Here is a 72089-nt window from a genome sequence, read left to right as displayed (position 1 = left end):
TTGAACCGACTCTAATCTTGCAACTGGAGCGAAGGTCTCTTCATAATATATACCTTCCTCTTGGCAGTATCCTTTTACAACCAACCGAGCCTTGTTACGAATCACATTCCCTTCCTTATCCATCTTATTTCTGAATACCCATTTGAGACCGACAACCGAAGCATCCTTTGGAGTTGGAATTAGACGCCATACTTTGTTTCTTTCGAACTCGTTCAACTCGTCTTGCATGGCTTGAACCCAATCAGAATGGTCAAGAGCCGAATTCACAATCTTTGGTTCAACTTTGGAGACAATAGAGTTTAACATGCAAAATTCTACTTGAGAGAATACTTCAGCTTGTTTTGCTTTGACCTGTGATCTAGTTAATACCTTTTCTGAAGATTCCCCAATGATTTGACTTTGAGGATGGTCTTTGGTCCATTTAATGAGAGGAGGGTAATTAGCATCACAAGAGGGATCCAGTTCTGCATTGACCTCTTCTTCCAATGCTAATTGTGTATCATCATCATTGACATTTGTATTCTCCCCCTCGAATGATGACACTATTTCTATTTCTGGATCAGAACGTTCCCCTTCGTTTGGACTATCGGTTGAGCTAGATGATTGTGACGATGAATTCTCCCCCTGAATTGATGAATCCTAATCATTTGGTAGAGACGAACCCTCCCCCTGGACAAAAGAACAGCCGCCAGAAGGTTCGCTTGAGTCAGGCTTTTTGCATGCCTTTGGTTGTTCAGCTGCCATCTTCTGTGCAACATCGTCAATAATTTGCTTCAAACTGTCGACTTTGTTATCTTCATCCTTGGATTCAGAAACGATAGCCTTTTCAGTTTCATCAAAGAGAAGCATATATTGCTCAAAAAGATTTGAGATAGGCACAGTGACTTGACTAGACTTTAGAAAGATTTCCGGCATTCCACCTTCAGGTGTCTTCAGCTTCTTGATATAATTGTCATCAAAAGTGACATAGTATGTCTCTTCAATCTTCTTTGAGTATTTATTCAGAAATCTATACTCCTTAGAGTGCAATGAGTAGCCCAAAAAGATCCCTTCATTGGCCTTAGCATCAAACTTGTTTTGATTCTCCTTTGAGTTGAAGATGAAGCATCTAGAACCGAACACGTGAAAGAACTTCACATTAGGCTTGCAGTTGTTCAAGATCTCATAAGGAGTGATAGAGAATCGCTTGTTTAGATATTATCTATTCTGAGTGTAACATGCAGCAGCAATAGCATCAGCCCAGAAATATAAAGGCAGGGAAGCGAAGCTCAGTATAGTTCGATCCAATTCTCACAGAGATCGGTTTCTCCTTTCGACGATTCCATTCTGTTGTGGAGTATATGGAGCAGAGAAATTGTGAGTCGTTCCCTTCTCAGCTAGAAAATCTTCGAAATCCTTGTTTTTGAATTCCAAGCCATCGTCGCATCTTACGTTATGAACTACTTTTCGCAGTTGAACCTCTACTTGCTTTATGAAGAGCTTGAGCTTAGGAGTTGCTTCTGATTTTTTCTTCAAGAAAAATACCCATGTGCAGAGAGAGAAGTCGTCAACTATGACAAGAATGAACTTGTTCCCACCAATGCTTTCAATAGAAGAGGGACCACATAGATCAATATGTAACAGCTCCAATGGTTCTATCACCTTTTTGTTGATAATTGAAGGATGACTTTGTCGACTTTGCTTTCCCATTTCACAAGCTGCATATAGATGTTCTTTGTCGAATTTGAGAACTGGAAGTCCTCTAACATGATCTCCTAGCACCAGCTTGTTGATATCTTTGAAATTGAGATGAGAGAGCCTTTGATGCCATAACCAGCTTTCGTCTGAGTGTGCCTTTGTTAGCAAGCAAACTGCTGGTTTCCCTCGAATTGGATTGAGATTCAAAGGGTACGTTTCTCCCTTTCGCTTCGACTTCAGCAGTATGTTATTTGACTTCTTTTCGACTATCTCTGAGCCTTCATCATCAAAGGAGACCTTCAATCCGGTCCCAACTACTAGCTGTGATACACTTATGAGGTTGTGCTGCAATCCTTCAACGTCTCTGACCTTTCTTATTGAGAAATCACCATTCGTAATCATTCCATAGCCTTTGATACTACCAAACGAATTGTTGCCATACTTCACTATTCCACCATCCTTGAGAGATCGAAACTCCCTCAGTTCTTCCTTTCATCCTGTCATGTGACGCGAGCAGCCACTATCAATGTACCTGTTACTGAACCCATCCTTTCAGCTGTTGTTATGTTGAGGACCAAAACCTTTCTTTCGGTTTCTTACCAACTGAGTACTGAAACCCTCCTTTCGGTTGCTTTCTTGCCGAGGACTGAAGCCTTCCTTTCGGTTGCTTTCATGCCGAAGACCGAAACCTTCCTTTCGGTTGCTTCTTGGTTCTCCTCATGACTTACGTGTTTTTTCATACCTTTCGTAATGAGGATTCTGAGATCGCCAAAACTGTTTTCTTTCTGAGAGATTCTTCTTGTATCTCAGATTACGTTGGTGTTTTCGTTCTGCCACCGGTTTTGGATTCTTATGAATATTGGCCTTTTCTTTGGCACTTGAGCATGGCTTTCGCTCTTTGATGAACATGTCTCACTGGACGTTATTACTGGTTTGCCCGAAGATGTTTTGGTACCACTTGTGCTTGGTACATCATATATTGTAGGTTCATTAAGTGGTTCCGGCACATATCTACCCTTCACTCTCCAAGAGGTTTTCTGAGATAAACCTTTTGTTTCATCAGCGTTATCTATGGGTGCTGACCAGAAAAATTCATCACAACCATTAGCATTATCTTCTTCCACCAATGTTGTCAGTTCGGCTGTCTGTTATGGTGTGACTCCTTAAACTGTGTACACTTGATTTGGAGTGGTTTGAACCTTTTGATATACAACAGCTTTTGCCTTGAGAACTTTGGTCTTGTCTGTCGATGAGCGAGCAAACTCAACGGAGTTTTCAGAAATCAGATTTTTACTAGGTTTGGGTTCGCTTTTGACAAATTCAGAACAGTCCACCACGTCCTCTACAGAGATTTCACTCTTGTCATCATCCTCATTAAGTTCAGATGCATTGTCAACATCAATTTTATTTTCTGAACTTAATTTGGCATTCAACGAGTCAATTTTTTGTACAGTTTCAGTTCTTAGTTTCAATTTATCATTTCCATCTAATAGATTTTTGAGCATGTACTTATGGTCTTTTGACTTTATGTAGGACTCTATTTTGTCAAGACCAATTTTGTAGGCAGAAGAGATTTCTTTAAAAGATACAACATTTTCACAGTTGTAAGCTTCAACATCGACTTCATCCTCCTTTAACTCAAGGAAGGGTAATATCATGCGATGTATCTTCTTTCCTATTTCACAATCGAGATGCAATTGAGTGATATTAAAATAAAGTCTTTTCGCAATCAAACAGAAAACATTTCACTTTTTTAAAAGCTTAAGATCGTCTCGTTGTAAATAGATTGACTCATCCTTAGACCTAATTAACTCTTTCTCCTTCTGCTCAATCCACATCCTCCTTTCCTCACTCTTCGACGATATCCTGCTAATTTGATTAGTCAGGTTAGAGTTTGTCACAAGAGTTTGGGTAAGACTACTACATATACTAGAAAATTTAGATTTTAAGCTATTCAGTTCCTTTTCATAGTTAGTAATAGGAATTTTCAGAGAAGCAAGAATATTTTGTACCTTCTTGATCAACTCATCACATTCGTTGATCTGTGCACTGACTGGTTTTGCAGCGAAACACCTGTCCTCTCGCTCCTTCTCATCTTCCAATCTACCATCTGTTGTGGATCCTCGCATTTGTGATACACCTTCTGTCACCATCAAACCTCTTCCTGCAGCATATTCTTCTTTCACCAGCATAGCCTTGCCATGAGTCGGCTTTCTCACTTCTTCGTCCTCTGAATCTGTGGACCACACCTGCACTCCACCAAATTCATCATTGTCACCTGTATCCTATACAATCAAAGCATTCATGGTGTTATTGTTAGCTGCTGACTTCCTTTTCTTGATCTCCTCCAATCGACTCAGGAGATTCGCTTCCTCATCATCTTCATCGACCTTTTCAGACATTTTCTTTAACATGCTGTCTTTGGCAAAATGATTCTTGCCTCCACAGTAATGACAATCAAAACCTGAGTCACCACCAATTCGGTTCCTCCTCCTTTTCAGAACTATAACTTCCCTGCTAGTTTCGGTTCTTGTTGGCTGGGAATTTTCTTTTGCTAAACTTTCTTGGATTGGAAACCATCAGGGCATACTCTTCACCAGTTAGATCATAGTCAGCAAGATCCAATTCTTCTTCTTCTTCAACATCACCTTTTCCTTTTGAACCAAGAGTTAATGACCCCAAACTAGAAACCACGTTCGTTTCCTTTGACACCGCACTTTCATGGGACTTCAGAATTCCCACCAATTTCTCCAGAGAGTATGATTTGAACTGTTCATGTGCCTTCACAGTGGACACAACTGCCATCCATTCGGGTCTGAGACCGTTCATGAAGGTGACCTTCTCAATAACCTTCCTTTCGATCCCGTGCTTTATCATCTTACTAAGAAGATGATTAAATCGATCAAAGGCTTGAATAAGTTTTTCTTCGGTCTTCTGTTTGAAATCACCAAACTCAGAAAGCAGCAACGTTTGAATCGAATGTTCTAGATCTCCATTAGTAGAATACAATTCCTTTAACCTATCCCATATCTCTTTTGCTGTAGCACATTAACTCACCAATTGAAACGTGTCCGATTGTAAAGCAAACCTAATCATTCTTAAGGCTTTGATGTTGCACCGAAACTTCTCTTTCTCGTCTTGGGGAATGTCTTTCACATCATTCAAGAGCTGATTGTACTCCTTTTGACTTTTGACAATCTTTGAAGAGCTTGAATGAGCAAACGGACCAACTGTGATTGCTTCCCAGATCAAGTACCCATTATCCTCTGAGCCAATAACATAATCTTTGAAGTGATGCGTCCATACTTCATAGTCCTGAGTGTATAAGATTGGAATTCTTGTTGTTGATCCAATACTGTTGGAGATGTTGATTAGATTGGATTGGGAATCGTCCATAGACATTGTGACATTTGATCAATAACCTGTTTAAGATCAGACTTGTAATTTATTGTTAGGGCAAGATCGACAATTAATGAGATACGCCAATTTGTAATGACGGCTCAATTAATATGAATCAATGCTTGAAAAACCCTAATAATTTCTTCAATCACAATGCAATTAAGAACACAATATGGAATCTCTAGATCGTTTAGATCTTTCACAGGTATATTGATAAAGAACAAACAATTCAATCACAATACAATTAAGAACACAATATGGAATCAATATGAAGTTTATGATTCAAATATAGTCACGCCTCAGCAGAGCTCGATAAAGAACTTCCGCTATAGAGGCGAGCTAGGGTTTACAATACTTATGAAAAGAAAATTATGAAAGTGTTACTTACTAAGGATGCATGCATGCACCTTAAATACTAAAACCCTAGAATAAAAACAATCACAGTTGGACAAGCCCAAACCGGATACCAAAACTGGGTTAATGACCGAGCCCATGCCGCAACACTATAAGCCCAACACTAATGTTAAAAAGACACTTGGAAATCGGGTGGTCGCCGGCCGAAGAAGATCTTTCTTTGAAAACTTTTTTCCTATGCTAAAAACCCACTGATGGTTATGAATAAAATAACTCACGTTTTTGGCCATAGGTAAAGCGTTTTTTGTAATTTTGGCAACCCCCAATCTTCTCAAGCATCAAATCGGTGCAATATGCAGCACACGAAGTCCAATATAAATGTTTTTGGTTTTCCATAAATAAGGTACCGGCGGCTATGTATGCACTTACATTATCTGTGATCACTTGAATAACAATATCTTCAATGACTTCCTCAACAACATCATGAAGTAACTCGAACAACTTCTGGGCATATTTTATGCAATCAGACGCGTTAACAATTTTCAAAAATACTTTACCATATTTATTGTTCACAAGAAAGCTGATGAGGCTTATGTTTAATATCAGACTAGCCATCTAATACCAATGAAATCCCTGTTTGCTTCCAAGTAGCTTCTATGTCATCGACAAATCTAGTGGTTGTGTTGACTCCTTCGTTTAAAATCCAAGTCCTCAACTCGTGTGTTGAAGGAGGTTTTAAGTGATGCCTATAACTACCGATTGAATGCACCATATTTATAATTGTCAGACTCGACGCAATATTAAATGACATCCCAGGCTCATAAAAGTACTGCCCAATATCCAAGAAAACTCTATTGCAGTGTTCTTCTCCGGTGTCGTCTTCTCAACTGGTAATGTGCCTAGATCATCATCATTAGGAATCTCCATATATCAGTCTATCGGGCCTCTAACATCTCTGGTGCAAACACTAGGACACAAAGTTGCACCTGTAGTAGCACCATTAGTACTGCTATTTCTCATATAGTATCATCCACACCCCATATTTTCCTCAAAATTTCACTGATTAGCGAATTTTATATCTTGAAATGCTTTTAGATAATATTGTATTTCTTATTTTACTTTAATGAGCATGTTTACAGAAGGTGCAACATCTTTGTGTGATCAAGTAAGATTTTCCATCATTCGTTTTAACCCCCCCCCCCCCCAACCCACCCACCCACCCACACACACATACATCCTTGATGAACTTGGTATAAATTTTACACTTGAAATATTTGTAAGTGATTTTGCCACCATGGGTACTTCTATCTCTTCACTATGTCTCCATGATGGATCTTTCCGTGCTCCTTTAGACGCCATTCTAGGTCCAGGAACTTAACAAATAATCTGTAGTGAAATGAGACAACAAAAAATTACATGTAGAAAAAAAAAACATACTGCAAAGTCAAGTGTAAAGCAAATCTGCAATGTTGCACAAGATAAGTGTATATCTAGTTACTAGTCAATAAATCATAAGTTAAAATGTCGCACAAGATCGTTTCTTAGTTCTTACCTTTGATTTGAAGGAAATCAACAACTGAACAAGTAAGCAACGGGAGGAGAGTGATCAACAACTAGATTTTAAATTCACAAGTGGAGAAAAACTTCAATTAGAAACCCCGAATTAAAGAAAAGGTTCAATTTTGTTAACAGGGGAGAAAGAAAAATAAAAAAGAAGGAGGAGTAAAAAGCGGCTGGAAGAAATTAGGGAAGATAAAGATTTCCCGTTATTTTCTAATGTTATATATGGTCAAAAAGTCAAACAAAAAATGTAAAAAAAAAAACCTTTGGACACCTTATACGATTCGATTCACTTTGACTCGTTTTGCCCGATTTTTGCTGCCTCACTTACTAAGGTATATGTCCCATTCTCCCCCTATGAGGCGACCCATTATAAGTGTTTTTTGACCACTTCAATTTGAGGCACGCCTTGAGTTGTATGCCTCAACCGATTTTTAAAACCTTGTATATATTATCACCTTAAAAATCGTGTAGCTTAAATATAATCTTTTTTTAGAAAAGGCGAATAATCATTAAAAGTACCCAAACAATAGCAAGATGCTAAAGAGGGAAATATAATAGTCATTACAGTAAAGGAAGCAGTAAAAGAAAGTAGAAATTAACATAGAAGCATTAGAAAGGGGAGCAATACCATTCCTCCCAGCTTTTTTCGAATTTGCCCCTGTACCTACATCAATCATACGATTGTGTTATGATTTGGTCCGCCGTTTTACTTTGTGATACTTTGATGTTCTTGAAGATTTTTTCATTACGTGTCAACCATATGTTCCAAAATGTGGAGTATAAAATCACATTGATGATTTGTCTTTGATTAAAGCAATTTCCCAAGCTCTTAGCAAACTCAATGACCTCCCATACTTTTGTAAAATGGGTGTTTTGAAAACCGCACCACCGAGAAATCCACTTGAATAATGTTTTTGAAAAATTACACTCCACCAAAAGATGATTTGTGGATTCAAAATCCGTTTCACACAAGTGACAATTTGGGTGTGAGACGATAATACCCATGTGTGCTAATGTGTCTCCCACTGGGATTCTTTCTAGAACTGCTCTCCAGATGAAACATTGGTTTTTTGTGTGGTATAAGTTTTGACCAATTGATAACGGGTCCAATGGATTGAATATGTTTTGAGTCTATCAGTCGCCTCAATATATTAACCTATACAACCTGTCTGCGTGAAGATTTAGTAGGAATCCAAATTTTGAATATAGAATGGACTTGATTGATCCAACTATGGAGTAAAATTCATTTAATTCCAATTTGTAGTTTTCAATGGTTGAGTTGTCATTCCAATTCCATGCAAAACCAGTACTGCAAATTTGATCCATAACTATGCATTTTTTTTCACATTTTCTAACTTGTATAGATTGGGAAATCGGGATTGAAGTGTAGTGTCATTACACCAAATGTCTTTCCAGAAAAGGATTTTAGTGTTGGATCCTGGGATAAGCGAAAAAAGGAAATTGAGATCAATGTTGTGATCATTCGGACACTTCACTTACTTGAATATGTTGCTCCACATGCCAGTAGCTCCTTTCCATGACAGATAGTTGGCAGCCTGTTTTCGAAGATTATGGATACTTTCAATAACATCTACCCATAACCGACCGTGTTCCTTTTTTAATCTCCACCACCACTTGACTAGGAGTGTAGTATTCTGAGCTTGCAAAGTACCCACTCCAAGCCCTCCAAATTTTTTATCTGATACAACATTTGACCAATCGACCCAATGTATTTTCCGTTTATCTTCGTCAGGGCCGGCCCTAGAGGGTGGGCAAGCTGGCCAACCGCCCTGGGCCTCGCCAAATCTCGGGGCCCCAAATAGGGATTAATATTATATATATAGTTTTAAAATGATAAATACTACACGCATCCCAAAAATAACGAAAGATGCTTGTAGTTCATTTGGTTTGAAGCGCAAGAATGGTTGTGGTTGTTGATCCGTGTTCGAACCTCACTGCTCCCAAAATATATATATATATACTCTAAAAAACGTGGAAGAAATCACCCACATCAAACATTGCTATTGTTGAAATTCTATGTGTGTAAACATATCTTTTTTTTATTTTTTTTTCTCAAAAGTGCCCTCTTAAAACTTTCAATTCAACAACAAAATTTCCTATTATGTTATACAAATTCAAATGGAAAGATCATAAAAAATAATGAAGGGAATATTATTAGTTCATGTCGACAGCTTCCGAAAGGAAATTAAATTCTGATTCAATAACAAAACATTATTTTTTTTGTGAACCTTTGCGCGTGGTTGATTTAATCAATTAGATTATGCTAGGTTTAGGTTTTATTCTATAAGGTGATTTTTACGATATTTTTTATTTTATTTTGTTTTATCGTATTAACTTTATCTTTTATACGATTAGTATTTAATACAACACGCGATGCAAAGGAGAACTCATTTGCAAAGTGGACTACAATTTATAAAAATAAAGTTTCGGTTCAAACAATTATGTATGAGGGAGTAAATAATAATTTAGAAATTATATTAATAAAAATGAAAACTATAAAAACGAAGTTTGTAAGGGATCAAAGACAATTTAAAAATAGTGTATTAAGTTTTTAAATTTAACAAAATTTTCCGAGGTGCGGCAGTGAAGGGCTTAAAATTTTATTTTGCCCCGGGCCTCAAATCGTCTTGGACCGGCACTGATCTTCGTTGCCTCCCCAAAGAAATCTTCGTCTTATTTTTTTCCAAGGTGTCTAAAATTCCTTGAGGTGCCTTGAATAAGGATAGGTAATAAGTAGGTAGGCTTCCCAAAACTGATTTGATCAGTGTAAATCTACCACCAAATGACAATGTGTTTTCCTTCCAGTTAAAGAGCTTGGATTGGAATTTTTTAATTATCGGGTCCTAGTGTTTTTTCGGTAACATGATGGTGCCGACGGGTACCCCAAGATATGTGAATAGGAATGAGCTCTTCAGACAACCAAGGGTTCTGGCCATACATTGCAATTCAGAATTGGTGGTACAAATTCCAAAGAGTCTGGATTTTTGGAAGTTAACTTTTGAACCTAAAGATATTTGGAAGCATTTTAGTATTCTCGAGAGGCTCCTGAGGTTGCAGTGATTCCATTCTCCTACAAATATGGCATCATCTGCATAGAATAGATGAGATATCTCAGGTCCGGAATGAGGGAGTTTGATTCCGTGAATCAAATTTTTGTCTCTTGCTCCTTTCATTGGCACATGTAATCCTTCCATAGCCAGGATGAATAGGAATGGCGATAGCGGGTCACCTTGTCTGACACCCTTAATGATTTGGAATTCTTCCGTAGGTGACCCATTTACTAGCTCTAGAGCTAGAAAGATAGTCGTATATCCAATGCCTCCATTTTCCGCTACACACCATCTATTCCATTATTGAGTCTAGATATCCCTAATTTATTGAATCAAAAGCTTTTTCAAAGTCAACTTTAAAGAAATAAGTTGACTTTTTTGTTTTCTTTGCCAAAGTAAATAATTTGTGCATCACAAGCACTACTAGAAAAAGTGTAATATAATACGGTTGAAAATATGAATATAGTACGTAGTTTAAGCCCGTATTAATAGAGGGGTGTATTAGATTACATGCCTAATAGAGTACGGGTATTTAACCGTACTCTATATGTATCCAATCTACTTTTTACAACCATCGCATAAAAGAATTTATTACATCAGATATTAGCATCTAATACACCATAAACAACCGTACTTGATGTCACGTCCCTCATTCATGCAATCCATTCCTGATTGCATTCCAACCCATTCCGGCTGTGCATTCCAACCTTATTCATCACCCAATTCCACTCGATGGATGCTGCTGTGGAACACATGGATCACCATTCCAACTGAAAATAACTCTTTAATTTCTGCAAATCTTTCACTACAACATAAAGAAAGAATTTTTACTTCATAAGAATCCTTTTCAAAGCTTCAAATTCCAAGAAATGTTTTAAGACTACCTTCATCAATTGAAGTATTGGTCTCAGCTCTAACAATTTTAAAGATCTCTATGGTCTCTATGGCATTGATTATGGTATGACTGGTATGACTACCTTTTACAAGCTGCAAAATTATTGTCAAACTCCTCCCGCTAACATGGACTGTTAGCACAAGAGCACTATTAATATCTCCACTCATTTTGACAATATCAATCTCTTGAAACATGTTATCACCATTTATAATGATGTAAAAAACTCATTGTTCCTCCTGTGTGAGTTGTGACTGAAGGATCAATCTCTACAAATTACAAAGTAGTTGATAAAATTTTCAAAGAATAATATCTAAAAAACAAAAGAAAAGTTGAAAGTACGATACTATAAATGGTAAATTTGAAAAAAAAAATACAATGCCTTAATAAAATCTTGCACACAAGGTGCATTAAACAAGATAACATCGGTGACCTGCTATGGTTGTGGTAATAATATTCCTTATTTCTTATATATCAAATGAGTATTCTTAGTTATTTACTTTAATCAAAAACTATAATCTTGAGGATGTGTCTATGATCTTCCATCAAAGTAATACTTTTAATTATAGTGTAGAAATGGAAATATCAAAATCAGTTGTTTACTTTGAATACTACCTTCAAAAATTTTTGCTATAATACAAATCAACTTTTGTTCATGAAATTAATAAATTTCTCTTTAAACATGCCATTGTCTCTGTTAGTGTATATTAATTAAAGATAGCCTTCACCCTTTTAACTGGTTCCAAATTTATTAAGCATACATGATATTTACTAAAAAAGGTATGAAATGAAACCAAATAACTAGTTAATAAGAACATCACAATAAGAGCTTTTTCATGTTAAAAAAAAAATAAAATAAAATAAAAATAAAAATAAACTCAAGAAAATTGAATAAGTTATTGGATGATCTTTTTCAAAGAGCTTATTAATTAACAAGCTTTCAATGATTTGGTGGATCTATGGGTTTTCAGCTAATAGACAACATATATAAAGGCCCCACAAACAACAAACTAAAATAATGTTTCTATTGTGGAGATAAAAGGATCTTTTTCATTTAAAGTTTTATAATGCAAAAAATTCCACCAAAAAGCTCTCTTATTATAGATGTTCGGTAAAAAATTTACCTGCCAACATCATCGGCTTTAACTAAACAAGAATTAACTCTGAGACAAGGCAAAGAACCTGTTGTCTTCAACATTTTAGGAGCTTCCACTATGATGGTTGATGACCTAATCTTTAGTGATTCAAATGCTTTTGATGTGAGCCATGTTTTTGCTAGTGGCTCTTTTGATGAACACATGATTCTATAAACAAAACTCTGATTATTTTGGATGCTTCTGCACTATTCAAGAAACCATAGCCATCATTCAGTTCTAGAATGTTGAAATCAACAGTCAAATTTTAGTTATGCACTAAGATAAACAAAGTTAATTCCAAGGGATCTATACCACCTTACCAACAACAATCTCCATATTAACAATTCTAACATTAATCAAACTCGATAAGGATATCAAAGTTAGTGGCAGATGTAACACAAATCTCATTATCCATTGAAAATCATTAGAATGAGAATACTCTCGTTCGTAATCAATATAATCAATTATTATTATCTACCAGATACGTAGATTCATACCAATCTCGGTTTGGCATCAGTTTGTTTGTTTCAGTTAATTATTTCAATTTATAAAAAGACAGGTTATATTCAAACCATAGTGAAAACATGTAGCTAAAACCCAAAATTTCAACTGGTCATGTAAAATGATGCTAAGAAAATCAAAAAATTAGGAACAATGTTAAGAATGAACAATTTCTTTCTCTTGGAAATCCAATTGAAGAAATGTTGCTAAAGGAGAGGGGATTTGAAGCTGAGGAGATCGGAATCGTTATTGAAATGTGCAGAGATGAAGCAGACGCCATGGGAAATAGTTACGGAAGGTTCTCTGATGAAGGTTGGAGATGAGGGTGAGGAACTTGAGCTGCAAAGAACGAACCATGTGAAGAAACGTAAGTTTCATGCATATACAGTTCTCAATGTACTCCAATAGATGGAAATCAAATGACCAAATATGCAATGAATGAACAGTTTGAACACTGAATTAGTTTTATCAATTGTTAATGTATTGTGACATTAATTAAACAATTGATTAGAAAGAATACCTGGTTGTTCAATATTGAAGACTCGACGAATTTAAATCTGAAATAAATTTTGAATCGGCGGTGAAGATACACGAATCTGAAATCGATTTTGAATCGGCGATGAAGAGACACTGAATTAGCTGGATTGACAATGAGTTTTGAAGAGGTGCTCGCCAGTGAAGAGAGGTGACAGAGTATGTCGATCGATCCATCAAGAGAGAGAGTGATCATTTTCGCAGTTGATGTTGCCGTTCATCGATGCTTTGATAAGTAAGCCGCTTGACCAGAAAAGAGTGAAGGCGATCTACAGGGGCAAAATGGGAAAAATAAAAATGAACGGTCAATTCAATTTTGGCGTTGCGTCAAATGAACATCCAATGTTTTGTTAAACATTCTGGTCGATGCAAAGGCTAAAGTTTGTTAATAATTGTAAAATCAAAAATTTTAATTAGAAATATTATCTAGTACACCTAATTAACAATATTAGATTTTTTCATTTGTGTGTATTAGATTAATTTAAGCTTTTATAATACGGTTTTCATTACAACCATATTAGATGAGGGTGTATTGTATTACCTATTTTCTAGTAGTGAAGTGGCCTGTCCAGGATATTTCTAACTTCAATGTTAGCAGATTGTACTTCATCGACAATGCAATCGACAACTCCTTTCAATCTATTTGCAAATAATTGGAAACAACTTTGTATAGACATCCAATAAGACTAATGGGCCTGTAACGGAGATAGGATCCTTCACTTTAGAGACAAGAGTGATAAATGATGAGTTGCATCCCTGTGAAAATGTTCCAGTCATCTCAAAGTTCTTGATGTATCGGAAAATATCTTCTTTCATGATCCCCCATTTGTTTTTTATGAGTTTAAATGTATAATCATCTGGTCTCGGGGATTTTTCAACTCCACACCCCCAAACAACACTTTTAATTTCCTTGATGGAGATGCTTTATTCAAGGAATGAACTTTGGTTGGGAGAAAGTTGTTTGAATAAAGAGCTGATTAGCTTAGGTCTGGAAGGCCACGGGTCATGAAATTTCATGCAATAAAAGCCAAAGATCTCTTTTCTAATGGAGATTGGATCCTAAGACCAAGTTCCATTAATATGTATACCATGAATCCAGTTTTTCCGGTGTTTGCTTTTTAGAATCCCATGAAAGAATCGGCTGTTTTCATCCTCGTCGCATATCCATTTGACTTTGGCTTTTTGTTGAAGATCAAGTTTTGCTATTTTCTCGAGTGCACAAATTTCAAGTTTAGCATCCCTCCTTTGAAAGATTTCAGAATCTGAGAGAGTACATGATTCAATGTTAAAAATTCGGGGTATAGATAAACTTGGATCAGTGAGAGTTGTGAAACACTTTCAGATTAAAGCATTTCGAGGGTACACTCAAAATCTCTAATCGGATGAAACTCACTATTTTTCTAGAATATAGAATGAAGAAGATGTTATGAATCTGTACCCAAAAAGAGAATCTGAAATTGATCATATATAACAGAAAACTAACTTTTTGTCTTAAAACTGCCATATGGTAGTTATATATAAATAACTTCATGTCCAAAAACGGTCATATTACCTGTCATAAACTACCATAAAACCGGGTCTATAAATGGATCACAAAACCGGGTGTCATAAACTTCCTGTCCAGCCCGACCCCAGCTAGGGGCTGCTGCCCCTTGGACCCCGCTCCCAGGGGCGCTGCCCCCGGACCCCCGTCAGTTCAAGGGCTTCGCCTCTAAATAGCAGTATACTTTCAACAATGTCAAAATCAAACAAATGTGCACTCCGCACCATACTAATTTGTTTGATAATTGTCAAAGTGACATTGATCAACAAATTAACCCCATTACACTTAAATAATATTAGTGATATAAAATCTCCAACATTCATCCTTCAATTCCAGGTTGTCTACTTTTCTAAGGGTTTTTAAGGACCCGGATTCATTCAGTGCTACTACCGGTCTCCAATCTTTTAGTGAGTGTTTGAGTTTTTCCATTAAGTATCTATCTAAGGCACCAAAACCACAAAAGTTGTTCCAAGCATAGTCAAAAACGGAATTGAAATCATTGTGTAGCCTCCAGGAGTTCATGAGTCTAAAAGGATGGCGACCAAACTCCATGTTGGAAGGCTTCAAGATTACCGGTGAGTGATCAGAATGTTCTCGTGGAAGAATAGTCATTGTAGTAAGGGGTTGAATGTTGACAAAGTTCTGACAAACTAGAAATCTGTCTAATTTACTAAACTTCAGACCAACATCTCGTAGGAAGGTATATTTTCTACCACCTGCATTGAACTCATGGAGACCAGTATTTGAAATAAATCTATTGAAGTCGTTAGTTGTATATTGGCAGAAACTTGAGTTTAATCTTTCACAGGGAGCTCTGACGACATTAAAATCTCCTAAAAAGACCCATATGCCATTTAAACTCTGCTTAAGCTCTTCTAGCTCCTCCTATAATTTCCATTTTAATTTTTTATAATGCCAAAATCCGTCGCTAAGCTGTCACGACATAAAATATGTCAGTAATCTGTTAGTGATTATGCGGATACTGTTGATAGTTCGTTGCAAAAAATATTAATGTCGGTGATCGGTTACTAATAACAACGGAAAAATCCATCGATAAAATTTATCTTAGCCGTCGGAAATCCGTTACAAACAGTTGGCAACACGAATATACCGACGGATTTTGGTCTGTTGCAATTCCGTCAGTAAAAACAATTACCGACGGTTTTGCCATCGGTAATGCTCTTTTTTAAATAGTGGTATGCTCACAGGGTATTAGATAAATTGTCTTCATCAAGGGTGACATGAATATGAATGATGATGAGCAGGGATAATCTCCTTTACGCCACCAGGAGGTTCTGTCTTTGCGAATAGATTCATAAAATAAAAATGGTTTTGTTCTGTTTATTTGTTTTTTTATGTATTATTTATTTTTTTGTTATGAAGGGTTCACGGAAAAAAGAATAAGAAGAACTTCATCAATAAGTACTTTTATTATCATTATCTATTTTATCTTTTCATTTCTAGCTGCTTGTCATTAAGCATTGCGTAATTTGAAAACATCTTAACAAATAGTGAAGAATGAATGAGTACGAAATGCATAAACTATTGGTTGTCGTCTTTGCCTTAGGTTGGTGGAAGTGATGCCACACTTATCTATGTTTTCTCTCTTTTTTGTTGTGATACTAATCGTCTAAATGTCTAATACAATATTCTTGTGGCTACAGAATGATTAAAATAGTTACACGATTCACACAAGATTCACAAGATACATATGGAAAAAAAATTAAATCTAAAATATATCTTCATTTCATGTTATATCTTCTTTTCTTTTAGATTTTAACATTCTTTTCTTACCAATACTAATGATTAATGAACACACGTGCTCTTATTTATCCTTCTATTACAAGAAATAGCAATGCACTTTAATTGATTTGATTATTATAGCATCTTACTTCTATTTTCTTATATTACGACATTAAAATTTGAAGAATCTAGCCAATTAATGAAACATAAGTGAATAACAATCTCAAAGTAAAACTTGTTCATGTGTTAAACTACTTTAAAGTCTTCACTCCTCATCACCATAAAATGTTTAATAATTTTAAAAAACTAAAATAAATATTTCAAATAGTAGATTGCTACCAACTTTTGACCCATATTTAGCCTGACCGACAATATGGTTGGGTACATTACAATTTTGCACATAAGATATGTGACTTATAGTCATTTATTCATATCCAGATACAGGTAGTTGCATTAATTTTTTTTTTTTTTACAATTTTAATTGTAATGATAAGATGATTATTCAACGATACAGTCCATAGACAACCATAAAACCGAAGTTTTACTTTATATTTAATTCATCCATGTCTCCCTTGATTATAAAGACTCACCAAAGATTCATTTTTGTGAATCGACCGAGGATGGTTTCATCTCCTTATCTTGAAAACTTGTGTAAACTAATGCTGATCAACAAAAAAAAATGTTGTGTCAGCAACCCATATACTTTTATGTAGACATCCTTATTTTTCCCCTAAAAAGATGTCCATGTTGAACTAATTGATAAAAACAATATTCAAACATACTTTGATTTTATACGCTTCCTTAAGTTGGAATGCAACCTCAGCAATTGTAGGTCGTTCCTCCCGAGTTTCTTGTAAGCATTGATATGCAATAGCTGAAAACATGCTTAATGTTCCTGAATTGATATCTTTCTTTATTCTTTGATCAATAATCTTATCCAACTCTCCATTTTTGTAGCAGGTTCGAGCCAAATGATGTAGGAATCGCCGCTCATCATGGTAACTGGAGACACACGCCAACCTTCCACACAAAACTTCAAACAAAACCACACCAAACGAATAAATATCCGACTCTTTTGTTAAAAACCCTGTTCTTATGTATTGTGGGTCAGTATAACCATATGTGCCAGCAGGGTTAGTGATCACAAAGGTGTTAAGTTGATTTGCTAAACCTATTCTAGCCAAACCAAAATCGGAAAGTTTTGCATTCCAATTCTCATCCAATAACACATTCGCGCTTTTCACATCGCGATGTATTATTCTGTGTTTCTCAGCCACGTGGTTATGAAGATAGTCCAACGCATAAGCAACACCAATACATATTTTATGGAGTTGTGACCAAGATAGCCCACCCGACATTTTAGTGTCACTTAAATATTTGTCAAGGCTTCCATGGCTTGCATATTCGTAAACAAGGATCATCTCCTTGTTATCATCACAAAATCCTATAAGTTTTATAATGTTTTTGTGTTGATACTCTGAAAGCATTGTAACCTCTGTGCGGAACTCCTTGCTGCCTTGAAATCCGGAGACATCTAGCCGTTTTACAGCAACTAGTTGGTTTACATGATCTGCCCAGGTGAGGATTCCCTTATAGACCCTTCCGTAACCACCCTTCGCGATGAAATTTTTTTCGTTGAAGTCTTGTGTACAATCTTTTATCACATGGAAGGGTATTTTGAGGTCTTTCGGCTGTTTCATTGGAACATAATCTCAAATAATTAATATTCAACAAGTCTGACAAAACTTATATATATATATATATATATATATATATATATATATATATATATATATATATATATATATATATATATATATATATATATATATATATACCGGTTAAGTTAAAGTTTTCATGCATGTTACAAAACAGTTTCTACATGGAAGAAGCCATCTACTATACCCAAAACAGTTTTTAGGTTGAGACGCTGTTTTTAGAGTACAGTTAACAGAAAGAAATAGCAATGTTTTTTTATTGATTTTTTAATTAAATAAACCTTCGTTTATTTCTTCATATTAGGACCTTCAATATTAAAGAATCCAACCAATATATCAATGTCAATAGCATATAAAGCAACTCTTTTGGTATTAATCGATATATATGTTAAAAATCGTCTTGATGAGAAAAAACTGTAAGTATAATGTTCAAATTTATTAGATTTTTTAAAAGTACAACTCCTTACTAAGTAAAAGAATGAAACCTACTTCTTGCATTTAGTCAAACTGGTATTTTTATGATGTCAGTAAACGAAACCCACATCGAGCTTGTCCATCCGGTCCAAACATTTTTGTACTTGGTCTTGGACCTTTTACTCACAACCTGACTTGGTGAAAATTGAAAGTTGGTTATATATAGCAATATAAAGGTCCTTTATCTACATAAAATAATTTTCTTTGTGGTATGCTTAATTTTACTCAAAACACATGATAATGATAAGGATATGAATATGATATTTTTCTTTTTTTTTTTAATATATGTGCATAGGCTACTAAATTAGATATACATTAATTAATATGACAATCTATGGTAAAAACTATTATAATATAGGTAGTTATTTATGTATAATATGATTTTGTATTTTCACATATATATACTTTGTTTATTTTTGTATTTAGTTTTAACATGGAAAGCATCAAGTCCAAACACTTTGATTTTTTTTGTAAACAGCTAAGACACGCATTCATCTAATCATGCTCATAATTATACACCTTTTTGTCCACCACATGAGTTGCACCCTCAACCACTTGAGGAGAGACATCTTCACATGGCAACTGGATATTGCTATAACACAAAGGCCTTTTTGTCCAAATAGATTGATAAACTAAAGATACATCATAGATTTAAGTGATTAATTGTTCATCGGGGGGTTGCTTCGATGAGGATCCCAAGTCTTTGTGGAAATGTCCCAAATAGTTAAAGAAAGTGCGTAAAATAAGATTATTGACCTGATTGGTACGAGGCATAGCAGCAACTTTGGGGAGGTTAGGAAAGTAACGTGGCCGTTGATACGGTTCCTCTACAACAACAAAATTTTTCCCATGTCTCTTTAACGCCTTTTCAACATCCAGCTTTTGCTGCACCCACACATTCTCATGCAAATTATAACTCCACATCCCTCAAAAATAAAAACCCTTAATAATAAATAATGATTCATGAAACAAAAGTAAACAAAACTGAAGTACTTAAGTACCTGCACGATGTAGTGGGACACAAAACTTTGTTGTTTAGAAGTAAATTGAATTGAGATTTTAAGGCATAACTAATGCATTTAAGATCTAGTGATTGATAAGAGTGATGCGTGATTAATGTAGTTTAGGTGTTACAATCCTTAGGACACCCAAATTCTCAAAATATTTCCAATATCCAAAACACTAACACGAAAATGAAGTGATTCAACATTTTCATTTATGTACAAATTTGGTTTGTTTAATCATATTTTGTAAATTCATGGATTGCAAAGAAAAATAACATACACTAACACAGGTTGACTAAAGGAAATATTAAATAATAGGGAGTACACATTAAGTATTTGTGGATGAGAGAGAACATTAGATAGTTGGGGTACACAAGAATGTGACAAATTTAGCCATATTGGATGTCTGGTAGGAATAGGACTAGATACGTGTTAAATGGTTGAAATCGATTACGAGGACTTAATAAATGTACCGAAAATTCTTTGTTTCCCTATTAGACAAAGTAGTTTAGTCTATATTAGATTACTTGAATAGTTAGAGGAGGCTAACTGTAAATATGAATTCTATTTATATTCCTTTGTATCTTTACCCGTACGATATACGATATACAATTTACCCAAATTAACTTGGTATCAGAGCTAGCCGGCCCTACCCTCTGCAACAACATCTTCTTTTTTCTCCTGTCTTTTTCGTTAGCTCACCATGACAATTCAATCCTTCACAACAGCAGAAAAACACTCGCACAACTCACACAAATTTGCTTTCACCATATCTCGAACAAATTACGGTTTCTGAAAAACAATGATCCAACCGTTTCTTATCACAAACAATCTTTTCCAATACGTTGATGGCTCTCTTCCATGTCCATCTCAAACACTACCAGGTGTATCCACCGAAGCACAACCCAAAACTCAACAGAATCCAGATTATGCTATCTGGATCTTGAATGATGCACACGTTCGCATGTTGATCATCTCTACAATCTCCGAAGCCTCCTTCCCACATGTTCAAGGCGATACCTCCAGAGATATATGGCTCTCCCTCGTACGTGCATATGCTCCTTAATCGATCTATAAGGAATACACCCTCAAGTCACAACTACTCAAGATAGAGATGCAACCCGAAGAATCTATCTCTACCTTTCTTTCCAGAGCCAAAGAATAAACCGAAGCCCTCGCAAACATTGGAGAACAGGTCAAAGAAAAGGACCTCGTTATGTGTGTTGTTTCCGGTCTCCGCGATGAATACAATGGCCTTAAGTCTAACATTCTCGCCCGAGAACATCCCATCGCCTTTGTCGAGCTACAGGGCCTCTTATTTGATCATGGCTATATGATTCGGAAATTTGCACCTGCCATCTCTCCTGTTCAAGCTTTTACTGCTACCACCAATCGACTACCCTCTACTACATCTGCTCCTCAAGCTGATACAATTCAAGCTCTACAACAACTGGCATCTCAACTTGGCTTACAACTACAACCGGTTAACCAACCTGCTCAGGCATTCTACTCATCTTGTTCCCAGAATTCTCGCGGACATGGCCGCGGTCGTGGGCGAGGCTCGTACAATCAGCAAACAAGGGGAAACAGAAACCAACAGTTCAACTAGGCAACCAATCATAACACTATTTACGAAACCTGCAATAGGTGTGGCATTGGTCATGTACCCTCCCAATGCCCTAACCGTGATCCCGCTACCATGAAACGACCACCTTAGCAACCATCTGCCAATTTCACAGACTTCAGATCTCAACAAATGCATACTTGGGTTCCTGATACCGGGTCAAACAGCCATGTCACACAAGACACATCGACCTTCGATCACCATGAACCTTACTACGGTGATGATTTCCTCCACGTGGGCAATGGTAAGGGCTTACCTATCCTTCATGTCGGTTCCACTAGTTTTCACTCACCCTCTAAAATCTTCTCTCTCCCAAATATTCTTCATGTTCCAGAAAAAAGAATATTCTTTCTGTTCAACGTTTTTGTCAAGATAATCATGTTTTCTTTGAATTTCACTCCTCTTTTTTTTTGTTGTTAAGGACAAGCTCACACGCACCACCCTCCTCACGGGTCCAAGTAACAACGAACTCTATTCCATGCATCTCCGACAATTTTGTAGTCTTCCGAAAGTCGCTTTTACAGCTGTTCGTGTTTCTCCAGACATTGGGCACCAAAGACTTGGATATCCGCACTCCCAACTTTTAAATACTATGCTCTTTAGATTTAGTCTTCCAGTTTGCAATAAAAATTCTGTTTCTTTTTGTAATTCTTGTCATATTGGCAAATCGTCCAAATTACATTTGTCTTCCTCAAATTTTAAGAGTAATCAGTTTTTGGATTTAATTGTGTGTGATGTATGGGCCCCGCCCCTATCCCTTCCATTGATGGTCATCACTATTTTTTATTGTGCGTTGATGATTACTATAAATATATGTGGTTCTTTCCATTGAAACAGAATACGGATGTGTTAGGGGTTTTTAAACAGTTTACCATCATGATCGAACGTCAATTTAGTACCAAAATTAAATCTGTCCAAACCGACTGGGGTGGGGAATTTCGAAATCTATCACAATTTCTCACCTCTATTGGGATTATTCACCGACTTTCATGCCCCCACACAAGTGAACAGAACGGCGTTGTTGAACGCCTCCACCGGCATGTGGTCGAAACCAGCCTCACCCTTCTTTCACAATCTGGGGTTTCGCGTAAGTATTGGCACTTTGCTTATGACACCACTGTTTATCTCATTAATCGGATGCCCTCACGGAACCTTGCTAACAAATCTCCCTTTGAATACCTGTTCACACGGAAACCTGACTATTCATTCTTACGGGTCTTTGGTTCATAATCTTTTCCTCACATTAGACCCTATAACAAGCATAAGATGGATTTTCGGTCCATAGCCTGTGTTTTCCTCGGCTATAGTCCATCACATCATGGCTATCGGTGTCTAGATATCACTACCGGACGAACTTACATTGTCCGACATGTTCGTTTCAACGAACAACACTTCCCCTTTTTGGTATGACGCATCTGGTCACCAAATTCCTAACCCATCACCACCAGATCCTTACGTATCTAGCTACCCTACTGATCAAGCTCCCATCGATACGCCATCAGCAAACATACCGCTTCGTACTTACGTTCACCAACGTCGGCAAACCCCCATACCATCTACAACACCCGATTTTGTCAACGAACCCGTCGACGAACCAACAGCTCCCACTGCTGAACCCGTCACCACTACACCGCCTACTGCTGAACCGGTCGCTGCTGAACCGACCACGACAGCCACGTCAAGCCGGGCTCGTCCCGCGAATCTGCGTCCCAATCCAAAACCAAGGGTTCCTTATGACCCAGCAACATATCACACTTCAGCACCCAGCGAAATTGAGCCTTCGTCATTCTCTGTTGCTAATCAGTCTCCCCAATGGCGGAAAGCCATGGCTGAAGAATATGACACGCTTATGCGCAATGGCACTTGGTCCTTAATCCTTCCTGTTAAGCATGCTAATATTGTTGACTGTAAGTGGGTCTACAAAATTAAGAGAGGTCAATCAGGTGCTGTCAAACGTTACAAAGCTAGACTCGTTGCCAAAGGTTTTCATCAACAACCTGGTATTGATTACCATGGGACGTTTAGCCCGGTCATCAAATTTACAACCGTTAGAGCTGTTCTTTCTCTTGCAGTCTCACAATGTTGGCCTCTTCATCAATTGGATGTTCAAAATGCATTTCTTCACGGTGATCTGACAGAGATTGTTTATCTTCAACAACCACCTGGCTTTACAGATCCGAAACGTCTGAATCATGTATGTCGTCTTCACAAATCCATCTACGGGCTCAAACAAGCACCACGATCCTGGTTTCATCGTCTCTCATGAGCACTGGTCTCTCTTGGTTTTCGGGGATCCAAAACCGATCCTTCCTTGTTCATATACTCCTCTGGCGGCACCCTTTTGTACATGCTTGTTTATGTGGATGACATCATCCTTACGGGTAACAATCTTACTGCCATTGACAACATTGTCAACCGATTGAGTACAACCTTTGCAGTTCAGGATATGGGTCCTCTTTCTTATTTTCTTGGGATAGAGGTGACTAAACAAGGACCTGATCTTATTCTATCCCAAAGAAAGTACATCTTGGACATTCTTCAAAAAGCTGGACTATCTCATGCTAAACCTGTTGACACCCCCATTACCACAACCGCCAATTTAGCTATTGGGGACAGTCCGCCGTTTGAGAACCCTGTACGATATCGTCAAGTCGTTGGGGCTCTACAATATGCAACTTTATCCAGGCCAGACATTAGTTATGTTGTCAACAAAGTTTGCCAATTCATGCATTCTCCAACAGAGAACCATTGGTCGGCGGTCAAGCGCATCCTTTGTTACTTACAAGGCACTGTTAATCACGGCCTTCGCTTCCGGTGCAACCTAGACTCCACATTGCATGCTTATACTGATGCACACTCTCCTTCTCTGCATGCGTACTCTGATGCAGACTGGCTGGTTGTCTAGATGACCACCGATCCACGGGGGGATTTGCTATAGATCTTGGTTCTAATCTTGTCTCGTGGTCAGCCAAAAAGCAGAAGACAGTCTCTCATTCCTCCACAGAATCTGAATACAAAGCCTTAGTCGATACCGTCGTTGAAGTTACCTGGTTAGAATATCTCGTGCATGAACTTCGTGCTCCCACTACTACAACTCCGGTTTTGTGGTGTGATAATCTTGGAGCCACTTATTTATCTGCAAATCCAGTCTTCCACGCACGAACAAAACATGTTGAGGTTGACTTTCACTTTGTTCGAGAAAAGGTTGCGGACAAGAAACTATCCATTCAACATATCTCTACTGAAGATCAGACAGCGGATGTCTTCACCAAACCGCTACCTACTCAACAATTTACGAATCTTAGATCCAAGCTACAAGTCGATACCCGACATTAGCTTGACGGGGAATATTAGACAAAGTAGTTGAGTCTATATTAGATTACTTGAATAGTTAGAGGAGGCTAATTGTAAATACGAATTCTATTTATATTCCTTTGTATCTTTACCCGTATGATCACTACAAGAAAATTCCTTTTTAGTGACCAAGTTTTTAGTGACAATTGGAAATTTGGTCACTAACAATATTATTTAGTCACCAAATATTAAGTGGTCACTGAATTTTGGTAGTGGTATATGTTTAGTGACCAAATCTGAGATTGTTGTCACTAAGTGGTCACTAAAAATCATTATTGTTGTTTAATTTATAACAAGTATTAGTGACTAAAATTAGTGGTCATTGATTTGACATTTAAAGACCAAATATAGTTCTCACTATATTGGATACTTAGTGACCAAAAATAGTGGTCATTAAGCGCTATTCGATTTTCAAACCCACACATTGTGACGACATAATAGTGGTCATTGTATGGAAAGAGTTTAGTGACCAGAAAATAGTGGTCACTGGCACAGCAAAAAAAACTAATTGATTTAATTACTTTTTTATTCAGGAAAACAATATGAATTTATGGTTTTTTACCAAATTTTTTCTAAACAAATATAAGAAAAAAATATATAATATATTTTTTTTGTTATACAAAGAACTATAATTTTTAATTTGTGTCACGTATAGAATTCTTTTTTATTACGATAGCTTCCAACTTAAATACTTAATAAAATTACTTAGTTTAAAAATGTATTTAACTAAATTGCTAAGGTTAAAAATGATAACCGAAGAAGCTGACGTACATTTGTACAAATCCTGATTTTAAGTATATACTAAAATAATCAATTATTCTCATCAATATATACATACTACATATGTATGAATTGGGAAAAAAATGATAAGTATAACATAATACTCATAAAATATAACAAAATCATTGGGGCCGATTGGCCAAACTTCATAAAATCATCGTCGACGACTAAGAAATGGAAATATATAAAGGAACAAATTAATATGATAAAATTTAAAAAGTGTGGTCTACCGGCAGGTAACCACTTGGGTTGTGGTGACTTGGTAAGGCGCGTGGAAGATATGGTGGATAACCTATTGACCCATGTTCAAATCCTAGCACCACTCAGCCCTTGTGGCCATGGAGGTTCGCCTGCAGTGACTCCAGGGCATGAGGCAAAACTTTATGTTTACAGCGGAGAATTAGTCAGTGCGCGAAAGCTGGCCCGAAACCCTCATTAGGGAAGTTCCCTTTATTAAAAAAAAAAAAAAAAAAAAAAAAAAAAAAAAAAAAAAAAAAACAAAACAAATACCGGCAGGTCAGCATGATATATAAACTATTTTAATTGTATAATATAAGTTCTTCTTGGGGACTTAACGTACATCAAGACAATGGCGGCCCAAATTTCGTTTTGTCAAAATTTTGAAATTTTTAGGGCTCTAATTTATATTTCGAACCGTCTTCCCCCTAAATACTAGATTCCTCAAAATTCTTCGGGTTTTCCCTAAAACCTAATCACTTATCAGTTGATTCCACAACCATGTTATAAATTCTAGGGTTTATTTACTTCGATTAATTTGTTCCTTTTTTGCGAGTCTTTCAAGAAGATTTGCTAATCTGGTATCGGCTTCCTTTCTTCAATCATGGTTCGAAATGTGAAAGGCGAACCGAGTGGTAGCGGCAGTAAGGTTAACGGTGCTAGTCGCGGAGACCGGGGAGAGAGTGATCATAACGAAGGAGATGATCAAAACGAGGGAAATGGATTGGAGCGCAGGGTTCTTCGGTCTCGTTATCTTGCTGTGAAGAATCTAATAAGCGGTAATCCCCGTTCATTTTGTTACGGTTTTTTATTGCTATCTACACCATCGTTTTTGCATATTGTTTTATAGAACCTTATGAGATTCAAGTCAATCGTGGGGGTTTTCATTTGCTTTCGTATATTTTTTTTGTTGCAGACAAGAGAGATGATATAACGAAGGCAGATTCGGAGAAATTCAGGTTCGTTTTTGATGAAGTCGAATGCCTGCATCAACTTGGTATTTTATGCCACCATATTACTTCGTTGATGTGTTTAAACATATACAACATATACAATTAGCTCATTTTCTTGGTATCTTATCACATTGCTCTATCTAATTTATGTCACCCCTAAGAATGATAACACTACAAGCAACAAATAATTGTTAACCAGACATGTATTTTGAACAAGTATCTTCATATCTACACTCATTTCCTCTTCAGATTTGATTTCAAAGATTGGAAGGTAACTCCATAAAAATATTAGTTAAGCTTGTATCTGTATCTATATCTGTATCTGTTTTTGTTATTTGTATTGATTGTTGTGTGTTGGATGTACTTGGAGTGTGTGTAGAGTATGGTGGTTCTGTTATAAAACCATAAAACCACTATTTGGAGGTACATAATACATATCATCGTTTGTGTTTTATATTTACTTGATTATTTTTAATATTATTACTTCAACTTTTGTACATTTTTTTTATTATTTTAAGAGGCTCTCTCGAGGCTAAATGTTGTAATAAGACACTATAATGTTCTTCATCCTGAGAATGTGATTGCATATGATGATGCAGTTTCCGCTTTGGGGAAAATATGTCATTTTCATTGCAATAGTATCGAATTAGCTCAGGTATGTTCATGATTTATTTTATGAATTGTGATAACTGTTATATTTTTTTTCAATAAAATACATATATAATTTGAAATTTGCACAGATTATTACTGTATGCTTAAGTTGTTTTCTGATTAAAGGAGATCTTATTGAGGCTAAAGTTGTCAATGAGCTACTTTGTTCAATGGCTGAAAGGTATGTGGGTGTATATGATACTCGATAGCAACAAACTTTCATTTTTTTTAATGTTTATAACCAAGTCAACTCTTTATACTACAGTTCAGACACTACATCTCCCTAAAATTGTATTTGTTGAGGTTAGTTGCCTCTAATACTCATTTTTCGTCCTTCCTTTTTAGGGTTAAATGCAAGAAATAGCAATGTACTTCCTTTGATTCGTTTGTTATAGCATTCTATTTTTGTTTTGTTTTTTTTCTATTACATCATTGTACTTTGAAAAATCTACTAGTTATAGGAATGTCATTCAGATACAAAGAAACTCATTGCCATAAATAATTCAATAATTTGGTAGATTTTTAAAAGTATAATGTCCTAATAAGACAAAACTTAGTAACCAGTATATTCTAGTCACTATTTAGTGACCACTTATATATTTTGGTCACTAAATCAATTTTGTGATGGACCTATAGTGACGAAAAGTGACGACCATACTTTTAGTCACTAAATGAATTTGTGACCACTCTTTCCATTGTTAGTGAACATTTCATTTTCGTCACTAATTGACACTTTTTTTGTAGTGGATATACAATATACAATTTACCCAAATTAACTTTCCCCATTGAGTGAAACTAAAATATAAGTGAATTAGATAGAAAATTAGTGGACGCCATGTTATTAGGGCTGAACGTTGAAATCCGTTACCCACATTTGGAGCCAGACCTAATGCAAAATCAGCAATTCTTGAACCGAAGCAGATGGGATCGGTTCTTGTTCTTGACATTTTGGAACTGTTACTCGCTCGATACCCACTTTGTATATATCTCAACACCAAACTCTATTTTCAGATATTTAGAAAAATACTAGTATATGTTATTTGTTTAGACTTTTATTATGTGGTGTTGATTAATACAAAATAGTGAAAATAAATTTTTTCTAAATTGCAAACTTTCATTCGGTTTTATAGCAGCCGTTGCAACCTTGTACGCGTATTTAAATTAAAACATGCACTGAACAAAATCATAAATAAAATAAACGAGATGTAGCACTTTTTCTTAACGTTTTGAGATGCTTTACCACATTGACATATACCCATTTTAAAGTTAATATATTCAACCATTTTTAGGATTTGGAATGAAGAAAAAATTAGTAAGCACTAAAGCACATCTTAAACACAAGTTTTGACATACTTTATTTATTTTTGTATTTAGATTTAGAATAAAAAGCATCAAGTCCAAACACAATGATCTTTTTTTCTTTTCTTTTACAACGGATAAGACACATTCATCTAATCATGCTCCTAATTATACACATTTTGTCCACGACTTAAGGGGGGACACATTTCTAACACACCTGGATAGTGCTAAGCCAAAATATTTTTTATCCAAAGGTTTAGCTGTCCAAACATATTGATAAACTAATGACATTATAGATGAGTGATTAATTTTTTTATAGGGGGTATGTTTTGATGAAGATCCCAAGCGTTTGTGGAAATGTTCTAAATAGTGAAAGAAAGGGTGTCAAATAAGATTATTGACCTGATTGGTATGCGGCTTAGCAGCAACAAAATTTTTACGATGTCTCTGTAACGCCTCTCTAGCATCTTGCTTTTGCTGCACTTCCCACAAATTTTGCATGCAAATTATAACTCAATATCCCTTAAAAAAACCCTGAATAATCAATAATGATTCACGAAACAATAGTAAACATGTATACATATATATACTTCTTGTGTATTTGCACAATGTAGTAAGACACAAAACTTTAATGTTTAAAATTCATTCGATGCCGTATCTAGTAATTCAGAAGTCTAAGGTGTAACTAATGCATTTGAGGTCTAGTATTGGTAAGAGTGATGCGTAATTAATGTAGGTTCGGTGTTTGAATCCCTTGTACACCCATATTCACAAAATGTTTGGAATGTTTATAACACTAACACAAAAATGAGCTGTTTTTACATTTTCATTTATATATAAATTTGGTTTGTTTAATCACATTGTGTAAATTCATGAATTACACGGACACATATTTTTCAAAAGTGAATAGGAGACGAGCGATAAACTACATATATGCTACGTAGCGATAACGATGAAATAGTGTTCGCTATTTGCAACAAGTTAATAGAAAATTAAATATGCAAATACCATAACTATGTTAGCAATTATAATCTAAAAATAAAGTAAACTATAGTCATTATTATCTAAAATAAATAAACTTTGGTCATTATAATCTAAAAAACATTGCTTTAAGTTTTTGGGTTTACATATTCAGTGAGCAAACATGATCCAGTGCAGTTTTAATACTTTAATACTTAAAAATATGATTCGTTTTTTATACTTTAATAATTAAAAATATGATCCACTTTGAGAATTAAAAATTATTTCTTATTTGAATTCATGAAATTAGATAATACCTTAGTATTTGAATGAATGAAATTAGATAATACTTTAATAATTAATAGTTGAATAGAAGAATATGCCACTTGCCAAAACAGATCATATGCCACTTCCCAAACTCGGATAATAGTTGTTAGAAAGTAAAGAGGATAACTCACGAAACTACACCCACAAAGACACATTATTTATATGGTGTGATCAAGGTTACCTACATCCAAGGACAAGAGGGAGTATTCTTATTCAAGAGTTCTCAAATAGAGATTACAAGTACAACTTAATAAAGATCCGACCTACTCACTAAGTATTCAAGATACAAAGATACCAATAAACGACTTAGTAGACATCCCTATTTATAGACTACGGATCATACCAAAAACTGTAATGGGTCCAGCCATTCCTATGGAGTGCACCATGATGTCACAAGGGTGCATCATGCTCCATGGGGCATCCACCTTGAGCACCTTCAAATTTCGAGCAACTTGGGACTTCCTTCAACACCTTAGCGTACCTCAAAGCTAGAGGGGTACCTCATCTAAGCCAATGATGCAACACGTGACATCAATGACACCTTATGTACCATGATAGCAAACTAAGCCCGTTGGTGGAGCATCATCTTTCCAATAGTACATAAACAACATATCAACACTGAGAAACTCATCAGGGTCACCAAGATGGTGCATCATGACCACAACGTGGCGCACCTTGACCAACAATGGAGCACCTTGTACTATTGGCGGTGCACATTGTCACTTGGTGGTATATCATGTACACGGTGCTTCTTCTGATGCTCTAATGATATGTCAGATGCTCTATCCTAATGTAAAATACTCCATTTAGTGTTTGGATGTTCCACTATGCTTCCAAATGCTCCATTCAAGATCTAGATGCTACATTGAATTTCTAGATGCTCCATTCAATTTCTAAATACCCCATTGGATATCTAGATGCTCCTTTTAATTTCTAGATGCTACATTCAATTCTAGATCCCCCTTTCAATTATAGACGCTCCATTCAATTTCAAGATGCCCCATAAAATATCTAGATGATCCATTTAATTTCTAGATACTCAATTGAATTGTCAAATGCTCCAATTCTCATTTCAGATCTTCAACTCTCAAGTCACATTTAACAATCCCCATCTCTACTTGAGAATTTTCTGAGTAACTCCAGAAACCTAGAACTTTCTTTCTCATCCCGCCCTGAAGGGACTTAACACCTGCAAAATTCAACCATGACAAAGCTTGAGCTTCACTCTAGGAAACGACCTTGTAGCATGCCGTTTAGATTATCCTTGGTATCAATCATTTAAATGTAAAACCTATCACAAAACATGATAGGTTTCTCCACCTTCAAACCAAGACTTTGAACGAGACCATACACCATTGATCTTCTTATAACCAAATCACCATCATGGTCTTAGTCTACAAATCCAACCAAGTCAGTATGTCAACTGTTAGAACGATACACCATAAAAACATCAAATGTTGCCTTCAGGTGTCGCAAGATACACTTGACCACTTCCCAACAAGCTTTACTAAGATTGCATTGAACTACCAAAGGATTACCAATAGGTTTGGAATGGTCAAAATAGAACGACTGCAAGACTTTCTCAATGTAGTGAGAAATGTATAACCATCCCACTCTTCTACCCCTTTAAATCTGAATCTCTGATATCTTCTTTTTAGCTCCTAAATCTTTCATCACAAACTCATTTTTTAAAGCTCCTTCAAGTTATCTTTTTCGGCATCAATATCTCCAGACCCTTCTTCCATGGGTTGTACATGGGATTCCTCACGTCTATGATGTTCTTTGAGACCTTTTTGTTCCTCACTTATCACAAAACAGTGTGGGTTTTCTTTTGCCAAATCCACATTCTAGCTAGCACTCCAATCATTCCTTGCAACACTTGTACCGCCTCCTCTCTAGTTATACATATACGATTCATCAAATGTCACATCTCTACTAATAAATGTTGGGTCTATATGCCCAACTATCATTTTCTAATGATGATTCCAATAACATATAATCCTACAAGGTCACATTTTTAGCATGTTGTCATATATTTAATATTTATTAAGAATCTTATTATTAATAAATACAATCAACTCTTGTATTTAATTTTGGAGAAATTGTTATTTTATGAAATAAATATTTTAGAGACTATAACTAGTTATTAAATCATGTATTATGATTTAATATGGTGTGTACATTATTTTGGACATTTATAAGATCACTAGATAAATGTTGTACAAATGAGAATTAACGCTCTTCACTCCTCCCTTCACCCCTATCAAATCCATGACCTTCAATGAGTTATGGCAAGTTGGTTGTTAACTTCCCTATTACACAAGACATGTTCCTTATAAAGCAATTCATTTCCATTAAATAGAAGACCGTCCTTTAAGACATATATGTTTGTGTACATAAGAGAATTAGAGGCTTTCGCTTTAGGATTGCTTATTTATTTTCTTCCTCAAACCCAAGAGCTCCCTCCTTCCCTCTCTTTATCTCTCTCTCTCTCTCTCTCTCTCTCTCTCTCTCTCTCTCTTTCCTATTTCTATATTTTAAACTGTAGTGAAGAGAGTAAGTGCTTAAGTGTTTTTCCTTTAAGACAAAATGGTGTTTAGTTCTTAAAGGCTTAATAAATACTTAATGCAAGAAGAGAACTAACATTCTTAGTGACACATACTTGTTGGTGATACGTTTAGACAAGATCAAGCTTTTTGTATTTTTCCATCTTCATCAACTCCCTAATTTCTAAGTAGGATGAAAGGATTTTCAAAGTTTTCCATCTAAACATCCTATCGTTGTTTATAATATTACTAACCCATGTAAATGGATCACTTGTGGTTTTGTTTTAAAATGGTTATTTTAAAGTCCCTTCTATTTTCCGTAATAAGAAAAGTATCATTTTTGAGGTATCAAAAACTCTCAGTGGTATCAAAGCCTCTTTTACAAGTAAACATATTTATTATTATGTTTGATAACCTTTGGTTTTGGAAAATATGCATGGTATTTCTTTTTGCAAAGAAATGACCAAATATATTTTATATGGAAAGTTAGTTGTTTTATAATTGTTATTTTATGCTAGCAATTTTTTCATACATTTTGGTTTCATAAAGTTGCCTTAGATAAACTAAGTGTTTGTTTGTTTGTTTCATATGATGATATTGTGTATAAACAAGCCATTAGGATGCTTGTGTTGTGTTGGTTGTTATTTATTTATTCATAAAGATGTATTAGATAAATAGGTTATTTTTCATTTGTTTAATTGTATGTAATAATTTTGTTTAGACTAGTTTTATTCTTTTACAAATATAGCAAGATAAAGATATTACCAAGTTTGGAAGATTGTTCGATGTCTTAACCACTTATGACTAATCGCAACTTGAGTTTGTATGCTTAATTATGGTCTTAATGGTGTAAGTCTAATGTCATCACAACACATGGAGTCTTGAAGTGTTTTTTGCAAGCAAGTGTTGTTTTGCCAAGTGGGAACTAGAAGACCTTTTGAATTCTCACTTAAACTCTATATAAATGACTTAATAATTCTTGTGCTGGTTCACAAAAATTATTACTTGTAAATGACTTGGTTTATACATTTTTCGCATGCTTGGGTTATTTATTTTATGTTAATGCTATGTGTATGAAAAGGATTTTTGGATTATAAATAATATTTTATCATAAATTAACATAACTTGGAGTTTTAGAATTAAATATTTTGATTATAAGGTGAGATGTTTAAAAATGAGGTTTCTTAAAAAAGTATTTTTAAAATGTTTAAAATTGAGTTTTTATATTGTAAAACTCTTAATAGCCAACTTTGAAAATGTTGAGAATGGTTTTTAAATATGTTTTAAAGTAAATCTAAACTACATGTATTTTATAATGAACGGAATTTTTATTAAAAAACAACTAAAATTTGATTTACAACTTTATTATGTAAAGCAATAATATTAAATATTATTTTTATGTCTAAACTATATATATGATATTGTGTTTCAAAACATAACTCGTTATGATGATATTATGTTTATGCATATTGTATATGATTTAGAACATAATTACGATCACATGGTTTTGGTTTCTCAACGTATGATTGTTAAACATAAGAGGTTTAAAATGAGTTTTATTCTACAAATTCATAACATCAAAAAAACTTGATCACTAAAGAAGATTTAAAATAATGATTTTAAAACTCATCAAAACTCGAAGTCTTAACAATTAAATGAAGTTTTATTAAAAGAATATAATTGGTTTTAAAAAGCACACGATCGCTAAACCTTAATATAAGATATCAATGATCGCTACTAAAGGGTTAATAAAACGAAGTTTTATTTTGAACCAAAAGAACCATATATAAGAATTATTATTTTTACAAATGGTAACATGAATATAAGAATTAAGACTTTTACAAAAGATAACAAGATTAATTTGTTAGATGCATGCAATATTCATGAGACCATGTTTTTTAACTAGATTTATGAAACATATGTAAAACGATTTCTTAAAATGCAAGTCAATGTTGTCCCTTTTGAAGAACACTCACGCATCATTTGCATGCTCATTATAGACGATGTGTCACCTAACCACTTGCCTGTTTCTTAAGATGATCGAGGTCGTTTTTTAGTAGGATAAAGGTCATATAATCGCTAGTTAAATGTCGATGGTAGGCATTTTTCAAGAATGATGACTTGATCGAGAATCTTGTAAGACAAATGTCACATAAGCATGAGAGGCCTGAGGCGTAAATAGGATCAAGCAGGTTATGTTAAACAAAAGTTGTTTTAGGATCCTTTATGGATCAAGCAGGTTATGTTAAACAAAAGTTGTTTTAGACATTTTTCAAGAATGATGAATTGATCAAGAATCTTATAAGACTATGTTCTTAAACTAATAAAGTAAATAAATGAATATATATATATATATATATATATATATATATATATATATATCACCAAGGAATAACTATATCATTAATTTATATGAAGTTTAGATAGTTAGAAGTGAAAATGATAACATTTTAAAGTTAAAGGGTCAAAAGTGTCATGTTGGCAGAGTGATTTGACCAAATAGTTGAATCAATTATTGGAAAGGACTAGAAAAGTTATATAATGGAGGGATGAGGACTTATTACGTCAAATATTAAGTTAAAATCACAAAATATGAGTTGATGTTGGAAATTGACAAAATGAGCAAACTTGAAGGACCAAATGGTAACGTTTTAGGAAATAAGATGCACAATTCTTCTCTTATGGAAGAAAAACATGTTTGAACTTCATCATTCCTCCTCTAATGGAGATTTTAACCTTAAGAGCTCCTAGATTTGATTCAAGTGGAGATTGGAGCATTCAAGGAAAAGGAAGAGGAATAAAAGGCTTACAAGGTATAATTTCTCTCTCTTTCAACCTAGAAATCCAATTTGTGAAGTGGGTAAAATCCCAATGTCAAATTTGTTGAGAAATATTGATTAAGGTTTGGTTTTATAACCTCTTTTGATTGGTTTCCATGGTTCTAATCTCAATCCAATCATCCCATTGATAGATTTGACAATTTGGGTAAAAAGCTCCATGAACCCTATAAAACCTAAATTAGGATATTGCAATTGATGATGAAATGAGATTGGATTCTATAACCTAGATGATGTTTGACAAAAATAAATCCAATTGGAATGATCAAACTCATCCATGATGGTAGAATCATGTATAAGCTTGGATTGAAATGGATTTAGGGACAATATGATGAAAACAATGGAATCCTATGTAGTTGAGGAATTGTTGAGAAAATAAAGTTCATAACCATGAATGCACAAAATTGGAACGATTTGGATGCAAAATACTAAGTGTTGATTGATTATTGGATGAATCCATGGAATTTGTGGTCATAAGGGTATTTTGTGAAACCTATGGATAACTACACAATGATTAACATTTAAGAAGTTAATGACATGAAAATGAAATAACACTCTATAGATGATATTGGAACACAAAAATGAAGGGATACTAGTAAGTTTCTAGCTCTAGTGATTGTTTTGGCCCAAATGGCAATTTAAACATGGAATGGAATTGAGGATTCCATTGTTGGATTAATTACTTGCAATGACATTAATGGTGGTTTTACGTACTTAACAACACCCAATGATGTATTAAATGATTTGGAAATAAGTGATATCGGTTAAAGATTGTTTCTGAGAAACTTGAGCTCTTGCCCCATTCATTTGAGTGTTTGTATACATTATGAGCTTAGAATTTTGATTTAGTACATAATGAATTATGTTTAATGTTTTGACATGATAAAATGCCCTCTAGTAGTGCTTGGAAACCTTTAAAAATGTTACAAATGGTTACCTAAAAGACCAAAACCATCCAAGTAAGTTTAAGACTCAAAAAGTGACTTTTTCGGTGTGTTTGGGCTGTTTCGGGATGCGATCTGCATGATCAAGCATGCGACCCATACACATGCATCAGAGTGCCTAGCTCGATCAAAAATTTGAATGTTGGTATATTCTTCATAGCTTTTGCATACAAACTCAGATTTATGAGCGATTTTTGCCTATGTTATAGTTTTTCATGAGGAATGGTTTGAAGGAATGAAATTTAGTAATGGGATCCTTGTGGGGTATTTTGGTCATGTTAGTGACTTATATCCATATATGGTGTAAGTAGTATTTGAAGATGATTCCTCTAGGGAAAGGAACTAGAAGAGCAATAGTTAACCTACGTGTGATTGATGTGAGTATGTGTTGGCATTTTCCCACTTTGGGTACACGGAAAAATGATTTTATGATAATGAAATTCAATGCTCTGATATATGAAATGTTTTGAAATGAAAGTGTTAAATGTTTTTGAAAAGAAGGCTTTGAAAGTAAGAATGTTTTGAAAGCAAAGAATATTTTGGAAGAACGAGTGTTTGGTATGTGAAATGTATCTTTTCAGAGTATATCTTCTTAATAACCTATGATATTACAAATTATGGTATGAGTATTGTTAATGTGGAAAGTGAAAGATGAAAAGAAATTAAAAAGGAAAGAAAGTAAAGAAATAATGAAAGTTGATTGGTCCATGATGCGTCAAAAGAGGTCTAGAGGAATCTAATGGGGTTGTACATCCCCTTCATGAAGTACATGTCCTAGTTTGCATGATGCCTTGGTGGATTGATTTGCTCTTTCCACCTAAGTATAGACTTGGGGGTACCCTAAGTATAAAAAAAGAAATGGTTCAATACTAGAATTAGCCCTTAATGATAAAAGAAAATGAAATATGCAAAGATGTCTTTTGAAATTAAATGAAAGAAAAGAAAATGATAAGATATGAAATGATATTTATGACATGTATGAAAAGAGGGTTCCTTGAAAATGCTTGAAAAGGTTTTATTGACTAAAACTATGTTATGTTATGTATGAAAAGATTTTCACGTAATTCTTTGAAATGTTTTGGGTCACAAACCCATGTAACTCACGAGGTATTATTGTCATACGTATCTGTTTTTAATGCCATGTATCTCAGGTTGTATTCAAAGAGAAAACTGATAGATGGACGTTATAAAATTAAAAGATAGAGAATGGAGTGGAACTTGTTAAGTTCCTTATTTAATGTTATTGATGTAATTAATATTTGCTTGCTATTGTTGTATTGATTCTTAATAGTAACTCTCGATGTTGTAAATGTAAATATTTCTATGGGACTGGTTTTGTTAATTGTTGGTTAACACCTGAAATGATTTTATAACCATAGCTTTGAAAAAGTTTTGAAAAAAAATTGGGGTGTTACAGATTAAGTGGAAGGGATAAATATCACCTAACAATTTACTTGTTTCGTAACTTGGATATTATACGTTAACTAATTAATGTTTTGGAAACAGTAAATGGTATTAATTTTTTTAAGACTTAAATATTGAAAATACTAAATGAAATTTTTTCAAATTATGTAGATGACTATAAAAGCCACTTTTACGCCTATGTACCACCTTTTCTTGTTGATTTATAAGACACAATAACATTTGATGATTATAATTTCTACGACTGGTGTCACGCCTTGAAAATTGTTCACAAGAACGAACAAAAATTATACATTCTTAAAGGTCCTATTCCTGAACAGCATTTCCCAACCAGTCTATATGATCATGATGCTTGGTGGAAGCATTAGTGTGATGCTATTGACGTGTCTTAGATAATACTAGGAACAATGACCCTTGACATGCAGAAGGTCTTGGAAAATTACGAAGCATATAGACGTTTTGTCAAGTGAGGAAGATATTCATTTAGAACAATAGACCCTGGTTCGAACCTGTTCAAGCATTGGATAATGGAATGGTCGATAAGAGTAACAGTGTATTCTCTAAGAGGCATATAGCTCATAAATGGGAAAGACAACATAAACCCAACAAATCAGGAAAGGAGCACAATGATCAGTATTGTTTCTATTGTGGAGAAACAAGATATTATAGAAGGAACTCCTCATCTTATATCTCTGAGCTGAGGAAGTATGGTATGACTTGCAGTTTAGGTATCTATATGATAGACCTATTTAAATTTCACTATACACTTGAGTATATGATACTGAAATGACACTAATATTTGATATAATGTGTAGATGTTTAGAAGACGTAAGCAACTGATTACATGTAGAGTGGTATTCCATGCTGGAGAAAAAATGTTGTTAAAACCAAGGTTGTCAAGATCGAAATCCTATGTAGGATTGTTCTTGGGTTTACAAGATCGGGATGAGATCCTAAGATCCCATTAAAAAAATCACCTATAGGTTCAAAACATGAAAAATATCTCCAACATTCAGTTTTCCGTTCAACACCTATAAATACTTCAAAACATTAGTCACAAAAAAAGGTGAACGGTAAAACGGTAAAGAGTAAAAGTCGTAAAGTGGTAAATTTAGTTTTTTTTTATTTTTTTATTTTTTTATGTTTTTAATTTTTTTTTTCAAAAACTAAAATCAAGGGAGGGTAGATCGGATCAAATTCGAATTCTACAATCCTATCTACGATCCTATGATCTTACTTGTCATCTGACCCTATATACAATCTGATTCATTTTTTATACCTAAGATTGTACAATCAAGATGGCGATTTTGATAATCTTGGGTGAAAATTGATGGAAGTTTTGATTACCAAATAGTGTGCATTTGATTATAAGCAATAGTTGTTTACATTCTGTTACGACAAGGAAAATGTAGTAATTGCAAATTTTGAAGCAATCTACATTTACTTATCGTTTAATGGATGTTTATATTCATGTTCTAAAACAATGTATTATATGTTAATTATATGTTCTCATAATGTTTTTTATGAAGTTAGTCTATATGTTTTCATAATTCTAAAGATAACAACAAAAGAATCAAACGACATTTGATTCAATCTTATCTATAACATTATCATCATGACCATATAAATAAGAAACACATAAACCAACTTAAAAAGATGTTATTTTGATGGGAAATGAGGATTCATTATGTATATGTGAATATATTTATATCGAAAAATGATTCAGAAGCATCTTTTTCTAATAGTAGTGAAAATGCAAACGGTTTGCTAAAGAATTGTACATAGTGAAGTATGCAATCTTTTCAATCCTATAAATAGATATGGTGATAGATAATTAATTAACTTCATTGAAGACTTCTTTTTTTATTGTTGAAATTTTGAAATGCTCAAACTATTTAATAGTGAAAGATTAAATGCTCAAATCAATGAGACCATAAAAAACTTTTATTCTAATAAAGAAAACGAGTTTTAAACAAAGTTTTCTTCGATCATCTTTAGGAGATGTGGAATTAGATCACAACTCATTCCACTTTGAACATCTTTTTATGTTCAAGAGAATGAATCAAACCTTATATGATGTGGTCTCCTCTAGGATGACTTGAAGAACTCTTTCCTTTAAATTTTTGGAGTCATGCTCACTGCAACACATATATATTGTGAATATATATTTCCAACCAAACAAGTAGATTAAATAAATTAATAATTCTAAGGATGAAATGTTATATCTTTAACTAAAAGGTATATAGTTATGCAGCATATGTAAGACAAGAAGTTTAACTCGACCTAACATCATCTAAGTGCATTTATGTAGAATATCCAAAAAGATTGTATAAGATAAAGTTTCTACAATCCCACTATCATTATTCCAGAAGATATATCCTTAGAACGTTTTTTCTAAGTGGGAGCATATGGAACTTTAACGGTTAAAGAATCATAAACTAAATGCATCATACTTGGAACTAGCAAGTCAACAACAGTTTGTTGAAATTGTTCAAATGGTTGATCATACACTAATAAAACACAAAGTGTTCGCGGATTTGGTATAATTCATCTGAAGGTAGAGAAATTTTAATTTCTCATATCTGATAGTAAGCACTTCAGACTACTAAATTGCTCTATCGGATTGTAAATCTAACAAATAGATTAAATCCATGAACACACGGAGATGCATTCATGTATGATAATCAAGTATAGGCTTTATTAATCTTCCTCTACATAGTACGGTTATAAGGAGTAAGTGAGTTTCCAAATGAGAAAGCATATATGGATTGAAAGCTACTCAGACTTAAATTCAACATGTCATAGTAAAAATCCTCCTTTTATAAGAAAAAACGCAAAGTGTGATTTCATTATAATTAAAGATGACTCTGGTTTTTTCTAGAAAACTAGTGGGATCGTATTTACTTTCCTATTCTTGTATGTAAATAACACACTGAGTCTTGGAATAAATATATGTACAGATAGAAAATGGAAATTTAAAGGATTACATGAAATTGCATTGATTTTCAAGATTTTGAAATTTTCAAGATAAAAGACTCTAAGAGAGTTTTTCTATCCAATACCACATACACGATTTTGAGCATGCCTCAAACTCCTAGCACAAAGGTGAGCAAGATAGTATGATTAGATTCCATATGATGTTTCAATTACATTCATCATATATGCCATGCTATGCATAAAAACCAGATACATCGTATGATTTTAGGATGACAAAGAGACACTAGTGTAATATGAGATTAAGTCATAGGATGACTTAGGGGAATATTCTAAAGTACTTACGAAAAACTAAATACATATTTCTTATTTTTGGAGTATTTGAAAGAAAACTAAGTGTAAATTGTTACACATGCCAACTTCGAAATAGATTGAGATGATCATCGATCACAATCAGGCATGTACTCATTATAAATGAAGGAAATGTTGCATGGAAAGGAGTTCCAAGAAATTTTTAGTTGCAATAACACTATAGAGTCAGAATAGATTGTTGTTTAGGAAACCGCATATGAAGATGCTTAGATGAAGAGTTCATTTATGACTATGGGTAGTCCCATTACGCATACATTGGTATCTATGTCATATTTAAGCATCTGAAACATTCTCAACAGCTTTCTCTTATATATGGCATATAAATAAGACGAAAAATGTTAGTATTCGCAAAGTTTGTACATATCAAATTGTTCAAATCCACTTAACAAAACCCATTCTCTAGATAAAGCATGAGTTACGCTAAATCTATAGGACTTTCTTATTCTAGTGATTGGATTTTATTGAAATTTAGTATTTGGATATTGGAACAATATAAGAAATAAATATTGAAAAATCTTGATATATTGGATATGATATTTTCATTAAAATCCTTGTTGTGTTCTATATTATCATGTTTAATCCTTCAATAATCTAGTTATTCTATATGTCTATAGTTTTTCATAGTTGTGGGAGTCTCTATGAAATAAGACAAATATGAATTCGATTGGTTGATTTTCATGGAGATTAAAATAACAAATGGTTGTAACCCAGTTCATATGTACTTGAACTGAGAATAAGTATTAGACATGACCCACATCAAGATCACTTCATGGATTGTAGTCGTGAGTGATTTTAATGAAATGTAGCATCGTTGTATTCTTCAACCTCAAATACATATTAGGGACTCGAGTATATGAATTACTATTCTTTGACATGGTTAAACATTGTTCATAATCGTGCAGTTATAAAATTCATCATTGGGTATTGTATGAATTATATAAGATACATATGTAGTCAATACGAGATTTGTTCCTCTGATTCATTGAGAGGTAAACATCTAAGGCCTTACTGAAAGTTGAATACCATATGACATCATTGTGATCCATATTTCATGATCAACATGATGTCTGTAACAAAGTGATAACTGAAACAACACATTATATACCATTTTTAGCTATGAGATCTTGGAAATTAGTAGTTACAGATGCCACCTCTTCATGTGTTGTTGGGGGCAGTAGTTTGTTGCTAGACGTCAACCACTATCTATGAAAATCTATAATAAATCTTGTGCAAGTGGGAGATTATTAGATCTATATACTCAAGAATCATTTTAGAATAATGTTTTCCATTAACATATGATCATATATGGTCACACGTTTAGCAAGTTGTCACTTATTGAATATTTATTAAGAATTTATTTACTAATAAATACATTCAACTCTTGTATTTAATTTTTGAAAATTTATTATTTTATGGAAATATTATTTAATTGGGAAATTATTATTTTATGAAAATAATATTTTAGAGAGTATAACTAGTCATTAACTCATATAGTATGATTTTATATGTTGTGTACATTATTTTGGTCCTTTATAAGTTCACTGGATAAATCTTGTACAAATGAGAATTAAGGCTTAAAGTGTTGACACTCCACCCCTCACTTATTTCCTCTCAACCCATGAGCTTCCATGAGGGGTGGGTGTTTGCTTGTCAATCTCCCCTTATAGAAGACATGTTTCTTACAAAGTGACCCCTTTTGCATTTAATGAAAGCATTTCCATTAACACATATGTGCGTGTATAGAAGAGTGATATATACTTTTGTTTTATGGTTGCTTCTTTCTTTTCTTCCTCAAACCCGAGATCTCTCTCTCCCTCTCCTCTTTCTATATTTTGAAATGTAGTGAAGAGATTAAGTGTTTAAGTGCTTCTCCTTTAAGACTAAATGGTGTTTAGTTCTTAAAGGCTGAATAAGTACTTAATATAAGACGAGAACTAGCATTCTTAGTGACACATACTTGTTAGTGGATACCTTTAGAGAAGACCAAGCTTCTTGTCTTTTGCCATCTTCATCAAATCGCCAATTGCCAACTAAGATCATAGTCCTTAAAGGTTGTCATCTAAGCATCATATGGTTTTTTCTATTCTTTCTAACCCATGTAAATAGATCCTTGATGGTTTTGTTTTAAAATGGTCTTAAAATAACGGTTATTTTGAAATCACTTCCATTAGTCATAATAAGAAAAAAGATTGCTTTTAAGCTATCAAAAACCATCATAACGAATTTGGAGTCTTTCATTTTTCTATACACCACATACAAACATTTACTTTTAGATGTATATCCTAGAAATATGCACGGTATTGCCATCGACTCCAGCTTACCACCATTCAAACGAGCATAAGAAAAGCATCCAAACATTCTTAAACCATAATAATTAGAGGATTTCCCTAACCACACCTCTTGAGGAGTTTTACAATCAGTTGCATCTGATGGAGATCTATTCATCAGATAGCAAATAATGTTGACTACTTCCGCGCAATAATTTTTTTGATAAATTAACAAATAGTCGCATGCTTCTAGCATGCTGCATCAGTGGTTGGTTCATTTGTTCTGCCACCATATTTTGTTGTGGTTTATGTCGTGGAGTGTGATGCCTCACTATACCTTCTATTTTATAAAAGTTATGAAATGAATTCTTGGAGAACTTGGACCCATTTTTTGTTCTAAGTGACACTACCTAGTTCCCAATCTGCTTTTTTAAATCATAGTCTTCTACTCCTTGAACCACCTAAACAATTTATCTTCATTTTTTGTCTTCAGAAAGTACCAGAAACCTTTATTGAGTAGTCATCGATAAAATTCACAAAGTATTGACATCCACCATGAGACTTCACTAGAGAGGGATGCCATAAATTTGAGTGATACTACTCAAGGATCTCCTTTCTTGATTGTTGAACCAAACTAAATTTCACCCTTTGTTGCATTTCTTGAACACAAGCTTCACCGGTTTTAGCCTTTCTAGTTACTTCTCCACCAAACAACCCCTATTTACTCAATATTGCCATGCCCTTCTTGCTTATATATCCCAACCTATGATGCCTTAAATCTATTTTATAATTAAATTGATCCAAGGATTGGGATACTGTCATCATTCCTCTTATTGTGCAACCTTCCAAAAAATAAATTCCATGTTGCAACTTAGTTTTCATAACTATCAAAGCACCTTTGGAGACCTTTACCCAGCCTTCTCCAGTAGAATACTTCAGCCCATCCATACCATATCACTATGCATTTTGATTTGCATTGTGCCACTACCTTGATACTACACATCCCATCATCACCCATCTTCACCGTGTCATTACACTCTTTAAATGATTCAAACCAAACATGATTTTAAGTCATATGATGATGCTCATGTTTCCAAGATACAAACATGTGTAGAACTAGTTGTACATACAGTCAAAACATCACCATTATCCCCTTGATCAGAACTCTTTTAAAACACATCAACATTATTATTGTTCCTTGATTGAGCTTTGTGATTCCCTTTCTTCAGCAATATACAATCTCTTATGAAGTGCATTTTTTTCCATGAAGTGATAACATCTAATATTAGCCGAAGTTTTAGTATTGTAACATGAATTCCTTCGATTACCTCCACCTCTATCTGATGTTCTTCCTTTGCATGTGAATAAACCGAAACCGAAAATATATTCACTAACCGACACCTGTAGTTTAAGTTATTTGGAAAACAAAAAAAAATTCACATCATTCATAGTAATTGTCGTCCTACCATATAGCATGGTATCAATGAGATTATTATTAGACTTTGGAAGTTAACATAAAAGGATAAGTGTTTGATATCCATCTTCAATCATTACATTCACACCTTATAAATTCAAGATGATCCTATTGAAGTTATCCCGATGATCCTTCACTTGGGTATTTTCAAACATTTTAAGAATATAAAAACGTTGCTTCTAATACATTCTATTTTTGAGATAATTGTTTTGATATTTGTCACAAAGTTACTCCTAAAGGACAACAACTCTTGTTTGATCAACGATCTCTCGTAGTACTTCTTTTGTCAAACTTAACAAAATTGTGTTGTGCGCTTTTTCTAGAATATCTACCTTTTTCTCAGTCGTAATGTCTTTCGGCAATTTCGCTTCTCCTTCTCATTTTTCCGCACCACCCTTTTGAACTAGAAGTTCCCTCGTCTTTACCTTTCACAAAGTGAAATCATTCGAACCATTAAATTTCTTCAAATGGAACTTGTCGATGCCATCTTCAATCAACATAAACAAACCGCAGCTCTGATACCACTTGTTATGAATCGGACGACACTTGTCAAATTCATAATATATCATATACCACTTTCCAAGCACTACTAATATTTGTTAGGAAATAAAGTAGATAACTAACGAAACCACACACATACAAAGACGTGATATTTATATGGTTTAGTTATGTTGACTTAAGTCCATGGTTAAGAGAAAGTATTCTTATTTAATAGTTTTCAAACAGAGATTACAAATATAACTCATCAAAGATTCGGCCTACTTATTAAGGATTCAAGATATAAAGATACCAATAAATGATTTATCAGGAATCCCTATTTATAGACTAGGGATCATACCTAAAACCCTAATGGGTCGATCCCATTAATCCATAGGTCCATGAAAGGTGTCAACCAAACACAATCCCCCATCCAACTACTTCTACAACCTTAAACCTTAAGAGATAGTACATGAGAACCAACCATGCGCACGGAGCGCACCGTGATGCCACAAGGGCACATCATGCTCCATTGAGCATCCACCTTGACTTCAACTTCTAATTAACCTGGGACATCCTTGAACAACCTAGCGTACCTCATCCAAGCCAATAGTACACCGTTCATCACAATGGTGCATCATGTGAAATGATCGCACATCAATCCCTTTGGTGGAGCATCATCCTTCTAGTATTACATAAGCAACAAATCAACACTCAAAAGCTCATTAGGATCACCAAAATCATGCATCATGACCATAAGGTGGCGCACCTTGACCAAAAGTTATGTACCTTGTGCCATTAGTAGCACACCTTGTCACTTGATGGTGCATCATTTGCATGACATTTCTTCTAATTCTCCGGTCATCTATTAGATGCTCCATCCCAACTCTAAATGTGCCATTTAGTTTCTAGATGCTCCTTTATGCTTCCAAATGCTCCATTCAATTGTAGATGCTCCATTCAATTCTAGATGTTCCATTCAATTTCTATATGCTCTATATAATATCTAGATGCTCTATTCAATTTCTATGCTCCATTGAATTCTAGATGCTCCATTGAATATCAAGATGCTCCATTTAATTTCTAGAAGTTCCATTAAGTTATCAAATGCTCCAACTCTCATTTTAGGTCTTTCAACTATCAATTCACATTTACCAAAAACCATAATTGTAACCGATTTAGAGTAATTAGGATAAGAAATATTATAATAATAACAAGCATCGTTATAAGAATAGCTAACTTATATAAAAAAAACGTTGAAGGTCACACATAGCAGAGAGATCAGACGATTTAAGACTGAGAAGCCTCATGTTAGGGACGATGAAGTCCGAGACCTCCATCGAGTAATATTTTAATTAGTTTATAGTATTTTTATTTTTCAGCAGTTCAAAGAGAGAATATGTTGTTATTGATTTCAACACCAACTTTCTTATTTTCTATTTATATTATTTATTAAGAAAAAAAACGTTGAACCATCGCTTTCTCGCTAAATGCATGATAGCTCCGTAGTGGTCTAACGCTACGCCTAACGTGATAGATCCCGCTATGAACACTAGTGACAACTATGCACGGACAAACATACTAAACATGTTGACTAAAAAATATTAAATAATATGGAGTACACATTAAGTATTTGTAGATGTACGGGAAAATTAGATAGCTGGGGAGATGTAAATGTGACAAATATAGCCATATTGGATGTCACGTAGGAACAGGATTAGATACCGATTAACTGGTTGAAATTGATTACGTTGACATAATAAATATGCCAAAAATACTTTGTTGTTCTATTGCGTGCAATTAAAATATAAGTGACTCAAATAGCAAATTAGTGGACACCATGTTATTAGGGATGATCATTGAAATCGGTTAGTCACTTCTGGAACCAAACACAAAGCAAAATCAACAATTCTTGACCCGAAACCAATGGGACCAGTTCATGTTCTTGACATTTTGGAACTCGTACGCATTCGATACCTAACTTTAATATATCCCAACTCCAAAATCAATCTTTCGTATTATAAAAACAAATGCTATTTTTGTAGACTTTTATTATGTGATGACATTTTGTATACTACAAGACTTAAACCCCAACCATTTAAGGAGGGACACACATGGATATTGCTAAGCCTAAAGACTTTTTTGTCAAAACGTATTAATAAACTAAAGACATTATAGATTTAAGTAGGGGTGTTCAAAAACATCCGAATCCACTTACCTTATCCGAAAATCCAAAATAACAAATATCTGAAACTTTGGATATTCGATTTTTTGGATTCAGATACGGTTAATATTTTTTAAAAATTTGGATATTCAGATTATCTGATATCAAAAATACAATAATAAAATATATTTTATAAATTATTTTGGGTAAATTACAAGAATTGTCCATGTGGTTTAGGGTAATCTGCATGTTTGGTCCTTAAGACTTTTTTTTAACTCGGAAGGTCCCTCAAACATCCGAATCCGTCTACCTGATCTGAAAATCCGAAATAACAAATATCCAAAACTTTGGATATTTGATTTTTTTGGATTCAGATACGGATAATATTTTTTAATAATTTGGATATTCAGATTATCCGATATCAAAAATATAATAATAAAATATATTTTAAAAAATATTTTGGGTAAATTACATGAATGATCCATGTGGTTTAGGGTAATCTGCACGTTTGGTCCCTAAGACTTTTTTTTTTTAACTCGGATGGTCCCTCAAACATCATTTTGTGTTTGGTAGGGACCAAACGTTCAGATTGCTCCAAACCACAAGGATCATTCGTGTAATTTACCCAATTATTTTTTAGGCATTTGTTTTATTACTTCTTTGCATTTTTAAAGCTTATAGCGATTTACTGTTATTATCAATATTATTATTCAATTAGTAGCATAATTTAAATTTTAAAATAATTACTTTTGGACGGATAACGGATTTATAGTCTATAGTATATTAATGTGTACAGTGTATTATTCTATATTACTCTTCACTGGCTCAAATCTTATAAAGTAATATTAGATAATTGACAAGTTTATGTTGAAATCTTATAAAGTCATATTAGATAACTGACAGGATTATGTTTATGTGTTGTTAATAGTCCAGCCTTAATTGTTTTAATAGATTAAGACAGTAAACAATAAAACTTGTTTTGTGTAATTTATCTTGGTAATAGTATTATAATCTGTGACATTCGAGTTACATCATAAAAACTTTGATTGAAGATTCAAATGTTACTATCTACAATTTAATTTAATTTGATAAAACCACTCGTGAATTCAAAGTTGTGAAAAAGATGGTGTGAAACAAGATTATGGACCTGATTGGTGGGAGACCGTTGATAATCGTCCTCTACAACAATAAAATTATTCCTATGACTCCGTAACGCTGCTCCACCATCATCCCTTGGTTTCAGATTCCAGAAATCTTTTAACGAATTAAAAGGAAACATCCCTCAAAAATAAAACACTGAATAATGAATAATGGTTCCTGAAACAATAGTAAACATGTATACATAATGTATACCGGAGTCAACAACTAAAAAAGTAAAGGGGAAATTACGGAGAGAGTACCAAATTGAAGAAACTATTACTCAAAACGTAGTTGTAGAACACGAAGTTTCAGCGTTTGAATTGGTAAATTTTAGTCAACAAAGTCGACGAAAAATTTATAGATAAGAAAAAGATGATTGTTTGCGTAGTGATAAAACCCAAAACGACCAATGAATTTCCTATTTAACCTGGTGAAGTAATGAAAGAATAATTAACGGAATTAAATAATGTTAGAGAACAAGCACTAAGAGATATTGGGGGAGGGACATGATACTTGCTGGGTGATTCGTTTTTCATTTGATCGGTATCCGACTCACAAGTCACAACGGCTCAAAAATGAATAATTTATTATAGGGATGTCAAAAAGTCCCGTGGGACCCCGTTCCCGTGGGGGCTCCATCCCGTTTGGGGGATTTTTTTAAAAACAAATCGGGGGCGGGGACGGGGGTGGGGGCAAGGTTAACCCCCGTTTTAATTTCAGGGGCGGGGGCGGGGGTAGGCAATCCCGTTCTGAACTCCCCATGGGGACCCCGTTAATAAATTACACATATATTTACATATATTAATTATATAAATATAATAAATTATAACATGATTTTGAGCTTCCAAAATTCATCAAAAAACATGTTTTTAAGCTGTTAGTATAAATTTTTAAAATGTCATAACCTTTTTATTTTTAACATATAAAATTTTGTTATAAATAATTATTTGTTACCTAAAAAATAGCTTATTTACACTAATGACATTACAAAAATAGCCAAAAAAATCGAAATTACAAAATTAGCCAACGATTTCGCAAATGGAGATGCCCCATCTGCAAAATCAGCATCTCATCTGCGAATGTATAAGCACCTAAAGCACAGCTGTGCTTTAGGTGCTTGTACATTCGCAGGTGGTTTTATTTATTTGTTTTTTAATTTTTTTTCTGTATATATAGGGGTAAATAGGCCCATCTGCGATTTACTCACTGTATCTGCGAAATGGTGGATTTTTTTTGTATTTTTTTAGTTTGACTATGAAATGAATTGGTTTGACTACGAAATCATGTTGCTATATAAAAAGTTTTGTAGAAAAATATCATTTTGGTTGTTATTTGTTTAGGAACTTTCTCTACAATTTGCTCAAAAAATGATTGAATATTTGGTTTGTCTTGTAACCGGTGGGAGACGACAAGTTAATGGAACTAATCTGGAATACATATGTCCACAGGAAGGTATTTCTGAACTTGCTTTGATATTTTCTGAGTATATTAGTTATAGTGATTTTGTATCTTTGGTAAGAAGCAAAATTGGTTTGTTAGACAAATATAGAATTAGTCTTCGTTTCCACCATCCTGAATTAAATTATTATATAGCTATAGTTGAAGACATGGATGTTAGAATGTTGATAAACATAATCAAATGTAGTGGAGGAAGGGCTGTGAAAGTGTTTGTGGTGGTTGATGAAGTTGAGGAGGTTAATGAGGGTGGTGAAATTGGAAACCAGCTTGTTGGTAATTTATGCAGTTATAAAGGGAGCAACGATCCGATAGGTACTTTCAATACTCCTAGTGTACCTCAGTTTCACAGTGTTGCTGAAAATGTTAATGTTAATTATTCACCTATTCACTATGTGGATTCTAAGAATTACAAGCATGTTGGTGATGATGATGTTGGTACTTATCTTGATGATGTGGGTGGTCGTTGTGATGATGTTGCCGAACAAGAAGTTAAAGTTATAAGTAGGCGTGTGGTAGATAAAACTAAAAAGAAAAAAAATTCAAGTCAAAAAAATGAAAAAATCATGTTTACGGGCATTATGTTGATGTTGGTGATGTATGTTTAGATATAACCGAGCTACAAAGCAATTCCGATAGAGATGAGTTGGGTGATGAAGTTAAAGCTAAGTTTCCTGATAACCTTTTTCACGGTATGCCCCCTGTACCAGCATGGCCAGTTGATATTAATGAAGATATCCCAACACAGATGGTAGACATGAATCTTCAAAAGATTCAATGTGAGAGTATATTTAAGAACAAAGAACTTTTAAAGCGATGTATTGGTAAAAAATGTCTTCGAGAAGGTTTCCAGACGAGGACAAGTAGATCCACCAAATCAAGGTATGAAGTTGTGTGTGTTTCGAAAAATTGTTCTTGGTTACTAAGAGCAAAAGCAATTAAAAATTCTGATGGACTTTTTGTCACACCCCAAAAATCAAAGGCGGAAACATTTCCGAGGTGGACTACCACGTTGTGTATCAAATCCAATGTACATAGTAAGCAAAGTAAACAACCATTACATTACATATCAAAGTTTACATTTGTTCAAAAGTAAAGTTGTACATTTGTAATACATAATATATATGAACAAAAGTAGAGACGAGTCTTCTGTACGCTCCGTCTTCTCCAAAAGATTTGCTAGGTACGTGTCTAATGTGGACCTGAGAATACAAGCAATTTGAAAATCAGCATAAAGCTGGTGAGTTCATAAGATGTTTGCTTTGTGAAAATGTACGAGTTTCTTTTTGTTTATTGAAAAGTTGTTATCCAAGAAAATCCCATATTTTCTTAAGAGAGAAGGTTAATTTATTGTTAGGTTACACGATTCTGGTTATGTTTAACTATGAACCCAGGAAAGTCCCATACTTTCCTAATTGTACATTACTAGTTGTGAAATATGTAATGCTATTCAGTTTGCTACTTTTTCTAGTTATATAATTGTTACCCAGGAAAGCCTCATGCTTTCCTGCATGTTGGTTTCTAATGTGAAAGATGTTAAAGATGTAAAAGATATACACGTGATTAGGTAATGTTTTGTTTTCCCCAGGAAAGTCCCCTACTTTCCTAAAAGTAATTGTTATTTATTGAACTTCGATATACTGATTTGTTTCCATTCGTACCTATTGTATTATCTAGTTATGCTGATATTCTAATGGTAATATTTCGGAATGTACTTAAATTCACATCTTCATATTTGTGTTCTTATTCTTAAATAGTTATGATTGTACTTATTCGTATTCGTATTCGTATTCGTTACTGTATTCGTTTCCTTATTCCTACTCCTATTACTATTCGTATTCGTATTCGTATTCGCAGTCGTATTCGTATTCGTATTCGTAGTCGCATTCCTATCCCTAATCCTACTCCTAATACTATTCGCAGTCGTATTCGTATTCATATTCGTATTCGCAGTCGTATTCGTATTCGTATTCGTAGTCGCATTCCTATCCCTAATTTTACTCCTAATACTATTCGTATTCGTATTCGCAGTCGTATTCGTATTCGTTCTGTTCCTAATTATAGTTTCGTTATCCATTCTGTTCCTAGTTATAGATGTGTTATTCGTTCTATTTTCTAGTTATAGTTTCGTATTCGTTCTATTCCTATTTATAGCTTCGTGTTCGTATTCTTATTCGTAATTTGTTATAATTGGGAATTAGTATAAGTTATTCGTATATTATGAAACATAGTTTAGATTAGAGCATTTTATCGAGAAATCTATGATTAGTTTGAAAGTTAAATTCGTAATTCGAACTATTTGATAAACACAGTTATTGATATTAGAACATACAAAATGAAAACGTTTAAACTGAAAACAATGAGTTTGAGTACAAGATTTCCTTGTACTTTTGCTTGTATTCCCCCCCTGAAAACAGTGAAAACAGTTGAAAAAGGGTAGGGGTATGAACTCACCGGACAAGAAATGTGGCGAATTCGGATGCTAAATGTTGGTCCGGGGCTTGCAAACACACGAGGTTCCTAAGTATAATGTAAAGATACACATTTGTATCTAATTAGGACCTAGATTTATTATTTGATAAGGACTATTGCTTGCAATCGCGGAAACACTCCATTACGAGTGTTTGGAGGGACCCGGGTGGCGTTTAAGGACGTGAATTGAAGCGAGGGACTTGGGACTTGAGTTTACTCCCCATGAATAAACTCATACAATAGTTTTTGGTCCAAAACACCCATTCCCCATGATTTTACGGCCGTAAACTCATGGTAGGGTGGTTTATGGTGCAAATTTGGGTCATAAATGGATATGGACACTTGGAAATGCTTGGATTAATTTTTCTTAAAGCTTGGATTAAATTAAAAACATTATTTACAATACATAAGGGAGTTTACGGCCTAGGCATGGGGTCTTCGGCCGTAAACTCTCAAATCTCCAAGATTTAGTGTTTTTAAGGTGTTAAAATCAATCACATGTGATTCTAAAAATTCCCACAAGCCTAGAAATGAGTTTAGGGCACCATTTGACACCCTTTTATGAGTTTACGGCCATGAGACATGTTCTATGGCCATAAACTCTCAAATGTGGGGTTTTGATGTTTGTAAGGCCTTAAAACTATTTTTGGTTGGTCCTTTGATTTATTCCAAGGCTTTTGGTGGTGTTGGATGGCTTTCAAACACCCTAGAATTGGATTTGCACCATGTTTCATGGAGTTTACGGCCCAAGCACAAGCCTTGGCCGTAAACTCATGTAAGTCCCCCAAAAATTGATGTTTTAAGTGTCCAAATGCAAAGATCTATGTTCTATAATTCATAACTAAGACATATGAGTGGTTTGGAAGGGTTTAAGGGCATGAAAACCCTAGATATATGAGTTTACGGCCCAAGAATGATCCTTGGCCGTAAACTCTTTCAAACCTCACAAAATTCATGTTTTAATTGTTTAAAGTCCATATCTTGAAGTCCCTTAGCCATATCTAAAGTCCAAATGAGTTTAGGAAGGAGTTTAAGGGCTTAAAACCCTTCAAATTGGTGTTTACGGCCTAGGAAGCCTCCTGGGCCGTAAACTCATATATGTTGTCCCATTTCATGATTAAATGTCGAATTTGGAAGCCAAATAAGCCATACAATGAGGTTAGGAAGTTACCTTAAGGATTTGAGGCCTTAAAATTGAGTTTTGGACCCTAATCTTGGATTTTAGGAGAGAGGTTAGAGAGAGAGTAGAGAGAGAAGGAAAAAGCTTCAAATGAAGGGTTTAACACGTTTATATAGTTCCCAAAACTTAGACGCGGTGGAATTCTACCCGATACCGGCATTAAACGGGGCTTTTGGTCGCACCCGATTAAGTTACCGTCACCCGGCGGGAATGTTTCTAACTTTTTGAAATGAACACTTTTGGGTTAATTTCATGAGTTCCAAGAGGTTTGGACACTCAATCAATTATAATAACATATAAATTTAAATAATTAACCCGAAGCGAGAACGAAACGAATCGATTGACGGCGAAGTCTCACGGGTAGAACAAGTTTTCGACGATGGAAAACTTCGAGTTGTTACATTATCCCCCCGTTAGAGGGAATTTCGTCCCGAAATTCAAAGATTTGGACTCAAATTGCAAGTTGAAAAGAGAATCGTGGCTGAGTTTACTGCTTCGGATCTTCACGCTTCCACGTGGAATCGAGTCTCCACTAGACGTTCAAGTGAACCCTCACTATCGGGAAGCGTCTAGGTTTCGTTGGGTAGATATTTCTAAAAGACCGAGACGTGACGCGCCATAGGAATGTCTCTAAGTTTCGAGGTTAATCGAAGTTTGTAGGTTACGGGATCAATCCTAATGAGGATTTCGAAAAGTTCTACGTTTATGGAGAGATTCGAATGAATAGATAACAATTTATCTTTCTAGGTTAGAGTTGAAAAATAACTGCAAGCGAAATGATCGTCGAAAAAGAATATACCTGGGGCAACTGTGGGATCGGTGGATGTCTCACCTTGTCCTATAGCTAGGACTCTTCCAGAGTTGCCAGCGATTGTTGCATTGGGGCAGTTTCTCTTATAATGCCCGACCTTTCCGCAACCATAACAGACTTGATTAATGCCCGCTCCGTGAGCTTGATTTGTTGGTGTTCTACAATTCCGCGCAGGGTGACCCTCTTGGCCACAATTTTTGCAAAGTTTTATACGACAGGGACCGGGGATATAGTGGTGGTAACTGCACTGGTTACACCACGGGAGGACACCGGCATATCCGGTAATAGGTGCTCGAGCTGAGGAACCGATGACGGGTACAACAGCAGGGGTAGTGGCAGCGTGGACTGTCACCATTTGTTGTTTCTTCGAGTACTCCTGGGAAGGCTGATATTTATCCCCTGCCTCCCAGTACTTTCTTTTCTCACCACTTCTTTCTGTCGGCTCAGGAGTGGTGGCTGCTTCCTCTACGTCCTCACTATGGTCAATCAAGATTTGCGCTAGGCATTTGGCGCTGTCGTATGTATTCGGCCTCGCAGCTAAGACGTTCCCTTTTGTTGGTTGGGTTAATCCACAAATAAACCTCTCAATCTTCTTACTTTCAGGGGTAACCATCCCTGGACAAAGAAGTGCTAAGTCATCGAATCTGGATGTGTAGGCAGCGATATCGGAACCTTTCATCTTCAAATTCCAAAGTTCATGCTCCAACTTCTGGATTTCACCCCGATGGCAATACTCAGCGTGCAGAAGTTCCTTCATAACTTCCCAACCCATAGCATTGGTTACAGGTAGAGTTAGAGATTTGACTCGGCTGTTCCACCAAGTCAGGGCTTTGTTGGTGAGAGTGCAAGTGGCAAACTTCACTTTGTCGGATTCTGAACAAGCACATATCTCGAAGATGGATTCGATTCTTTCTAACCATTGAGTTAGAGCAATGACACCTCCGGTGCCATCGAAGAATGTAGGTTTCGCATGCATAAAGTCTTAATAGGAACACTCCTTTCGGTGTTCCTGGCTATTTTCCTGGTTTTGAGGTTGGGGACCACCTCCCGAACTACCGGGGTTTGTTTGCGACGTGGCTGCTGAAAATGCTGCAGTTAAAACTGACTGAAGGGTTGCCAGGTCGATTTGAAGAGAAGGTGGTGTTTGAGGAGGGTTGTTGTTGTTCTGCGAGCTGGGTCTCTTTCTTGGAGGCATCTTGATCTAATAAGATCAGGAAGAGAGGATGATAAGCCCTCTAAGTTGAATCAAGAGATATGATACAAAGGATATCTCTTTATGGCATACATAGAATTCTATTAAGCGATAAAGCAGGAAGGATTTATCAAACAGATAAATTATCGCTAAAGAAATGATTAAGGAGTAACGCTAGCATGAGAAATTCTATAACGGATTTGGCTCGAGAAATACTCCCATAGTATTTCATGATTCGCTGCAGCGACGGCTCATTGTTTGGGTATTGGGTAAGTCTTAGGCATGCTGCGTACCACAGTCACTCCCAAGCACATGTTGGCCGTGTCTTGCATGAATATAGTTGGCCAGGCTATATTGATACTAGATACGACTACATAACTGCCCAGGTTTAACCGCAGTGTACAACACCCATTTACTTATGTTATGTTCTACTTGTAGTTACGGATTTTCGACTGTCAGGTATACTTGTATACTTTTGAAAATACTTATATTTGAGGTATACTTTTAGTTCAGAGCACTTAGGCCCTTTTTTGTTTATAGTTTTATACCATGTAAGGTTTGGTATACTCCATTCACTATAAACAAGGGCTCTGATACCAATCTGTCACACCCAAAAAATCAATGGCGGAAACATTTCCGAGGTGGACTACCATGTTGTGTATCAAATCCAATGTACATAGTAAGCAAAGTAAACAACCATTACATTACATATCAAAGTTTACATTTGTTCAAAAGTAAAGTTGTACATTTGTAATACATAATATATATGAACAAAAGTAGAGACGAGTCTTCTGTACGCTCCGTCTTCTCCAAAAGATTTGCTAGGTACGTGTCTAATGTGGACCTGAGAATACAAGCAATTTGAAAATCAGCATAAAGCTGGTGAGTTCATAAGATGTTTGCTTTGTGAAAATGTACGAGTTTCTTTTTGTTTATTGAAAAGTTGTTATCCAAGAAAATCCCATATTTTCTTAAGAGAGAAGGTTAATTTATTGTTAGGTTACACGATTATGGTTATGTTTAACTATGAACCCAGGAAAGTCCCATACTTTCCTAATTGTACATTACTAGTTGTGAAATATGTAATGCTATTCAGTTTGCTACTCTTTCTAGTTATATAATTGTTACCCAGGAAAGCCTCATGCTTTCCTGCATGTTGGTTTCTAATGTGAAAGATGTTAAAGATGTAAAAGATATACACGTGATTAGGTAATGTTTTGTTTTCCCCAGGAAAGTCCCCTACTTTCCTAAAAGTAATTGTTATTTATTGAACTTCGATATACTGATTTGTTTCCATTCGTACCTATTGTATTATCTAGTTATGCTGATATTCTAATGGTAATATTTCGGAATGTACTTAAATTCACATCTTCATATTCGTGTTCTTATTCTTAAATAGTTATGATTGTACTTATTCGTATTCGTATTCGTATTCGTTACTGTATTCGTTTCCTTATTCCTACTCCTATTACTATTCGTATTCGTATTCGTATTCGCAGTCGTATTCGTATTCGTATTCGTAGTCGCATTCCTATCCCTAATCCTACTCCTAATACTATTCGCAGTCGTATTCGTATTCATATTCGTATTCGCAGTCGTATTCGTATTCGTATTCGTAGTCGCATTCCTATCCCTAATTTTACTCCTAATACTATTCGTATTCGTATTCGCAGTCGTATTCGTATTCGTTCTGTTCCTAATTATAGTTTCGTTATCCATTCTGTTCCTAGTTATAGATGTGTTATTCGTTCTATTTTCTAGTTATAGTTTCGTATTCGTTCTATTCCTATTTATAGCTTCGTGTTCGTATTCTTATTCGTAATTTGTTATAATTGGGAATTAGTATAAGTTATTCGTATATTATGAAACATAGTTTAGATTAGAGCATTTTATCGAGAAATCTATGATTAGTTTGAAAGTTAACATAAAGCTGGTGAGTTCATAAGATGTTTGCTTTGTGAAAATGTACGAGTTTCTTTTTGTTTATTGAAAAGTTGTTATCCAAGAAAATCCCATATTTTCTTAAGAGAGAAGGTTAATTTATTGTTAGGTTACACGATTCTGGTTATGTTTAACTATGAACCCAGGAAAGTCCCATACTTTCCTAATTGTACATTACTAGTTGTGAAATATGTAATGTTATTCAGTTTGCTACTCTTTCTAGTTGTATAATTGTTACCCAGGAAAGCCCCATGCTTTCCTGCATGTTGGTTTCTAATGTGAAAGATGTAAAAGATATACACGTGATTAGGTAATGTTTTGTTTTCCCCAGGAAAGTCCCGTACTTTCCTAAAAGTAATTGTTATTTATTGAACTTCGATATACTGATTTGTTTCCATTCGTACCTATTGTATTATCTAGTTATGCTGATATTCTAATGGTAATATTTCGGAATGTACTTAAATTCACATCTTCATATTCGTGTTCTTATTCTTAATTAGTTATGATTGTACTTATTCGTATTCGTATTCGTATTCGTTACTGTATTCGTTTCCTTATTCCTACTCCTATTACTATTCGTATTCGTATTCGTATTCGCAGTCGTATTCGTATTCATATTCGTAGTCGCATTCCTATCCCTAATCCTACTCCTAATACTATTCGCAGTCGTATTCGTATTCATATTCATATTCGCAGTCGTATTCGTATACGTATTCGTAGTCGCATTCCTATCCCTAATCCTACTCCTAATACTATTCGTATTCGTATTCGCAGTTGTATTCGTATTCGCAGTCGTATTCGTATTCGCAGTCGTTTTCGTATTCGTTCTGTTTCTAATTATAGTTTCGTTATCCATTCTGTTCCTAGTTATAGATGTGTTATTCGTTCTATTTTCTAGTTATAGTTTCGTATTCGTTCTATTCCTATTTATAGCTTTGTGTTCGTATTCGTATTCGTAATTTGTTATAATTGGGAATTAGTATAAGTTATTCGTATATTATGAAACATAGTTTAGATTAGAGCATTTTATCGAGAAATCTATGATTAGTTTGAAAGTTAAATTCGTAATTCGAACTATTTGATAAACACAGTTATTGATATTAGAACATACAAAATGAAAACGTTTAAACTGAAAACAATGAGTTTGAGTACAAGATTTCCTTGTACTTTTGCTTGTATTCCCCCCCTGAAAACAGAGAAAACAGTTGAAAAAGGGTAGGGGTATGAACTCACCGGACGAGAAATGTGGCGAATTCGGATGCTAAATGTTGGTCCGGGGCTTGCAAACACACGAGGTTCCTAAGTATAATGTAAAGATACACATTTGTATCTAATTAGGACCTAGATTGATTATTTGATAAGGACTATTGCTTGCAATCGCGGAAACACTCCATTACGAGTGTTTGGAGGGACCCGGGTGGCGTTTAAGGACGGGAATTGAAGCGAGGGACTTGGGACTTGAGTTTACTCCCCATGAATAAACTCATACAATAGTTTTTGGTCCAAAACACCCATTCCCCATGAGTGTATGGCCGTAAACTCATGGTAGGGTGGTTTATGGTGCAAATTTGGGTCATAAATGGATATGGACACTTGGAAATGCTTGGATTAATTTTTCTTAAAGCTTGGATTGAATTAAAAACATTATTTACAATACATAAGGGAGTTTACGGCCTAGGCATGGGGTCTTTGGCCGTAAACTCTCAAATCTCCAAGATTTAGTGTTTTTAAGGTGTTAAAATCAATCACATGTGATTCTAAAAATTCCCACAAGCCTAGAAATGAGTTTAGGGCACCATTTGACACCCTTTTATGAGTTTACAGCCATGAGACATGTTCTATGGCCGTAAAATCTCAAATGTGGGGTTTTGATGTTTGTAAGGCCTTAAAACTATTTTTGGTTGGTCCTTTGATTTATTCCAAGGCTTTTGGTGGTGTTGGATGGCTTTCAAACACCCTAGAATTGGATTTGCACCATGTTTCATGGATTTTACGGCCCAAGCACAAGCCTTGGCCGTAAACTCATGTAAGTCCCCCAAAAATTGATGTTTTAAGTGTCCAAATGCAAAGATCTATGTTCTATAATTCATAACTAAGACATATGAGTGGTTTGGAAGGGTTTAAGGGCATGAAAACCCTAGATATATGAGTTTACGGCCCAAGAATGATCCTTGGCCGTAAACTCTTTCAAACCTCACAAAATTCATGTTTTAATTGTTTAAAGTCCATATCTTGAAGTCCCTTAGCCATATCTAAAGTCCAAATGAGTTTAGGAAGGAGTTTAAGGGCTTAAAACCCTTCAAATTGGTGTTTACGGCCTAGGCAGCCTCCTGGGCTGTAAACTCATATATTTTGTCCCATTTCATGATTAAATGTCGAATTTGGAAGCCAAATAAGCCATACAATGAGGTTAGGAAGTTACCTTAAGGATTTGAGGCCTTAAAATTGAGTTTTGGACCCTAATCTTGGATTTTAGGAGAGAGGTTAGAGAGAGAGTAGAGAGAGAAGGAAAAAGCTTCAAATGGAGGGTTTAACACGTTTATATAGTTCCCAAAACTTGGACGCGGTGGAATTCTACCCGATACCGGCATTAAACGGGGCTTTTGGTCGCACCCGATTAAGTTACCGTCACCCGGCGGGAATGTTTCTAACTTTTTGAAATGAACACTTTTGGGTTAATTTCATGAGTTCCAAGAGGTTTGGACACTCAATCAATTATAATAACATATAAATTTAAATAATTAACCCGAAGCGAGAACGAAACGAATTGATTGACGGCGAAGTCTCACGGGTAGAACAAGTTTTCGACGATGGAAAACTTCGAGTTGTTACACTTTTCCAAGTGAATAAATTTGTTGATGTACACACATGTTCTTCAACATTATTGCAACCTAATCATCGACAAGCAAACAAATATGTTTTGGGTGAATATGTTGCTGATGTTTTGGCTGAAGACTATAGTAGAGTTTATCGGGGAAAAGAAATTGTTAATGATATGAATGCTCAATTGAATATCAATATCTCATACCATCAGGCATGGCGTGCGAAGCAATATCCATTGTTGTCGTTAAGGGGTACAAAAGAGGATTCTTTTACCAAACTTCCGGCGTATTGTCACAACTTGGCCAAACATAATCCGGGTACTGTCACACATATATTAAAACAGATGTTGATGATCGCTTTGAGTTTTTGTACATTGCACTCAGTTGCTCGGTTAGTATTATGATATTATATTAATTTTTTAATATTTATTTTGGTGTATTTGAATAGATATACAATGTATTGTAGGTACGCGCTTTTGTCAATTTTTGTAAGCCGAACCGAGTAGTAGATGGAGCTCACCTAAAGGGCGAGTTCAAAGGTACCATGTTACTTGCAGTTACTAAGGACGAACAAAACCAAATATTACCGGTTGCATATGGTATATGCAAAAATGAGTGTACCGATTCTTGGACATGGTTTTTTCAAAAACCACGTGATTGCATAGGAAATATACAGGAGCTTACAATTATATCTGATAGGTCTCCATCTATAGCAACATCCGTTGCCAACATTTTTCCTCACGTTCATCATGGAATATGTGGTGTCCATTTGTATTTCAACATAGTATCTAGATTCGGCAAGAGTAAGACGGTTAAAGGAATTTTTTGGGAGGCGTGTAGGGCGTACATAGTTGATGATTTTGATGCTGCCATGGATGTTATGAAAAAGACAAAAGAACCAGTATGGGAGTACATAAAAAGTATAAATCCAGAAACTTGGTCAAGAGCACATTTTAAAGGGAACCGATACAATCTTATGTCGTCCAACAGTGCGGAGTCTATAAATGCATTATCTAAACACGCATGTAAGGTGCCAATACTTATGTTGATCGATTTTTTTCGTGCTACAATGCAACAATGGTGGTTTCAAAGACGTAACTTTGCAGGTATTAAGTAAATTTTTAATATTAATGTTTTATTAATTTTGATGTTATTGATCTTAACTTCTTCATTTTGGCTCTTTTTTTAGCGGAAACAACAACAACACTTACCCCTTGGGCGGATGAAATTGTAAAAGAAAACAAGAAAACTTTTACCAAATGGGATGTTCGCATGATCTCAAATACGAAATGCGAGGTCAAAAAGGGGGCACAAAATGTGATTGATGATTTCAAACATATGACATGTACATGTAGGCATTGACAACTTGATGGGATACCTTGTGGTCATGTCATAAGATGTTTAACAGTGAACAATTACCAAGACTGCTCGAGGTATGCATTAAATGCTTACTTTACCGAAACACTGAGGAAAACATATGAGGAATCAATAAACCCTCTGCCAAAGCCATCCGAATGGGAGATCCCCGATGATTTGATGATTGTTAAGCCACCAATAATGGATAAACGTCAGCCAAGCAGGACAAGAAACACAGACCGCATTCCATCCCAAGGCGAGGGTCCAATTATAAAAGAGTGTTCTACATGTGGTCAAATAGGACACACGATAAATAATTGTACTGGAAGGGCATCCGGTAGCGGAGCACGTCACATAATTTCTACTGCAGAAATGGCATTTAATATTGGTGGTTTAGCGAGTTGCTCACAAACCTATAACGCTGATTTTGATATAAAACAACCTTGAAATGAAGACTAATGACGAGTTGTTAACTTATTATGTATTGTAATATTTTTATTAAATCTTACAAGACATTGCTATGCTTTCATATTTTTGTTTAGTTTGTTGATTATAACAATTAATGAAGCCTTTATTTTATAAAATATAGTTTGCAGAATTTTTTTAACAATTACAACTTGTTATTTAAAAAAAACAACAAACGATCCTTTAGCAACCTAATCTGTATCATGATAATATTACAACAATTTTGTAACTAATTTTTAAACTCAGGGAACTGCAATGGGTACTTCTCTTTCTCCATTGTTATATAGTCATCCCTAATTCTCATTTTGTCTTCCAAACGATCCTTTTTTACCATTATGTGTATCAACTGCTCATCCTTCTCAGCAAGCCGTTTTTCAGTCGTTTTGATTGCCTTCTTACTCTTTTTTATCCAATCTTTATGCTCTTTGATTTTGTTTTTATTGAGGTCTATCCTTTCTTGAGCTTGTTTGCATTCCGATGCAATATAATTAGCAAGTTGAGTGAGAAGTCGGGATGATTCTTTGTCCTCCTCTTGTTGTTCTTCAGCCTTCTTCAATTCTTCAAAATTTTCATGTGACATATATGGTGCGACCGAAGAGGGTGTAAAAAAAGGGTCTACCGAATCACAGTAGTAACAATCTACTTCGTTGCATGAGCAAACTTCGAATTTTTGTGAGGAACTCATAATAAAGTCGACATTTTAATAAATTTGATCTATAAGCGGTATTTATACATACTAGATAGTAATGACAAGTCCAACTTTGAAATGACTAGACAGTAATGCCAAGTTACTGTAGTAACCTGCAAATCGTAGTGGAGCCCTTAAGTGACATGACATAAATGACAGTTTGACATGATAAATCACTGCATAAATGCTGAAAATCGTAGTCCAAATGTAACCATTTCATAGTCAAAGTTTTAATTCGTAGTCTATTTATTTATATAAATAGATGTTTAAGATCTAAAAACCAAACACCCAAATCACCTAAACGAAACGAACTCCCATTATTAGAAATGTCGTCGAATGCAGCAAGTTCTTCGAATGAAGTACCTGGTTCCAATTCTGAAAGGCCATGGACGACAAACGAGGTGTTAGTTCTAACACGTTGCTGGCTATGTGTTAAGGATGGTGTATCGTTACTTGCTCCCCCGCATTGCCTAATTGGTGATGAATAGACTCGCATAACATCTTTGTTTAACCATGAGATGGGAAAAGGACAAAAAAGAGAAAAATCAGATGCTGTTACTAAGTGGATGGATGTAAAGGAAGAAGTGACATGGTTCAATCGAGCATGTAATTATGCGAAACGTAACAATGTTCGTTATCGGGATGAAGAAGAGTTCTTGGAAGTTGTTACAAATTTTTACATCTGTGAGCATGACGGCAGAGACTTCGAATATGAGGAAGTTTGGAAGGTTGTTAAAAATAAACAGTATTTCATGTAGACAGCTCTAATTTTTGTTAAGAAGAACCCATGGACTTGTGTTTTACGTTAATGCTTTGTTCGTATTATGTCGTTGTTTTTCATGTAAGTGTTGTAATGTTTGTAATGGTTCATGGAATCCTTGTTAGAAATGTATTCTAATGTATTGTGAAAACTAATGCAATGGGCATTTATTAATTCAAATTAATCATACGAGTTGCTCACATAATAAACTAAAATAGATTTTAAACAAATGAAATGCATACGAAATACATGAAAATAACCTAGTACATGAAAATAACCTAGTACTCACATAATAAACTAAACTAGATTTTAAATAAATGGGATATATTTCAAAATATTCCAAGGGGCTTCAAACTGGAATTCCAACCCGTTACTTAATGACTTGTATTCCTCCTTAGCAGCTTCCAAGATGACCTCCTCAGTAGCATTTAAACGGGTGTCGTCAATTTTGGTATAAAGATCGTTGAATAATAGAACTTCGGTTTTCATTTCATACCATCTTGCTAAGATGTCTAGTTCGTCACGATCGTTTCTTGTAGCCATTTGGTTTTCAGCATTGAAAATATTGGTTAAACAGCTCCAAAACATTGGATCGTTCAACTTGCTTGTCTCATACACATGAATATAAGCATGTGTAAGAACCAAGAACTCTTCATTGCTCCATGATATAGAACTCATTTTGATTGAAACTAAGAGAGTAGAATATAAAAAACAATATTTGAACAACTGTATTGGTTTATTTAATAAACTATTTATGTAACATAAGGTCAATTTATAGTAGTTTCTACACAAAATCGCAGTCCAATCTTCTAATATGTCTGCAATTCATAGTCAAAATTAACTGATGAATGCAGTGTACTATACTTATAACACAATAGATCACTGTTCGAGTTGACAAGTCATCCCCGGTCGAATGACAACACAATACATTGCTGCTTGAATTGACAAGCCATTGCATCAGGAAAGTAAGGAGTCGTTATAAATAGATTTTAATATCCATTGTAGTTGTTTCTTATTACTTTCCTCCTTGCAATTATGGACTCACCACATACATGGAGGAACGCAGAGGAGGTCGCTTTGGTTCAAGCTTGGATTATAACTGTAGAGGAGGATTTTCCACCTGGTCCCCCACAAGTTCGTGCTGGATCATTTTGGTCTGGTGTCTGTCATTTGTTTCACCATTTAATGTGGCGTACTCAATATCGAAGAAGAAGAGATGTCAAAGCGAAGTTTCTGGATTTGAAAATGAAGGTGAAAGAATTTCAACGTATTTACAATGAGTTGGATAACGAACATGCAAATACGGATGAAGACATTCTACGGCAGGTGGCTTTGGAACTATACCATTTTGAATATGATGGTAGCGAGTTTACCCACTTAGATGCATGGAATCTTTTAAAGAATGTCCCTTATTTTTAATATGCATGTTGGTTAAGTTAATTGTTTTTCGTTATTTAAGTTGTTTGTTGTTGTATGTGTGTAGTCGTCACTATTTAATAAACATCCATTTCTTTTAATGTATGTTGTTTCCTCAATAGCCAGTACATAATACGACATAAAATAAATAACTAATACATAATACGCCATAAAATATAAATGAGGTACATAAATAACTAATACATAATACGACATAAAATATAAACAGGGTTCATGGATAACTAATACGTAACACGACACTAAAATAAAAACGGGGTACATAAAAAACTAATACATAATACTACATAAAATATAAAGGTGCTAACAAGACCACCGTTTCATTTGGTATTTCCCAATGCACATGTGATGGTATAGTATTCACCAACTCGGATCCATATGCAAGTCGATACACATAATCAGTGAACTTGTAATCAACCATTATGTTAATGGATTCAGATGTACGGGTTCTTAGACATGCTATAGCGTGGGGACATGGTATACCGCTTTTTGCCATTTACCACAACTAAATACCCTTTGTTCAAGTTGTACGTTGGTGGTGGCAAAATTGTCATCGACTTCAAATGTATCCCCATACAAACGTCTTGCATTCCAATTATAAGACTTGTTGACACATTTTTGAACCTTACTCTCAACGTAATGGGTCAACCCACCAGACAACCTCCCTGTAAATTTGATATTTTAATAAAAATAATAGCACAATAAAAAAACTAAATATAACAATCTCCCTTACCCGCCACTTCGGCCCGTTCAGCATACTTTGATTGTATCGATGTGGTGATTAACTCAATTATCATTGTTATAGGAAACTCACGTGTGGATATAATTTGCAAAATTTCAGGGACGTCAATCGATTTAACATTGTAACGTATTTTTGGGAAAAATGCTCGTGTGCATTTTGAAATCGGTATATCGTCAAGCCAGTAAATTGGACTCCTAAGCAAGGTGAAGAAAGGTGATTTCCTACATGCACTTTGCAACCTTTCCAAACATAAGTAAAAATCATCAACGCTATATGCATTGCATGAGTTCCAAAACAACGATTCGACTTCCGTATTGTTATGTCCGACAGAGTCACGTATCTTTCGAGCTATATCTTTAGGACAATATCCATGATATGAATCCGGGTAGGCACTCTGAACACCACAGTCTATTTTATCACACAGGTTGCTTATGAAACCAACCTCTATGTCCTCACCTAAACAATCTTTTAACCTTATCATGAACCATCTCCATGATTCTTCACACTCTAAGGTTCCTAAACCAATTGCTAAGAGTAGTGGTTCATGATTTCCATCTAAAGCCACTGCGAAGTACATTGTTGTCAGATAGCTCCTAATAAGGGGTAAATAACCTACATATATCAGTGGTATCATGCACCTAAGGAAGGTACGAATCTACATAAAAACGAACACATATTGGTGATGAGTAAAAACTAATTGAGATACATTACCATGAAATATGATATAACTCAATAAAAGAAGTATGTTATACCACGCAACCTAAAGGCACAAAACAGAATTGAAAGCGGTTGGTATCGGTTTTCTTAATGGCTGTGAAGGTATTAGGATTTATTCTTTGAAGGTTATGCAAGAAAATTGGTAGTTGAGAAAAGCTTCTTTTGCTGTAAGTACTCATTTTCAAAACCGATGAAAGTGCTCTACAATCATCACACAAATGCAATATCAATAAAATGCGATTATAAATAGAAAATATTGTATCTCTACTGTTCAAAATTCATAGTTTAACCTTTTAAATTCATAGTCAAACCAGTTCATTTCATAGTCAAATTTCACTGACCGACATGACAATACTACAAAATGTACTTGCCTGGATTTTGTAGTTCAACTTTTTGAATTCATAGTCAAACCATTTGATTTCATAGTTAAATTTCATTGACCGACATGACAATACTACAGAATGTACTTGTCTGGATTTCGTAGTTCAACTTTTTGAATTCATAGTCAAACCAGTTCATTTCATAGTCAAATTTCACTGACCGACAAGACAATACTACCGAATGTACTTGTCTGGATTTCGTAGTTCAACTTTTTGAATTCATAGTCAAACCAGTTCATTTCATAGTAAAAAAGAATTGTCTGTAATATGACTTCTTCTATAAATGGGTGTCACTCAGTATGAAAAATTTATCTGAGAAAGCAACTCCTATTTATAAGAAAAACAAGGCTAATGGCATACTGCAATTGCGGAGGAGAACGTATCGTTAGGATTTCAAGAACAACTAAAAACCCAAGAAGATTCTTTTACGCTTGCCCATATTTGGTATCATGTTGTTAACGTCATTCAAATTTAAACCCTCATGTTTACATGACAAAAAATTATCTTCTTACTGTCAATGTTAAATTTAACAGGGACCAAAATGCGGGTTTATCAGTTGGGTTGATGAAGAGAAGGACCAATCATCTATGGTAATAGCTAAAGTAGCTAACTCTAATAAGCTCTTTCAATCAGAAAATAAGAAGTTGAAGATAGCGTTGATTTGTAGTTGGGTGTTGTTCTTGGCAGTTCTTGTTTACAAGTTGTAAGCTTTTTAATATTGTTTTTATGGTTTTAAAGTTGTTAGGTCAATAAATTGTTGTATTTGTACTTACGTTTAGAACAGTGTACTTGTAACGTTAAAACAAATGTTGTAGTCGTTCTTATGTTGTATGTATTCATAAGTTATTAGTAGGTCATTAATTTGTTGTAATTGTCGTAACGTTAAATTTTTTTGCCATCCGTTCACGAAACTGTAAAAATAAACTAATAATCATATCCAACATTAATTTAGATATATAATTATATAATCCAACTACATAGGCCCAAGACTAGACCCCCAAAATTTTTTTGCCATCCGTTGACGGAACTCTAAAGTTGCGTTCTTTGGGTCAATAAGAACACGTATTGGTTGACCTGAAACGAATTGCTCCATAAACATACAAACAAAAACACCGCAATCTTTGAAATGACTACTTTGTTGGGGAACTTTTTCTTCATAAATGAATTGCATATTCAATGGAATCCTTGGGATGTTCCTCCGGGCCCAATACTTAATCTTGTCCAAATAATTTGCCACCCGACGTTCAAATTTGGAAAAGATTCCTTCAGAGTTGAATTTTTCATAAGCCCCTCTACCAAGACTGTCATAAATATGCACTTCCATTGACGCTAATCGTAATTCCCCAAATAGCCAAGGATTAGGGGATGAATGAATCGGCAATAAGACCTGTATAAGGATCATAAAATAAAATTATGTTTTTTTACATCACAATTCAAAAACATAACAAAAATAACAATATTATTTTCAATATAAACAATTAAGTTTACCGTATCAACATCCCACCAAGCAACCATGAAGTCGGGGTACGTAGCAATACCAGACATAAACGCCCTCCAGTCCTGTCCTTCTTCCAAAGCATGAGAAACAAAAAAATTTGGAGGCATTATTGTATGCCGGTCGCTCTCAAACCGTCTCTCCATTAATAGTCGGTACCAAATGGTTATATGCTGCACACATGATACTTTTGTTATTGACTAAAAAACAATTAACTTTTAAAATAATAAATTAACAATTAATTTACCGATGACTCCAACCATCCGTCGTGTGTATGCCCAAACAATGAGCTCCAAAAATCTCTATCTAACACGAAATTTAACAAACGATGCTGGACATCATATAATGAAATAAATAATTTTGGATGACAACCTCACCGCCTGCTACGTAAGGTTGCAGGCGCAACATGGAGAAGTCATGAGCAACACCAAAAACTGGAGGAGGAACGGGGCTTTTTGATTTGATATCAACCTTCTTTTTTGTTCTTCTTTTTGGCTTCGGTGTCGTGTGCAACTAAAATCAATATTCAAATGTTTAAATCTATATCTTTCAAATAATTCACATAAATATAAAATCATGAGTTTATAAATAAAACAAATACCTCGGTGTAAGGAGTGCACAAGTATTGTGATGGTTTTCGAGTCCTCATTTTATCATGTGTAACTTCTTTGCCATCATACTCATCAAAATAATCTAGAATTCCTGTAATTCTTATTTCATCTTCGTCTGAAACCTAATTTAATAACCAATAATCTCCAATTAAAAATAAGTTTCAATATAATAAAAACAAAATATAATTTAATGTAAGTATAAGAACCTCTTTAGCTTCACTATAATCATTTACGTCAAACACATCATCATCAAATTTGTTCCCCGCATTGTCATTCATCTCCTCCGACTCCTACATTAAAAATAAAACTTTATACTTAATAACGAAATACACATAATTTAATAAGCAATAATATCTAATTAAATAAATGATTTAATCTACTAAAAACAAAATATAAATTAATGTAACTATAAGAACCTCTTTAAATTCAGTATAATCATTTACATCAAACACATCATCATCAAATTTGTTCCCCGCATAGTCATTCCTCTCATCCAACACCTACATTAAAAATATAACTTTTTACTTAATAACGAAAGACACATTATTAAAAAGTAATTATTAAAATCGTAAAGGTAATATCTATAACAACCCTGTCATCTTGAATATCACCAAAAACATTTTCAGTTGTATTGTTTTTATTCATCACTTCATCTTGCACAACCTATATTTTCAAATATAAAATATGAACACAGGTATTCATATATGTTAATGAAATTCAAAAAATAATGTAGCGTGTAACTAATCTGTTCATCATAATTTCTTTGTGACACTGTCGGATCATCATAAGTAATGTCGTTCCAAAATTTTTCAGTATTCACTTCTTCAACAAAAAACTCTGTAGGTTGTCGGTTCATAAACACATGCTGCTCCAGTGCATGTAGCCGTTTCAACACCTCGTCTAAGTTGTGTTTTCCACTGCCCCTACCTCTACCATGAGAGCTACCAATGGACGACATACTAGACGAAGATTTGTCTTGTCTCCTAAAATGGTCCTACTCTGGGGATGAAACTGCTTTCCCTTCACCATATACATACTCTTGAAATGACATATAATAACAAGATGTGATCTCACCATCACCCGGTAACATGTTTTGTCTTGGTGGTAGCCCCTCCTAAAAAATTAAACATATTAAAAATGCATATAAAAGTATAATAATCAAGTTTATTACTAATAAACGAAAAATTTATAAACCTGCGTCTTTGACCAAATCTTGTTCACGTCAACCCATTTTAATTTTTTTGTTCCACTCCATCGTTTCATCCGAGGCAAGTCTTTATTTTTTCTCAATACAAATCCACATGCACGAACAGCCAGAATCATCTCATATATCCATATCTACAATTTTTTACAATTACAATAATAAAAGTTATAATTAAAATAAAAAACTTAACAATAAAACAATTTAAATATTAGAAAATTTTTATACCCTAATTGGAGCCGTAAATCCTGATACGGAGTACTTTAAAGTTTGACGACGCTCAGAAAGTGATAAATAATGATGTATTTTGCTCCATGTATCCTCAAGGTCAACATAAGTAAAATCCCAAAGATAGCTACCCCAAGCGAAACTAACAAAACAAAAAAGCAATATTAGTTTTTATATAAATTATAACTTTAATTAAATATAACTTTTAACGTAAACAAAATATACCTGTTCCAGAGATCCAAATTCTCAGCAAAAAAAAAACCAATCTTGTGGCACCCGATCATTAACTTCTTTACCCAAAAAACCTTCACACAGAATGTATATCAAACATACTCTAACTGCATCAACGTCGTCAAGTGCTAGGAATGTTCGATTTAAAATTAAACGTTTCAGGTCGCCGATTTTCACCGAACTATTGGTATGGTCCGGAAATAGCCATTCATGCAATAAACATATTTTTTTACTGCTTAATAATTTTTCCGACCCTTTTCTCCCAATGTTTTTTGGATACTCTCCAAAATTGAAGCTGGTTATCAAACAAAACTCTTCCGGCCCATAAACCATTTTCGTATTGCCTACTCGAAAATATAATCGGTTTATTCCATCTGGAGATAAAACAGGGTCCGGCCGGATCTGATGAAGAAACATTTTATGGAACAACAATGCGTCCCCTTGTAAACGAGGGACATCAATAAAATAACCAAATACGGTATCTCTGAATATGGCATGTCTGACATCATCTAAAACTTCAAATACTTCCCATATGTTACCACCCAAACCTTTTAAGTTCGCAAACGCTTTCACATTGATAAAACTAAAATCATGCTGCAAAAAAAACACAAAAACAAATTAGAGAACTAAAAAATATTTTGTTTTTAAAATATATGATTACGAACTGCAATAAGTACATAAACAATTAGTAATGCAAATACAATTTCTTAATTAATAATTATTTTTATATTTCCGATAAAAAACAATAACATACACATATATAAACAATTTTCCAAGCTATACAACAAATATATTTACGATAAAAAACAAATATCATACATAATTATATAAACATTTTATTAAACAAATTTTCAACTTAAACGACAAATATATAAACGGCAATTTTTCAACTTAAACAAATTTTCAACTTAAACGACAAATACATAAACAATTTTTATCTTTCTAATTATATAAACTAACATTTTATAACCATATAAACAAACAATTTTTCACATAAAACGACAACCAAATTAACAATTTTGCAAGTTATACGACACATTTATACAAAATTTCAACTTATACTACGAACACAAACAATTTCTAACAATATATATACGACAAATTTTCAACTTATACAAATGTTATACTTATAAAACAAATATATATACAAACGATTATCTTGCACATACTATAACTTAACTATTTTTCACTTTATATAAACAATTGTACGATAACAATATACAAGTTTTCAGGTTATACAACAACTAAAAAAACAATAAAAATAACAAATTGTAAACATTATCTACGCAGTCTCTACTTGTACATTCAAACAAACACTAACAAAATAGCATTCAAACTTCAAGTATACTAAAGAAATATTAAAACTATCAAAATACAACAAAATTACCCTTTTTTAACACTAAATAATACAATAAATGATAACAAAAAAAAGCTTAAACATTAAAAGAGTTAAAATCTAACCATATTTGCAGGATTGTTCACATAATCCTCCATTTTCTTCAAAAACTAGCCAAAATCGCGAGAAAAGCCCAAAGAT

General features: G+C 34.5%; 1 protein-coding gene across 3 annotated transcripts; it reads right to left on the bottom strand.

The window, feature by feature from the left end:
* Positions 1–16775: 16775 nt before the first annotated feature.
* Positions 16776–48784, bottom strand: LOC145093663 (putative receptor-like protein kinase At5g39000). 3 transcript variants are annotated; one of them, XM_079031873.1, is made up of 6 exons: positions 48652–48784; positions 48379–48548; positions 28910–28984; positions 19362–19490; positions 17196–18104; positions 16776–17075 (listed from the first exon to the last, which is right to left on the bottom strand). In XM_079031873.1, the coding sequence occupies exons 2-6, from the start codon at positions 48508–48510 to the stop codon at positions 17070–17072; spliced, it is 1251 nt and encodes a 416-aa protein (XP_078887999.1). In that variant the 5' UTR covers positions 48511–48548; positions 48652–48784; the 3' UTR covers positions 16776–17069. The 3 variants fall into 3 exon arrangements, with proteins under 3 accessions (XP_078887999.1, XP_078887998.1, XP_078888000.1); XM_079031872.1 differs by having other exon boundaries at positions 48632–48772; XM_079031874.1 differs by lacking the exon at positions 28910–28984 and having other exon boundaries at positions 48632–48772.
* Positions 48785–72089: the final 23305 nt, after the last annotated feature.

This window comes from Lactuca serriola, chromosome 3, assembly GCF_051521515.1.
Source record: "Lactuca serriola cultivar US96UC23 chromosome 3, Lser_US96UC23_V15, whole genome shotgun sequence".
Taxonomy (NCBI): domain Eukaryota; kingdom Viridiplantae; phylum Streptophyta; class Magnoliopsida; order Asterales; family Asteraceae; genus Lactuca; species Lactuca serriola.
Note: the sequence above shows the minus strand (reverse complement) of the source record. Positions and strands in the feature narration are given on the sequence as shown.

Excerpts from the sequence above, each read along its gene's own strand:
- LOC145093663 (XM_079031873.1), bottom strand. The coding sequence starts at position 48,510 with ATGTTTCCTTTTAATTCGTTAAAAGATTTCTGGAATCTGAAACCAAGG. Across the intron at positions 19,491-28,909 it reads CTAAGCCGCATACCAATCAG|CAAAAGCTGGATGTTGAAAA; the intron begins GTCAATAATCTT and ends GTGTGGGTGCAG. Across the intron at positions 18,105-19,361 it reads CTATGCCTCGTACCAATCAG|CCGAAAGACCTCAAAATACC; the intron begins GTCAATAATCTT and ends CCAATGAAACAG.